The 72089-nt window shown below is 42.7% G+C and overlaps 1 protein-coding gene across 1 annotated transcript; it reads left to right on the top strand.

Moving 5' to 3' along the window:
* The first annotated feature begins 32154 nt into the window (after window positions 1-32154).
* On the top strand, window positions 32155-33477 carry LOC121438551 (histone acetyltransferase p300-like). Its single transcript, XM_041638803.1, has one exon. The coding sequence runs from the start codon at window positions 32155-32157 to the stop codon at window positions 33475-33477; it is 1323 nt and encodes a 440-aa protein (XP_041494737.1).
* Window positions 33478-72089: the final 38612 nt, after the last annotated feature.

Here is a 72089-nt window from a genome sequence, read left to right as displayed (position 1 = left end):
CCAAAAGATGTTTAAACACATGGTGGTGGAATCTTAGGGAAAACCCAAAGAATGAAGCAAATTTATTCCAGGAAAGGGACAAAATCAAATCACTAAACAAATTCATTAATTGTAAACTTGAAGTGCTATTGGTTTTTCACATACTTTGCCTGTGAGTAATACAGACAACTTTCTCCAGGTATGCTCTGCTTGCTTTAAAGGGAGGAAATTCTACTTTTCAAAGAGTCTAAGAAATCCCCATATTTTGCATGTCTCAGTCTAATACTGAATTAATTTTTAACAGTATACATAATTGAAATATAATTCTCACATTTTCATAATTGAATCAGTTATTTGATGTGAATAAAACTGGAGAAACATAAGGAAGGAAGAGAAGCTAAGAAGCTACATAGATTCTTTAATTGCTGGTAGTAGTGCAGATTAAATAGTACTTCCTTTTAAAGTAAGACTGCTTCTCCAACATCAGCCTTACAAAATTTATTTATCTTCAATATATTTGAAGTGCTTTGCTTTATTTAATTACACAATATTAGTTGTCTTTGACACCTGATCAAGTGAAGGGTGTTGTTCCTTTGCGGAACTACAGTTCCCCACGTTCTCCTGGATACGGACATATTCCCAGAAGCCTTTACATTCCCCATTAAAAAGCGAGGGCCACCACGAGCTCTCTCTCTCTCTCCCCACCTTTCCCATCGTGTTCACACACCTTTTACCTGCCTGTTACCCCTCCCCCATTAAAGTGCACCCACGTGGGACTGCCGCGTGTCTGTGTCTTCTTCCTCACGTAACGTCTTTACCCTCTAACCCACAGACAAGAAAGCCAGCCAAAAATTAAGAACAACAGTGGTGTTGCCTTCGACTCGGTGACCTTTCTGTTCCAGTGCCTGAGGCTTTGCCTCTTGGCTTCACCGGCACAAGGTCTGAACCGACTGCCTCCAACCACCTCCACCTGTTTACCACGGCCATCACCACCGTCTGATCCATGAGTTAACCTAAGTTGGCTTCCTTCCCCCCGGGGTGCTCAGAAACTGGCCAGCCGGCTTTCTTTGGCACATCCTGGGCAAGGTCGCCAACCTCCCTCCCCATTCCCCTCGACTTTTTGCCCTCGGCTAAAACCTGCCTCAGTCCGCGCCTGGAAGTTTGGTGCTTCCGGCCTCTCTATCTCTTTTTTTTTCTAACCTTTCCTGTCTTCTTCCCAGACCACTCCGGTGCGGTGCCTCCGGGCTATAAATCAGCCTCAAAAAGCTTAATTGTCTCCTCCCAGCCGGGGCTTTTTTCCCCCGTCGGTAGCTGGGTTCGGGCCAATTGAGCTCTAACACGCCCCTCGAGTACTCGGACGCCTGTGCTCCTGGCTGCCATGTTCGCGGTACCCCGGTAGCTTTTTGCAGACAGGCTTACGTTTTAGTCATGGGCTATAAGTCTTCTAAACCAATTCCCCCATCCTCCCCTCTTGGGCAGCTTCTGGAAGCTCTCGAGCCTCACGCCCTCATCCCTTCCATAAAACTATCTAAGTTAACACGCCTTTGTTCCAAAACTTGGCCAAACTACAATTTACAAGGTTCTATCTGCTGGCCTTCCCAAGGTTCATTTGACCCCGACACTCTGCGAGAGTTGGCAAATTTTTGTCACCGGTCAGCTAAATGGAAAGAGTTAATGTATATTGTGGCCTTCTTTTACATGGCCCTAAAGACTGACCCTTCCACTTCTTCGCACTGTTCACCTACTCACATGTTTTTGGCAATGCCCTCCCTCCAGGATCCCTCCGCTCCAGCCATGGGCTCGGAACCCTCTGCTCCGGCCATGGACCCGGCTGACGACCCCCCACCGCCCCGACCTCGTGGGATCACCCCTTCCCACCCTGCCCAATCGGGGGCCACCTCCCCATCCCTCCTTCTTCAAAGGCTTCTTTTAGGTACAGAAAGGACTCGCCTACACCTTCCCCCTATGACACCTCTAAACCTTCCATTCCTAGCTCTCCAGGAGTTCCGCATAAATATCCTTCTGGGTCGCCTTCCTGCTCCTCTAAATCCCCCCAAAATTCTCATTCCCCCCGTATCATGTATCCCAGCCTTTCCGATCCAGCTTCACCCAACTTCTCCCGCAGCCAGACACGATCGTGCAGGCAGCTAACAATTTCTTCTCGTCACAGGAGGCGCAGGCTGTCCGAATCAACTTCGGAATCCTCCAGGTCACTTCCCTGCCCCATCCCGCCACCTCGGTGTTCCAAAACCCCCTCAGGCCCTAACCCTACCCGCCGCCTTGCGCCTACCTTCACCCACCCCCCCCCCACGTGCTCGCGCGCCACCACAACAGCCGAGTCTGGCCCTGATCAACTCAAACCAGCCACTGTTCTGCCCTTGCGGGAGGTAGCGGGCGCAGAGGGTTTGATGAGAGTTCACATTCCTTTCACCTTATCGGAACTTACACATATTTCTAAGCTACTAGGGTCATACACAGCTGACCCCACTAATTTTACAAAAGAGTTTCAATATTTAACCCAATCTTACAACCTAACTTACCATGATATTTATATGATTCTCTGTAACAACTTGCTTCCGGAGGAACGCCGGCAGGTCTGGGAGCAGGCGAGGCTGCATGCTGATGAAGTTCATCAGACACAGCCTTCCCATCCCCCGGGGGCAGAGGCGGTGCCGGACCAGGAAACCCACTGGGATTACAACTCTCCCAGGGGCATTCTGGCCAGAGACCAGTTCCTAACTTGCCTCCTGGTGGGATTAAGAAAGACCGCTCAAAAACCAGTAAATTACTCTAAACTTGCAGAAATTTTCCAAGACACTAAGGAAAATCCTTCTGCATTTCTTGACTGCCTTACTAAAGCTATGTTACAGTTCACAAACATGGATCCAGAATCCACGGAGGGCAGACAGCTCCTGATGACCCATTTCGTAAACCAGTGCTACTCAGACATCAAGGCAAAGCTCAGACGTTTGGAGAAGGGTCTCCTAACCCTACAGGCACAGATCCTGGAGAGGGCTTTCAAGGTCTACCACGCGAGGAATGACAGGACCTGAAATCATTGCCACGTGATCACCACATCCGCCAGGCCAGCTGAGGTGATGGACGCCACTACCTGCCCTCCTCGCACAGCTCCCCTGCCCCCCAGGGTGCGTGAGCCACCAGGCCCATGCTTCAAGTGTGGTAAGATAGGTCACTGGGCAAAGGCATGCCCCAATCCCCATCGCAACCCAAGGGGCCCCTGCCCAAGGTGTCACAGGGAGGGTCACTGGTCCACAGACTATCCTCGCACATTCGAAGACGCAGGGGCAGTCGCCCCAGAGGACCCCCAAGTTGACCTATTGGGTTTGGCCCTGGAAGACTGAAGGTTCCTGGGCTCCACCATCGATAACCCGACTGCCGCGCCCATCTGCAACCAGGAGCCGCGGGTACTTCCTACAGTGTCAGGACACCTCATCTCTTTTCTCTTGGACACCAGCGCAACATATTCAGTTCTAAGGGAATTTTTGGGGCCAACCTCCCCCTCAAGCTCCCCTATCATCGGGGTAGGGGGACAGCCTTTTCTACCTCACCAAACTCCACCTCTCAATTGCATACTTAGAAGTTTCTTTCTCACTCATTCATTCCTAATTCTACCAACCTGTCCAGTCCCACTCTTGGAAAGAGATCTTCTGACCAAGCTGGGAGCCTCCATTTCTTTCGCGCCCCCCACTCGTTTTGTTTCAGATTCGTCGGTGACACAGCTGCTGCTTCTCCTGGCCCGGCGATCCTCTGATACTAACATGCCTTTTCCTCTCCCAGTCTCCCAGGTGGACCCTCTCGTGTGGGACATCCAAAACCCATCTGTTGCTAAACACCCCCCCCCCCCGTTGTTATTCAGTTAAAAAACCCTACTGGGCATATCACCCAAGACCAGTACCCACTTTCTTCCCAAAGCCTCAAAGGACTAAAACCTATAATCTCTGATCTCTTGAGGAAGGGGCTGCTTCACCCCACCTCATCCCCCTTTAACACTCCTATACTGGCTGTCAAAAAATCTAATGGAACTTATCATTTGGTTCAGGACCTCCGGCTCATCAATTCTGCTGTCATTCCTTTACACCCAGTGGTACCTAATCCTCTCACACTTCTGTCAAACATTCCTTCAGGGACCTCCCACTTCTCAGTCTTAGACCTAAAGGATGCCTTTTTCTCTTTTCCTCTCAGCCCTCAGTCTCAGAACATCTTTGCCTTCACCTGGACAGATCCTGATACTAATTTCTCCACACAACTAACCTGGACCGTCCTCCCTCAGGGATTCCGGGACAGCCCACACCTCTTTGGCCAGGCTCTGGCCTCTGATCTGCTCTCACTGTCCCTCCTTAAATCAAAACTGGTACTCTATGTCGATGACATCCTGCTATGTAGCCCATCTTTGGAGACTAGCAGGACTGACACCGCCACCTTACTTTATTTTTTATCCAAAAAGGGCTACAGAGTCTCGCCTTCTAAGGCTCAATTGTCCACCACTCAGGTAACGTATCTGGGGTTAACCATAACCCCAACACAAAAAGCTATCACCCTGGACAGAAAAAGACGATTTCAATCTCTTGCAGTTCCTTCCAACAAAGAAGAGGTTCTGTCATTCCTGGGAGTGGCCAGTTTCCTGCGATCCTGGATTCCCTCATTCTCTCTCCTCGCCCGCCCCCTATATGAAGCAGCTCTTGGTTCTCTGCATGAGCCCCTTCTTCACCCCATCACCAAACCTTTCCGGAGACTCCAACAGGCCCTTACCCAAGCCCCAGCTCTCCATCTTCCGGATTTAACCCACACTTTTTCTCTTTAAGTAGCAGAAAAAGAGGGCTATGCCCTGGGAGTCCTAGGCCATCAACTGGGACCTTCCTTCACACCTGTAGCTTACCTGTCAAAGAAGATGGACCTCACCACTCAGGGCTGGGCACCATGCATATGGGCTTTGTCAGCTGCTGAACTTCTTATTCATGAGTCAAAAAAGCTAACCTTCAGAGCACCCACTACGGTTTTCTTTCATCATAAACTGTCTAACCTCTTAACTTACAAAGACCTCCTTCTCGAATTCTTTCTCTTCAGGTGGCGCTGGTGGAAGATACGAGTCTCACATTCCAGTGCTGCCCACCTCTCAATATTTCAAATCTTCTACCTCAACCTGGTGTTAATGATTCCCCATCCCATTCCTGCATTGAGGTCCTAGAGGACCTACTGCCCCCCCCCCACATATACAGGAGGGCAGTCTGTCCCAGGCTACTCACACCTGGTACACTCATGGCAGCTCCTTTCTATGTGATGGGACCTGCAGAGCAGGTTATGCCATAGTGTCAGACACAGAGATAGTCGAGGCAAAGGCACTCCCTGCTCATACTACCAACCAGCAGGCTGAGCTGATAGCCCTCACCCGTGCCTTTCAGTTAGCCACAGGACAATCTTTAAATGTCTACACAGATCCTAGATATGCTTTTCATATCTCACGCAGCCATCTGGAAGGAACGCGGGCTTCTCACAGTGAAGGGAGGGTCTATTACCAACTCAGAGCATATTATGGACTTACTAAGAGCGTCCCATCTCCCTAAAGCTATAGGAATTATTCACTGTCGGTCTCATCAGTCTGACAGTTCTATTGTTTCCCAGGTATGGCGGACTTCTCGACCAGCGAGAATGAACGACCACCACATCAGGATTCCACTCAGAACACGCTTTACTGGAGTGCCCTTGATTGATGGGGAGCATGAAAGGAGAGGGGCAGGGAGTGAAGGGGCAGGGAGCTAAGGGGAGAGACAGCATGAAGCGAAGGGGAGAGGCAGCAGGAAGCGAAGGGACGGGGGCACTTAGGCAGCCGCTTAAATAGGGAATTGGCACACGGGTCGCCCTGTGATTGGCTGCCACCAACAGCTGACACCAAACCGCATCGGGATAGGCTCAAGGATCCTCATCCACCGCGCATGCGGGAAGCGGGGCCGCACAGCTCTCAAAGGCATAGCCAAATATGGAGTTGTTTGTAACCAACAAGACAGGATGTCGGCACCATCTTGTAATGGCGATCCTGTCCGGCTCACTACAGTTCCCCCTTATTGTTTGTAAGCAATGAGCGCAGGACTAACGTCATCCAATCTGACCCCCACCTCATGATGTGTTGGTCGATCTAGGATGGAAGATATTTTCCATGGACACACCTTCCCCTGTGCAATGGGTACTCGAGGAACCCCGGGGGTGAAAAGGCTGCGTCGCAGGAATCTACATTCGCACACCTACCCAAGTGCAATGGATCAACAGATCCCATGGGGTTCATATGCTGTGCCACAGAAACCTACATCCGCACACCTACCCAAGTGCAATGGATCAACAGATCCCATGGGGTGCATAGGCTGTGCCTCAGAAACCTACATCCGCACACCTACCCAAGTGCAATGGATCAACAGATCCCATGGGGTGCATAGGCTGTGCAAGATGGAAGCCCTAGGCATCTCTTAGTGCTGACAACCATATTTGGGAGAAGGAGCCACACTCAGGGTAGCTAATGCCTGAGAGATTATAACCTTATCCCAATATAGCCTTATCCCTATTGGTCTGGGCTTGAAGGCAGCAAACCAACCACAGGCACAACACATAGCCACCCAGGCAGCTTGCCAAAAAACATGCCCACGCAACTGAAATCACAGGAACCTTTTCATTGTAATGTTACTTGCTTCTCCTAAAAGGACCACTTTAGACTTATACATTAAAAATGGTAACTCAAGGTTTCTATCAGTGGTAAAAATCTGGGGAACTCATGGCGAACGGGCATCGCCTTTGGGAAGGCTGACATGATTCTCCTTCTGTGCTCCACCTTCCCCTGGATCCACGTCATCAGGGATGTTAGCAGGAACTTTCTCCAGAGACTCAGCCTCATCCTTAGGAACTTCCTTGATCATGCATGTCAGCCGGCTCGGAACCCAAAGTGGAGCCTCTTGGCCCTGTGGAAAAACACATACAGCTCCCCTGGATCTTGCCACCACAAGATCCGGTCCATACCATTTGTTATCCAATACATCTTCCCACATCACATATTCCTTTTGTTCCATAGGACCTGCTGCATGCTTTTCAGCTGCTGCAGTACCCTACTCATTCCGGTTTAAAAAATTAAGTGTGAAGAGAGCAAGGGAGATTCTTTCCCTGGGGGAAGCAGATTCAGCTATTCCCCCTTTTTGTTTTTGTAGAATTTCTTTAATATTTTTGTTGGCTCTCTCCACAATACCTTGTCCTTGTGGATTGTATGGAAGACCCGTAATGTGGGTCATTTGGAGCTGTGCGCAAAAGGCACGAAATCCATGGGTGGTATATGCCGGGCCATTGTCTGTCTTCAGGCGTAGGGGTTTTCCCCAGGCAGCCCATGCCTCAAGGCAATGTGTTTTTACATGAGTCACCTTTTCTCCCGCTAGGGGCGTGGCATGAATAATGCCAGAAAAGGTATCCACTGATACATGTAAATATTTTAATTTGCCAAAATCAGGCAGATGGGTAACATCCATTTGCCACAACGCGTTAGGTTGCAGCCCTCTAGGGTTGACCCCAACATTAGAGGGGTATAAAAAGGTCACACATGAAGAACAGGCTTTAACTATATCTCTGGCTATCTGTCTGGAATATGAAATTTTTTTCTAAGGGTATTGGCAGGCACATGCCAAAGCTTATGAAAATTTCGTGCTAATTCTACAGGGTCCAAGATGACCAAAGCCATGGACCGGGTAAGGCAGTCAGCCAAATCATTGGCCTCAGACATGGGTCCTGGAAGCAAAGTATGAGCCCGAATATGTCCAATGAAAAAGGGATTATCCCTTTGTAAAATGCATGCTTGAATTTGACACAAAATATTGGAAACTGTACTTGAATTTCTAACAAAGGCAGCCACCTCCAATGAGGCAACAGCATTCACCACATATTTAGAATCTGAAAATAAATTGAAGGGTTCTGAAAATCTTTTAAAAACTTCCAGCACGGTCATACATTCCGTGACTTATGGGGAATCAGGTCGAAAATGAAGCAAAATGGGATCCTTCCCTCGAATTACTATGGCACCTTTGCCAGTTTTGGAGCCATCAGTAAAAACAGTCAAGGCCATATTAATGGGCTTTTTAAAGGTAACCTTCGGAAAATACACTAATTTCCTTTCCACAAAATTTAATAGGGGATGTCTTGGATAATGATTATCAATAAGGTTAGGAAAAGCGTAAACCAAAACAGCCCATTCATTAACTGTAGCTGCCAATGTCTCCACCTGTCCTTTGGTATAGGGAATAATTAATTTATCTGGCATGGTTGCAAAAGATGTTAAGCAATGTTTTATCCCCAATACTGCTTGAGAAGCAACCAACTCGGGATAATATTGAATAGCTTTGGTACCTGAAGAATTACCATGGATCCACCATAAAGGGTCATCTTGCCATAGCACCCCAGTAGGGTAATGTGCAGTTTTTAAGATGCATAAGAATATGGGCAAAGCAGGATTGACTCGGCACAATTGTGCCTTAGTCATTGCTTTCTCCACCTGTTTTAAAGCCTTTTCAGCCAAGGGGGTCAAAGTTCTGTTCGAGTTAACATTTGGATCATGTTCCAAAATAGAAAACAAGGGCAATAACTTTGCCCAGGGGATGTATAAATACCCCCTAATCCAATTAATATCCCCCAATAATTGTTGAAAATCATTAAGTGTCCTCAAATGATGGGTGCAAATGGAAATCTTTTGAGGGGTCACCGTCAAAGGGGATATAATTGCCCCCAGAAATTTTATAGCAGTAGTCTCTTGGATCTTATCAGGTGCCAAGACCAGGCCCCAACATGTAGAAAAATGAAAATAGATCTACATCCATCTCCATGTACAAAACTTAAGTTTAAATGAGCCAAAGGTCTTAGTATATAAAAATTATGTTGAATCTTACAGAGAAAAATTTTTGAAGCACATTTTTTCATATCTTAAACATAGCCTTAGTGGCACAAACATTGTGAGAAACCATAAATTATATCTCCCAAATTGAGAAGCTTTTGTATAACAAGGCTAGAGTGGGAAAAGATCTTTACTTATCATAAACCCATTTTAAAAATATGAAGAACTTAGGAAATTAGTTATTAAAAATTAATCCAATAAAAATATTTGTTACAGACCTAAACTGAAAACTCTCAGACGAACTTAAAAATGACTGAGACACTTAAAAAATGTTTCCTTTAGCCCTCAGAGAAATGTAAACCAAAACTCCGAGATTTTATCTTATCCTTGTAAAAATGACCAAGAGTAAAAATTATTGTTAACAATTTATGCTTAAGAAAATGTGGTTATAATCCCAGCACTCGGGAGGCAGAGGCAGGTGGATCTCTGTGAGTTCGAGACCAGCCTGGTCTACAAGAGCTAGTTCCAGGACAGGCTCCAAAACCACAGAGAAACCCTGTCTCGAAAAACCAAAAAAAAAAAAAAAAAAAAAGAAAATGTGGTTAAAGAAAAAACCTTATTGCTGGAAGTGTAAACCAACACAGCCATCTTTGGATCATATATCGTATTGAAAAATCTGAACAAATCCAGAATCCTCCAGCAGGAAGAAAAGAACCAAAAATCTAGGACTAGCCGCTTCAGCGACCCTGCACCAGGAACCAGCTGAAGACAAAACCAGACTGCAATCCTGATAACAATCCCGATAAACAGTGAGTTTCCTCCTTGTAATTATCAGCTTGCTGTTTTAGGAATTAGCAGATTACAACCTTGGGAGTGGTCCAAAGGCAGGAAGCTGTCCTCCTGCGACCACCATTGGATTTTTGGTATTTATGACCCTCCTGGACCAGTGGGCTGTGGTCTCTTTTTTCAAAATTTTTTTCTCCCGGTCACTCGGGGTCGAACTCCTCACCTGCCAACCAAGGCCTTGTGTGCGTGACCTCAGCAAGGATGGTCTCCGGCGAGCCATGTGGGAGCCCGTGCCATCCCTAGACCTGAGTGAGAGTCTCCCCAGCACTGGGAGTCTCCCATTATGTCTATTTTTTTTAAATTAGGCAAATATCTACCTCAAAACTTAGCAATACCCATTTTGGGCCTAAATACAAAGTTGTTTAACCACAAGAACATGTGCTCAGCCTTGCTTGGAGGTGTTGCTGAGCAGAGTGGCTGGGCAGACCTGATCCAGGCCGGTTGCCCTGGGCTAGGACAGAGGTTCAAGCTGGTGAGCCTCACCAGGGTCGTACTGCGCTTCTATGTCCTAAGGCCCACGCTGGGAGTGGCCTAGCATTCTAGCCTGTCGGTCTACAAGACAGGTCCCTTGTTTGCAGCTTTGCATCTTAGAGCCGCAGCTGTTCACATTCTACAAAATCTGGAGGCCTAGGTAACTCAAACCAGAAGAATATAATTCCCTTCCTTAGCATATCTTGTTTAGCGGCCAGATCTCTACCAAGCCTATCATAGGATGACACATTAAGATTGCCAGAGGAGGCTTTCTCCAGTTCTTCCTCCTCCTGAGGGTCTAACTCCTCCTCAAACCGATCCAGGCCCACAAATTCCTCGAGCGCTGGATAGAGGGGACCTCTCCCCTTCTCATTAGCCTCTCTTTTAGAGAGGTTTGTATCAGGATCCTTTTCTTTTACTTTTTTTCTTTCAGGCCTTTCCAAGTTTCCTCCCTTTGAATCTGAATCTGAAAAACTGTTCTTGTGTTTAATGTGGGCCTTTCGCCCCTCTCTCAGAACGTCCACGTTGTTCCCCGCCCTGAGGTTGCGGCCGGACTTACGGCAGTGCAACCAGAGACAGTAGGACAGTAGCAACACCACAAAAGCCACGAACACGAGACCAAACACCCAAGAACCCACTCCCGCAAACAGCATACTTGGGGAGACTGAAATTAGCATACTGGGAGAAACTTACCGAAGTCGCCACTCCGCGTGTTGAGTTCAGAATCCTCTTCGGCCCTTCGCCTGGCGACCGAAGTTCCCAGGTTTTCAGCACCAGCTGTGGCGGACTTCTCGACCGGCGAGAATGAACGACCACCACATCAGGATTCCACTCAGAACACGCTTACTGGAGTGCCCTTGATTGATGGGGAGCATGAAAGGAGAGGGGCAGGGAGTGAAGGGGCAGGGAGCTAAGGGGAGAGACAGCATAAAGCGAAGGGGAGAGGCAGCAGGAAGCGAAGGGACGGGGGCACTTAGGCAGCCGCTTAAATAGGGAATTGGCACACGGGTCGCCCTGTGATTGGCTGCCACCAACAGCTGACACCAAACCGCATCGGGATAGGCTCAAGGATCCTCATCCACCACGCATGCGGGAAGCAGGGCCGCGCAGCTCTCAAAGCCATAGCCAAATATGGAGTTGTTTATAACCAACAAGACAGGATGTCGGCGCCATCTTGTAATGGCGATCCTGTCCGGCTCACTACACCCAGGGAAATAACTGGGCTGACAGAGCAGCTAAGACAGCAGCACTTAGCTCAGATCTGCCTCAGTTACCTCAGGGAGTCCTTACAGCAGAGCGCACAACCTCGCAGACACCTCCTAACACTCAACAGATCCTGTCCTATCTACACCAGCTTTTTCATCCCAATGAGAAAGCTCTGCTTCATTTTGTAAAAACACATATCAAACCCACGCCTGAGGACATCATGTTTCTAAAAGCCACCACTGCCTCCTGTCAGATCTGCCAAAAGTCAGATCCCAGGACTAAATATCGTAGCTTCCCTTTACCTACCCACCAAGCAAGGGGCTCCCTTCCGGGAACTGACTGGCAGCTGGAATTTACTCATATGCCCACAGTCAGGAGAATTAAATATCTCCTGGTTCTGGTGGATATAATGTCTGGGTGGGTTGAAGCCTTCCCCTACTCTAACAAGAGAGCCCAGACAGTCTCTGATATTCTTCTCCGAGAGATTATTCCTCGGTTTGGACTCCCAACTTCTCTTCAGTCAGATAACGGTCCAGAGTTTACTTCTCAGATTTCTCAAAATCTGTCTAAAGTGCTTGGAATCCCCTGGAATTTTCACATAATGTACCATCCTCAGTCATCAGGTAAGGTAGAATGAACTAACCGCTCTTTAAAGGAAGCCCTCATTAAGATGTCACAGGAACTCCACCTCGACTGGGTAAGACTCCAGCCCCTAGCTCTTCTCAGGCTCCGAGCTCTTCCAAGGGGCCCCCTTCTCATTTCACCCTTTGAACTCATGTATGGGCGGCCGGTCTTAACCCCCGGCTTTTCATCGGGGACCTCTCCCCTTCCTGACCACCTGCTCACTCCCCTCCTTTTCCACTTACGTTCACTACTGTGGGACTTCACAGATCACTCACTACCTCAACCATGTGTTAATATATGTCCACCGCTGGTTAAAATAGGAGATAAGGTATTATTCTCACCCCCAGGCCAGCGCCCTTCACCTCTTTCCCCTAAATGGCAGGGCCCTTTCAGAGTAATTCTTTTAACTCCCACAGCTGCCAAGCTTGAAGGAATTCCTCATTGGATTCACCTGTCACATCTTAAACCGTTTATCTCCACAGCTCAAGATAATCCTTCATACACGGTAACTCGGACGGGATCTTGTTCTCCTAAGTTCCAAAGGACGCCGGATTCAGTCCCCTCTACTCCAGTCTAAGGAAGACAGTGGCCCCATCTGTCGCTGTGTTAACACACTCTCCCTTCTTTAAATTCATAAATAACCATCTAGCTGTCGTTACAGGTACCATCATCAAATACGGAGTCAAGGGCTCAGGTGGTACGCAGATTCTCAACAAAGTTCTTTGACATAGCAGGCCTGCTGCTGACTGCAGCAGTGGCCCCTGAAATGTTAAGGAATATACAGCTAAAATCTATTTCTTTTAAGACATTTTCTTTAAGCTCCAGGATGCCAGCCCAACCCACTTAAACAAATCAAACACAAACGGATCATTAACGGAATAAGTATCATTTAATTTTTTTTATCATTCTTAACCCCGGACATCCTACGACTCCCTCACCCCAGATATCCTCTCCCCCCTCACTCCAGATCTCCCCCCCCTTTTTTTAATTTTTTTTCCTCTAATAATGCAACTTTTGCCTTCCAGCATCTTAATGATGACCCAGCTACTCAGAAAAAGGCAGACAGATTTCTTCAATAGGACACCTCAGACACCAGCGATCCCAAACTCCAGTGGAACGATCAACCACTCCAGACACCAGCGATCCCAAACTCCAGTGGGACGATCAACCACTCCAGACACCAGAGATCTCAAACGCCACTGGGACATCGCCAGAATAATCGGACACTCCCTGGACCCCTCAATGCCCAGAGCCAGCAGGAAGCAGTCATGAGAGACTGGGCTACGCCCCCATTCCCTACCCTTTAAGGTTCCCCAATTTTTTTTAATCAAACCAAAAAGGTGAAATGTTGTTCCTTTGTGGAACTACAGTTCCCAGCGTTCTCCTGGATACAGACATATTCCCAGAAGCCTTTGCATTCCCCATTAAAAAGCGAGGGCCACCACGAGCTCGCTCTCTCTCCCCGCCTATCCCATCATGTTCACACACCTTTTACCTGCCTGTTACCCCTCCCCCATTAAAGCGCACCCACGTGGGACTGCCGCATTTCTGTGTCTTCTTCCTTGTGTAACGTCTTTACCCTCTAACCCGCAGACAAGAAAGCCAGCCAAAAATTAAGAACAACAAAGGGTCCTTTGTAGGTGATGGAATAACAGGAATAATCTTAGTCATTCTCCTCACCAAATGAACCAAAAGAGAAAAAGGTTGATTAAAGGATATTCAGTATCCCAAAATTTACCACACAAAATAATGTAGAGCTTAGTTCTTTGTGGCTTGGCACTATACACCCAGAAAAAAAAAAAATAACTAGTTTTCAAAACTGCCTTTTCTGTTTTATTCTTTGTTTTGTTTTTATCAATACATTGCCACCATTTTTAGCCTACATATATTCATTACTGTCAGCTCTCTCTGTAGTATTATTAATTCCCTCTAAATCTAAACTACGGCCAATCAAGTTTTCTCATACCTTGATTTCAAACTTCAAGGGAAGAAATGTGATTGTCCGTTCTTTTGCCCAAAGTAGATCAAAACTGACTGTCTAAAACAGCTCACCAAACTACAGTCATGTGACTGTGACCACAGGAAGGTGGGGGTCATGCACTTAGCTATATCTATAAGTAAGCTGATATCCTTTGACACATATAATAAAATTTATTATGTGTGCATCTTAGACTACTAATGTGTTAGAATCTTATTCCTTGTAAGTCTACATAATATTTTACTATACTGAAGCTCCACCTTTAGTAGTAAATGAGTTCAATAAAATGGATGGCATTTATGTAAATGTGCATCATTGAAATATAACCAACAGTAATACCCATTATATATATATAGTCAACCAAACTGCTAATTAGAAGAAAAGAGTCAAAATCTAAAAGATGTTGCAGAAATTTAAATAGCTCATCTTCAACTTTAACTTAGATGAAATTAAAAATCCAATACATCATTTAAGTACTTTTCTTTCATTTCTAGTTACTGAAGTTCTAATAGCTCATAGAAGAAGCAGAGTTGAACTTTTCATTTTGTTTATAAAATTTGAAGATATGTTGAATTTTAATCCATGTTTAAATATGCTGTTATCATAAGTGTATTTGTTTGACTTGAATTTGGTCCTTTCTTTGACTTTGTTTTCTTATGTGTATCTGATTTTACATTAGCTGCCATTGGTTTTAGTGAGTTACTTATTTTTTTTTTATTTTCTGGAAGTTCAGTGATTCTGATGCCTTAAAAATGTCACAGGCTAGAGGAGAAGGGATGCAGTGAAGGTTTGTAGTCTTGAGGCATACAACTTAGCTAATACTGTGCAGTCCTGGAGGAATGCTGTTGAAAAGAGGTCCAGGGGCCAACACATGAAATTGACATTTATTTCATATTGTTTTTGACATTGAGATGAATGATGCATTTATTGTCTATTCAAAATACTCCCCAAATCATGAGTCATGTAATAATAATAATAGTTACACTTTTGTCATTAATATTATTTCTTCATTATAATGGTTTGTCTAATATTGTAATATTTCATACAATTATTTTTCTTGATCAAATTTATAGTAACCTACAGGAGATATTGCTTCCAATTAATTAGAATTAGTTGAGCACTGCTGGAATTTCAGGGAGAAAAAGGTTCCCTATTAAGGTAAATTAGCCAAACTCTGTATCTAGCCTTACTTTCCCTAGGAGATTGTTTAACACAGTGACCTCAAGTGAGATTCTTATTTTAATAGTAAGACTTTTAGGCTAAATGATATAATAATTAAATGACTTTAAAAGGAATGCCACTTTTTAGAATATTTTGAGAATTTATTTTGAATAAGGCTTTGGTTTTATAACAACAACAACAACAACAACAACAACAACAAAGATTTGTACTTTTTAAAAGGGTCATTTGCCCCCCAAAAGGCAGAAACTGGAGAGGTATGTATATAAGTCTGAAAAATAAAAAGCAATTCAAGTTAAGAAGCAGTATTTTCAAGGTCATAATGACCTTGAAACAACAACAACAACAACAAAGGTAGAGGTACTGGCTCAGAGAAGGCAAGAAAACTGGTTTGGGAGGGTTGATTCAGGAGCCCTGAGCAAGCTGCTCTGCCTGCCCAAGGACTGACAATTGCAAGCTGCATGAGCCCATTCTCTGAAAGTTCTATGGAAATACACAAAAACTGTCAGAACAGCATGAGAACAGGAAACTAAAAATGTTAGGGTTTTCTGTGAACAGAAAGTAGACAGGAAAGTAGAGAAGCCAAAAGAAAGAAGCCCGCAGTTCACAGACAGAAAACAGAAACTACTGAGGGAAAAGACTAGTCCCCACACCTTCCAAGCTCACATTGAGTGAGCCGAGTTAGGAATGAATCGATGATGTATTTGCCAGCTAGTCACTCATTTGAAACTAATCTTATGAAACATTTAACTTTAACTAGCCAAAGCAATTAACTATAGATAGATTAGTTGTTTTATATCTTTAGAAGGTCAACAACAGAAACATCTCCCTGACCTCCTTCTGTTGGGCTACCAGCTCCAGTGGTCTGCCTGTGAGATAAGTGTGACTCCATAGAAAGACAAAATACAAAACCTTTTTTGAGTAGTCTCAGTCGAACACCAAAGCAAGAGAGGACACCCTAAACAAAACTGAGAGCATTCACGGGATGATGAGTCTGTTACTGAACAAAGAAAAAACAACTTGCTCTAGAAGTCACACAGCAAAACTCTCTGGCTGTAGAGTGAACTCATCAAATCTAAGAAGGAAACAGCTTACATATGCCCATCATTTCTGAGACAGGAAGATTCTCTAGTCTCTGCTCAAGCCTTACTCTTCCCCACCAAGAATAGAGTGGGTAGACAGTGTGGTTGATAAAATAGAAGGGTGAACTTTTATTTTATCATTTGTTCACACAACAGTAATGACTCAAATGAGAAAGTACAAACAAGGTAAGTAAAAAGGTTGAGCTCCTCAGCGGCAACAGGTTTTCAACAAAGCTGCCAGGATTCCGGCTCTGTGCCCTCAACTCAATGCAGAGTGGCAGCCAAGAGACTGACAGGAAGTGTTCCAGCTTCAAGATCTCAGAGTCACCTAGGGTAATCCCTTGTACATGTCTACACAAAGACTACTACTCAAAGTAGCAGGAGGGCAGGCTTCCTTCCTCCAGAATTCTCTAAGTTAGAGAGAACAGCACTAGAACCGCATGTCTCAAGGCTGCAGCAGGAGGGTGGATCTCAAGGCAGGGAAAATATCCCAGAGCAGGGGAAATGGGAATCTATGTGTGTTCTTCTGCAAGGGACAGATCTGGGGCAGGAGTCAGTCTTTGGTGAGCATTGTTTCCCTTCTTCAACAAGTTGCAAGAGTCAGGCTCCTGGCCAGATCTCGGAGCCTAACTCCCACCATGAATTTCATTCTAAGGCCTTCCAAGGAGAAGTGATCCCATGAGACTGTCCAGAACCTGCAGCCTCTGCTGTATAAAGGCAGATGGGCTGTGAATGACTGGGTATGTGTACAGGCAAATAATATGTAAAATAGGACCAATCGAAAAGAACTGTCAAACCTGCAAGAGGAGGAACAAGTTCTCCAAATCTGGAGTGAGCCTCAATAAAGACTGCTGCTCTCTCCACAAGTCCCCTCCTTTAATGATGATCTGAAATAGGAAAATGGAAGGAGAAAGGCTGGAACTCCCACAATTTTCCCACTCTTTCCTGGTCCCCACTGCCACATGAAAAAAGCAACTGAGTGGGGCAAATCGCAGCAGCCTTGAGCCTGTTTAAGTCTGTCATGTCTTTGACAACTGGGATTGTCCTGCAGATGTAGGAAAATGGAGGTTCTACATTTGGTCCCTAACTGTCTTAGGGTTTCTACTAAGGTGAAGAGACACCATGACCACAGAAACGATTATAAAAGAATCATTTAATTGGGACTGTCTTACAAGCCCATTGTTGTCATTGCAGGACACATGGCAGCATACAGGCAGACATGGTGCTGGAGAAGGAGCTGAGAGTTCTACATCATGATACACAGGCAACAGAAGGAGGCTGTGTTACACTGGGCATATCTTGAGCTATAGGGCTTCAAAGCCTATATCCACAGTTCCTCCAACAAGCCATACCTACATCAACAAGGCAGTGCCACTCTCTATGGGTCAAACATTAAAACACATGAGTCTATGGGAGCCATACCTATTCAAATCACCACACCAGTTATCACCAGCTCAGACAAGGAGCAGTTCCCCCCACAGCTTAATCTATCACTGTAGGAAGAAAGTCTGCCCTTGCCTCACAAAGACTATGCCCACAGTGGCCTTTATGTTAGGTAAGTGGCATCTTAAGGAGACCCATTCACACACCCATGGAAACCCATGCAGTCTCATTACCAGACACTTTACTCATTCAATGAACACCAAGGACCACAGAACATATGACAAAGACCGGAGCACACAAGAAAAGTCCAAATGAATAAACAAAGCATTTAAACCTCTAAGTTTGGAGGAAGTGAGTAATTCATGAAGCAGAAGAGAACTTCCAATGTTTAAAAATCATTAATCTTCAGAGACAGTGTTTCCATCAAACAAGGACTGACTGCCCCTCACCTCAAAAAAAGAAAAACAAATCATTTGCTGGTAAAAACCCAAATAAAGGTTTTGCCATAAAGGTTGTCCCTGATACAGTAAAAGAATGGACTCAAGTAAAGATGACATCAATAAATTCTCCAAAGGGTAAAACAAAATAAAAAGAAAATAAATAACTTGAATAACAAACATAAATAATGTAGATAAATTGTTGCTAAAATTCCTTCCCAGGGAAACATCTACCCATTTTCCTAAGGTCTTTGTGACAAAATGAGGCATGATTTTGCCAAGTTCATTCTAGCAAATGAATGAGTGTATTAAACTTCCTTACAAGGCATGGGTAAGATGGTACTTACAGGGAATAGGTGCTTCTCTCCTAGAAGGATGCATCTGAAAAGCCTTCACTCAACAGAGATTATGGTTTCCCTGTATTTGCAAAGATAGAGAGCCCCCTTATCTTGCCTGGCATGCATGAATACATATACTTTAGCCCCTTTTTGAGGTCAAGTACAATTAAGGTAGAGTTGCATTCAACAAGTGGTACGAAAACAGCTGTGTACTCGGATGAGAATATCAGGTCCTTCTCTACCCTTCGATGAGGGGATAAAAGTCAACAAGCCCTGCTGGAATAATCTTTTGCAATGCCCCAACACAGCAGTTGTCTGACTCAGGGAACAGTCACTCATAACAATAATGCAACTTGTCCTCGAACATTCTGTTAATGTTTCAGGTGGGAAAAAAAACTGTGATGAAAAAAAGAATAGAAGAAAGAATGAAATAATATTTCTCTGTATTTTGGCTTATTTAAGTGTGCTTTTTCTTCAAGGAAGGTAGACAGCCAAACCAGTGATCCCCAAAGGCACACAGGAAACAGTAACAGAAATTCTGCTCTCAATGATGTTATGCCCAGTACATGAGAACCCCAAAGGACCACCAGTGAGACTGACTCACAGAAATGCAAAAGCAAGGTTTATTGTGTGCACAATACAAGCTGGCAAGGACCTCATCAGCACATCAACACCAAGAGGAGGTACCCTGCTGATGAAGGAGGGTCATCAGTCTATTTGTTACTTTCATTGGTTAATAAAGAAACTGCCTTGGCCTTTTTGATAGGATATCAGCTTAGATAGGTGGAGTAGACAGAACAGAATTCTGGGAGAAAGAAAGCTGAGTCAAGAATACGCTATAGCTCTCCTCTCCAAGATGGATGCAGGTTAAGATCCTTCTGGTAAGTCACCACCTCGTGGTGCTACACAGATTATTAGAAATGGGTTAATCAAGATGTGAGAATTAGCCAATAAGAGGCTGAAACTAATGGGCCAAGCAGTGTTTAAAAGAATACAGTTTCCGTGCAATTATTTGGGGTAAAGCTAGCCAGTGGCCGGAACCGGGTGGTGGGAAGCAAAAACCAGAAAAGTTACATTAACAGGGTGTGTGCTGGCAGGTGATCCTATCTACAATGGCTGGAACATTAGGGATTCCCTTTGTATTCTCTTTTCCTGGGTGGTGCCTGGGTAGTTTTAGTTTGTAATCTTTATAGGAGCCAGGTATAGATAGCCTCAGAGTAAACTACTGAGACTCAGTTCTCTATATAACTTGTCATGGCTGGATCCTACATTTCCCCCTTCACAAGAACTAATAACTGGACCTAATCATGTGTCCTACTTGCTCATGAGTTTAAGAAGATGTTATTGAGATTTAAGAACCATTAGCTACCCGGGCAGTGGTGGCACACGCCTTTAATCCCAGCACTCGGGAGGCAGAGGCAGGCGGATTTCTGTGAGTTCGAGACCAGCCTGGTCTACAAGAGCTAGTTCCAGGACAGGCTCCAAAACCACAGGGAAACCCTGTCTCAAAAAAAAAAAGAACCATTAGCTAACAGATTTTTCTAGAGCAGTGGCCATCCTACCAGACCTTGTAGCTCTGATCTTTGAGTACAATTAAATTATAATTATAATCCCAAATGTTTTCCTTGGTTCTGTGATTCTCCATAAAGAACCAAGATGTCTTCTTATTGTAGAACCATTTTAGTTTTAAAAAAATCCATTAATTGACAACTCTGGGCCTATTTTTTTTTAGTATATCAATGGGAAATATAAGTATTCATTTTTGTCCCCCATGCGAGGGAGTTCACCTTCTCTTAGCATTTCAACCTATTCTGGGAGGGAGAATGGGACAATGTGTTCCTTTTGCAACTACTTCAAGCTGACATTGGGGTATTATCATCAAGGCCCAAGTAGGTTGAAAGGCTTGTCAAAGGTAAAAAGGGAATTCAGGCAATGGGGCACTCCTCAGAAACATCTGGTTCATAGACTTTGTTGAAGAGACAGGAATCACTCACATCAGCTGGACTGGTCCACATCAGCTTTCAGCATTTCCAGGACTTGCAGTCAGGTTGTAGTCAGCAACTGATGCTTAGATGTATGTGTCAGTCAAGTGGCAACCTATTGAGATAAGTTTAAACTAGGAACAGAAGTTAAAATTTATGTACTTAAAGGAAAACAATATATTTGAAACTTTCAGGCCCATATTGAAATTCATATCATAGATAAAAAGAGATAATGAGTATCTGTAAACAGCAGGAATAGACTCATACCTTTGAATCCTATCAAAAACTACAAATTTTGGTTAGAAGCCTGTATATTTTTATGCTATCCAGAGAGCCATGTACTGATTGGGCAGAGATGTCTTTGGACTGATGAAAAACACCTTTAAGCTCATATTAGATGGCAGTCAGAATAAATCTAAAACTTGGAACTTGTGACCCAGACAGTAAGTAGTCATTATTCTCTTAGCTCATCAGAACTATACCATAGAAGGGGAAAGAAATCAGAAACATTTTCCATATCTTAACCTGTACTTAGATCTTAAATCTTTTTTAGACCTTTATATATTTTAATACTTTTTTTTTAAATCAAGAGACCTGTAGTTTTAAAAAAAGCAAGGCTTGATTTTTATACCTATAAAATGAGCTAACAAGCTGACTATAGCTTTGTGGAAAGATTTAGATGCCTGTTGCTGCTAAACTGACAACATTATAGCTGGCCTAGCCATCAATACTCTCAGAGATCTCAGAAGGATAAATAAATTATACCTAAGTACAGACCAAGCAGCTTTCGAATCTATTAAAAATGACAGGTACCAGAGTCCATGTACAATGCTATGCAAGTCTCCATAGCATTGGAGGTACTAGGGTAGCAGTCTTACAGTCTTAGCCGGGCCTATAAGGTGATTTTTTTTTCCCTGTGGAAGAGGGCCATGGAAAAGACTGACCTTATTTTGTCTAGGCAAAGTGGTGTAATCAATTCTCCAATTATCCAATGCAATCAATTCTCCACTTATCCAATGTCCTGCTGTTTGTCCACAGGACCAGGTCCTGACAGCAGGTGTTGCACTGAGATATCTTTTCCAGTGATCAGCATCAACATAATCCATGTGGAGACATCATGGGGTCCTATAATCTTCTTTGGAAACCCTGAGTTACTGCTAGGATCTAGGAGTCTCTGTCTAATATAAACTTTTTAATTATTATTTTAAATGCCATATTCTGAAGTATGAGGGCTAGATAGGTATGTCTGATTGGAATAACTTTGTTTCTACTTATTCGTTTTAAGTTTGACTTTGAAAACATATACATGGAACTAAATAAAGTTTATCCCAGTAATTAATTATATCAATACTTTAAGGATAACAGACTAACTTGTATTTTCTAACAGTTTATAATAAGTTAGCAGCTTTTATAAAACCAAATCTTTACATTCTGTCAAGTTTAGCCTTTAAAAAATAATGATTTTGAATTGAAGCTAATAAAGAGTCATTCTGAGGGTAAAACCAGAACAAGTTTGTATCCAGCTGTTAATGCTCTCTCCTAGGAAGGCAAGGAAAAGGTGTCAGGGTAAAATGGGAACAGAAGGGAACCTAAGGTCTAGCATTGCCCTTGACAAGTTCTAAGGTACCACAGCCAGCTGTTAGGGAAGAGCCACAGTTCCCTTTGGCCAGAGATAAGGAGGGCTACATTCTTTTTAGGGATTAAGAACTTTCTCCAAGCAACCTGAGGGAATGGGAGCTCTACTTAAATGCCTGATCTTGGGAAAGGACTCTGTAGTTTTATCTCTATTAAGTACGAACCTTAGAAAACAACAATTTTTCAATTGAAGTTCTGGTGCAGGAGAATTGTCTGTATTCTGTCAATCATGTATTTTAATAAAATGCTGATTGGCCAGGCAGAAAGTATAAGCAGATAAACTAGACAGGAAGTAGAAATAAGTAGCAATGATGCAATGAGAACAGGAGAATTCTGGGAAGAAGAAAGTTGATACCTCCCACTCTTGCCCAGACGCTGAAGAAGCAGGATGTGATCTGCCCCACTGAAAAAGGTACTGAGCCACATGGGCTAACATAGATCAGAATAATGGGTTAATATAAGCTACAAGAGCTAATAAGTAGCCTGACCTTATTATTATTGGGCCAATCAGTTTTATAACTTATGAAGATCTCTCTGTGATTTTCGTTGGGGCTTGCTGGCTATGGGGTACCAGGCGGGATGGAAACCCCAGTGAGCAGGCCCTGATGTTACAAAGTTCCCCTTAGTATCAATACAAAAAAAAAATTATGGATCACTTTATTCAAATAGCTTAACCCAACAAAGTTAGCAAAGACAAGGAGGTTAAACATACATTTTTTTTTTGTTTTTGTTTTGTTTTTTCCTCTTTTTCATTACTTTATAAATAATACCAATCAAAATTCCCACTTCCTCCTTTTCTCCTACTTCCCTCCCACTCTCCCTTTAACCCTCTATCCCAGCCCCCTCCAGTCCTAAGAGAGGGCAAGGCACCCTGCCCTCTGGGAAGTCCAAGGCCCTCCTCCTACATCCAGGCTTAGAAAGGTGTACATCCAAAGAGAATAAGATCCCCAAAAGTCAATGCAAGCAGTAAAGACAAATCCCAGTGCCATTATCATTGGCCCCTCAGTCTCAGGCAGTGGAGGAGAAGGTGCCTGAACTGGCCTTGTCCCGTAGTCAGACTAATGAATATCTTGAATATCACCATAGAACCTTTGCCCTACGATAGATGGAGACAGAGACTCACATCGGAGCACTGGACTGACCTCCAGTTTTTAAGCCTGAATAGAACTTGAGAAAGGAGATACATTTTTTAAGCCACTGATTCTCAACTTCTTGATAGTTTGACATTTTAATATAGTTTCCCATGTGTGGTGATCCCCTATTACAATTTTTTTCTGTTATTTTACAACTGCAATTTTGTCATTGTTATGAATCTTAATGCAAACATATGACATGCAGGTTGTCCTAGCTACCTCTGTAAAAAGATTTTCCTTCTTATTTTTTCTTTTTAAACACCATAGGTTCAAGGTTCAGTGGGTTAAGACACTATTTCAAGCCCTTTACCAGACTGCTTAGGTCATTGTCTTGATGCATTACAAGAAATGAACATACCAGTTTCTGATTAGCTTTTGGTGCTTATGGCTCTGACCCAAATTTTTAGCTTTTTATTTTAAGATTTTATTAACAATAAAACATTTTATAAGCACAGATGTCCCACAGCCTTAACTGGTCTTTAAAAAAATTAAAATCTCTTAAATTTCTTCCTGCAATATCTAAAGTAAAGTACCTCTTTCACCTCTTCTTCAACAGCATATACATAACTTTTCTTTTAGATCTCAGCCTGCTCTACTTCACTGTAGTTGGTACTTCTGATGACTGTCACCTGGTACTGGCATTTCTAAAACTGTTAAGATTTCCTTGCAACTGCACATTCTTTGTGACTTTAGTCCTGCCATATATTTGTAAACCTCAGCTGTTTCCCATCATCTCTTTATGTCATTATAACCATTGTCACCTGGGTGACTCTTAAATTAACAAAATTATCTGACAGAGCAAGGTACATTTTTGATTATAAATCATTCATATATATAAACCTAGTTTTCAGAATGGGACATGAGTTATCATGCAAACTGTCTTAGAGATCTGTCATTTGTTGTTGACTCCTCATTAGGCCTGTTCCACGTCGTCACCTTTAATCAAGATGCAATGAAATCATGCAGCATTTTTTTAAACTCTAACAAAATGACAGTCCAAAATTTAAAATGGAATCATGCCTTATCGTTTCTTTAAAATTAACTATGCATATATTTTAAGTTATCAATTTCCAGTGTTAAGAATTAACTTTTAACTAGTTTTATTTTCACTTTAACAGATTTTTGACTGCATCTAACAAAATAAACTTATAACTCAAAAGCTACAGAATGTTCACATAAACCAAGTCCAAATGTTTTGACCCTTTTGATTTGTTTTCTTTATCTAGTCATTGTGTCAGGGGCTCAGACTGACAGAGGGACAGAGGAAACTTTTAAATAAGCCTGGATCTAGCAAAGGAAGAGTCATAACCCAACTCCAGAGCCAGCTTTTCAATAAAGAACAGCACAAAACAGTTTTAACATCATCTATACCAAAAAGTTATCTGAATTTCTCCTACCCCAAATCTAGTAACCTGAGCTCAGAGAAAAAAAATCTGAAGTCAGACCCATAAATGTGGTCACAGCAGTAATGGGTGGCAGAGAAAGAAAAAAATGTCCAAATCATTTTTTGTCTCAGCTTCATGCTTGCAAGAAAATTTACACAGACAAACTTTTTAACAAAACAAGCATATTCAGTATTTACATGTATGAGAAAACTCAGCAAACATAGTTCACATCCAATTCTGACCTTTTATACCTTTTTATATATCTTTAATCCATTTTTCTCTCTTCATTCTTTCAGTCTCCTGCTTTCTCTCTCACTTTCCAGACCACATACCAGAATCATTCTTGCTTTTTACCAAAGTTTTTCTTGCTTTTCAGACCACATAAAAACTCTTACCAAAGTCTTTCTTCTGGTTTCCTGTCAGGAGCCAATTTCCTCCTAGGATTATTGCAGGAACCATCACCCTGGGGAGTCTGCAGAGAACACCACACCCCTAATTGTGTTAGGAATCATTCTCTTGACAGAGCCTACCCCACACCCAAATTGGCTGTTAGTGGAGAGCTATCTGTTAGTGGAACACACCCCACATTCCAAACTATCTAGAGAACTAAGTGTGTCAACTCGTGACTTCCTGGCCTAGGTGACCTGACCGAAGGTAACCTCTGGACCATGTGACCAATGTGAACCATGTGGCAAGAGCCCAGGCCCCTGTGCCCACTTCCCAACTCCTTAACCTATATAAGCTGTACCCCATCTCTAATAAACGGAGGCTCTGACAAACTTAGCATGGCCTTCTTCTCTCTCAGCTCATATCTTCCAGATAGTGCCTCTCCAGGACCCTGGAATAACTGAACTGCCAGGCAGGTTACTAACCCTAGACTAAGTAACCCGCCAAGGCAATCAACAGTTTCCCTCAGTAGTATATAATATATTGTATGGCTACAATATTTTAAACAAGAACAGAAACATTCAGATAGTAAAACAAAATTGACTTTAAATTAACATCACATTAAATTTTGTACCAGCATGAAACATCTGAGACAAACAGTAGCTTTTTTCATAAGCTAACCAATAATAATTTGTAACCAGCTCCTCTAAATGATGGCATATATTTATAACCCATTGGATCTGAATGAACAAAGCAACTCTGGTGGAGGGAAGTCTGGCTATGGTGTCACAACAGAGTCACTGCAGCTTTACCCTTACTTAGAGCCAGTGCCTTTGGCTTTCTGAGCAAACCTTAATCAGGTTTGGTGAGAAGGCAATGCAGCCACCAAGGCAGGCCAAGGGAACCCATACACCAGCATGGTAGAGGGCAGGGTGGCATGTAGCGTAGGGGCTTTAAGGGGAAAACCTGCAAAGGCAAAGGGGGTGTGGTTGAATGAGGCATAAGGAAAGGCCAGTCCAGTCAAGTCAGTTGTGAACAGGGATACAAAGAAGGAACACCCAAGGTCAACAAGCACAACAGTTAGACGATGGGCCCAAAACAGACTACTGCAAGTACCAGCTGGTCTAGTTTGTTGATAGCCGGGGGATTCAGCCTTGACAAGACCAAAAAACTATACAGGTGTGATTGGGAGCCATTTAGCATGGCTGCCAGTTCCCCAGGGTCTTCAGATTCAGTTACAGATGGGGCCCAACTGGGTCCCTGATGGGATGGTCTTAGATGAGAGACCCCTCTCCTGATGAGGAAAAGAGACATCTCCCAGTTCCTTCAGGTCAGACCTTTAGTGTGTCCACCAGGACAAACTGATCTGTTCAGATTCAGGTTCCAAGATTGGTGCTGACAAAAATGGAAGTAAGACAGAAAAGACTTTAAACACAGATATACTTACTGTTGACAATCAGAATAAAGCTTCAGGGTTGGGAGATAATGGGGGTTCTCTGAGGATCCTGGACAAGCTGCCAAATGTTATGCCCAGTCCATGAGGACCCCAAAAGACCACCAGGGAGACTGACTCACCAAAATGCAAAAGCAAAGTTTAATGTGTGCACAATAAAAGGCTGCAGGGACCTTGTCAGCACAGCAGCAGCAAGAGGGTATTATTTAAAGGCAAAACCCAGAAAAGTTACATCAGCAGGGTGGGTGCTGGCAGGTGGTCCTATCTACAAGGGTTGGAACATTAGGAATTTTCTTTGGATGAATTTGGGTGGTGCCTAGGTAGTCTCAGTTTGTATTCTATAAGAACCATGTATTGCCTCAGGGTAAGCTACTGAGACGCAGGCCTCTATATAGCTTGTCATGGCTGGGTCCTACAAATGGGACATTTACAAATTGAGTCCATTAGGTACATGAATCTAAATTGAGGAGCGCGGTGACTTTTCCCCCAGGCTACATCCAGAAACATTTTCACCAGGGTTGATAGGGGGCAAAAAGGCTTCTAGACCCTCCAGAACAAAACTGCTGGAGAAATTGTTATCTTTATGCTAGATAACGTCCCATCTAACCAGAGGTCTTAATGAACACAATTTTTAATTTTCCTTCTCAGAATTTCTCAGTACCCCATCCTCCATATACACTTGCAGGACTCTGTCTTTACAGACCTATAATCTGGGAGTCTTGAGAAAATGCTAAGGGTAAACAGCATCTTGTGCTTGCAGAAAGTATAGAATTTCTCCAGGTTCCCCAGGAGGAAACCCCACTCATCAGCATTTTTCTTTTCGTGTCCTTAGTCTACTGATCTGATTTAACCATTGTTAGTCCTGTTTGTCTCCTTGTGATTTAATGCAATTTTCTGAACTCTCACTAATTTTCAGAAATTCTTTCTTCTCAGTTGTTTGTCTCATGTGCTAGACTAGTTATGGTTTTATCTTTTGATAATAAACCTTTTGCCACTTTAATGGTCTTTAGAGAAAATAGACAAACACATAATACATTTAGATTAACATTTTGAAGAGAAAGTTGCTAATTATTTTAAAATTTGTATCCATAAGGTTTATGAGAAACTAAGTGGCATTTGTGGGCATTAACATTTTCAGTGTTGTGTTAAAAATAAATCCCCAAAAGTGTCTTCGATGTGCTTTAAAATTTTAATTTTGCAGTGATATTTTCACAGATGAAAAGGTTTTCATCACAGTATGCATTCATAGAGTGAAAATCTAGTCTAAAGTAATGTGAATAAATATCATTACTCTAATGCGTAGCTAGAGAGAGAGAAAGAGAGAGAGAGAGCTTTTATAAACATAATAACATCTTGGAGGCCTCCACCCAGGAAATAACTTGTCTTGGTCTTTTTCATTCAGAGAAAACTGCAATTTTGATAAGCTAGATGATTTATCAGGAAAGTTACACAGATGACTCTAATCAGAATCTTCTGGTTCTATGTTTAATCCACCTGCTGCTCCACCACACTGCTTCCTTATTTAGAAGAGCAGTGTAGTCTGTTACTTCATCGTATAATGAGGAAGGAGTCATATGATGGATGACTCAAGAAGAGGGCCTTGCAGGAGACCTGCCTCCCTCAATGTAGCTCAGCTGGTGCCAGCAGACAGAAATGCTATGTCACAGGTCATCATTTCTCAAAGGGCCAATAAGCACAGACCATGCTGACAATTTAGAGACACTTCAAAGGAACCCAAAGTATCAGAACTGCACATGACCATACCAAGGAAAGACAAATTTTAGAGAATATTCCCTGTGCTTCTGAGGACATCATCATGTGTACTCCTTTCCTCTCTGTAACAACCATTACTTGCTTGCCATCTTCATTCTGTGTTTGGGGGAGCTGGATATGTGAACTCCTGTTCTATTTTCAGTTCTGCTCTTGTGGGAAGTCAGATGTGCTGACTCCCCTTTACTTGAAGACACAACAAGCCATTTGACTTATTTTTAATAACATCATTTCTTCTCTCCCATTTGCCAGGCTTGGTCACTGCATTCGGCCTGAGGGAAATTCTTCTTTCCTTTCTTAGTTTGCTCATGGTGGTGCTGTGTCAGGGAGCCTTCCTATGTTTTGACAGTACTCATTTAGGAAGCAGACATAGAGAAAATATATCCCCATGAGCCTGTCACAAAAGGAGAAAGATTTATGCCTTCATTTTCTCTTGAAATTGCCAACAAGAACAATAAAATAAAGCTAAACATAATTCATCTAGTGTTTAACATGTCACATATTATTCAAAAATCAATAATTTGCATTATGTATATTCTTCACAAACTCATGGGGAGGATGGCTTATTTTTATTCTAATCATTTGCATTAAAAGGAGAAGATAAATAAATATAATATGCCCAGATTCAACCCCAGTTTATCCAATCATGGTGCTTGCTCATAAATTCTTAATGCCTTCATTTTAGTAGAAATAAGAGTTTTTCAATATAACATTCACTCTCATTTTTCTAATTTTAATGTATTCTTTTTGTGGCAAGCAAACATTGGAGTTTTTGTATATGGAAAATATGTCATTATTACTGTATTTGCTACCAAATAGTTACACACTCCAAACCTACTGTGTCTCTTCATGCAGATGAGTGCTTGTATTTTCAGATAAGCTCTTGAAAGCAGGTGTAACAGAAACAGAATGGTTTTTGTCATCTCATTCCTGCTAAACTCCTTTTCACATTCACTTAGGGAATGTCCCACTACCCTCTAAATCAGGACTCCGCTCTGTCATCAAAGGCCTCTGAATCTGGTCAGAAGGACTGTGAAGTGCAAATGTAGCTGGGTTCCACTTCCTCACAGCTGAGCATCAGGAACAGCTCCCAGACTCATGGTTCTTGGTCTGCTTTAGAGAAAAAACTGGTCCTTATCCCTGACAAGCCAATCTGTTTTGGATACAATTGTTAATGCCTTTTAAGATGTTAAACTAGTAATTTCTTCTAACCTTGTCTATCTTCAATACTCCTCCAGGGTCTGCTTTCCCTCACATAGACACACATATAAGTACAAATCCAATTATAGATATAATTTCTCCCTAAGCCCCTTCTACGAAAGAAAGAAAGAAAGAAAGAAAGAAAAGAAAAGAAAGAAAAAAGCCCTCATATCTACTTCTTTACTTTGTGTATCCGAATGAGTTTCCTGGAAGTTTCATATAATTTATAATCATCAAATCCTAAGGTCCACTCACCATCAATCTACCGAGTTCAACTTCTGTTTCCACTTCTTTGAAAAATTGTCTTCCAGAGGTAGGCTGCTCCAATACCTCTACCCAGCCCATCAGACCCTGAAAGTTACAAATTCCACCCCACCCCAAAACCCACCTATCCTGCCCACAACCTCAGTGGAACTCTGAAACACAGCCTGCTGCTACACAGAGAAGACCAAGAGGTAAGTGGCCAGACACCTGGCAGGATATTCCACTATCTAGGCCCTCCATAATAGGGCAAAACCCTAGGCTCCTTCCCCAAATGCCTTGGCTTCACTAGACAGACAGCAGGAGAGTTTCCTGCAGGCAAGCTGCTCGAACACTGCTAGACACAGTTACAGTACAGAGTACGCAGACAACCACTGCAACAATTGGACCAAGATGCAAAGACACTGCTGGTATCAACTGTAGGAAGAGATAGGTAGGTGTCAATGCAAGAATTCATCCAACAATCTAAATAGCAACATGGTAACAACAGAACCAAGTGATCATACAACAAGAAGACTTGACCATCCTAAGGCAGAAAAAGCATAAAAAAAAAACAATTTTAGACATAACCTTATAAAAATGATGAAGATCTTTAAACAGGAAATGAAAAACTCACTCAAATAAATAGAGGAAAGGACAAATAAAAAGTTGGAAGAAATTAATAAATCTCTCAAAGAAACCAAAGAAAAACAAGAAAAAAATCAAACAGGTGAAGCAAACAGCTCAAGACTTGAAGTCTGAAAGAGAGTCAATAAAGAAAACACAAACCAAGGAAATTCTGGATTTGGAAAAATCTGGGTAAACAAACAGGAACTACAGATGAAAGCACAACCAACAGAATATAAGAGATGGAAGAGAGAATCTCAGGGGTTGAACACACTATAGGGGAAGTAGGTTCATTGACCAAAGGAAACATTAAATCCAACAACTTCTTAACACAAAACATCCCAGGAAATCTGGAACACCATGAAAAGACCAAACCTAAGAATAATAGAAATAGAAAAAGAAGAAGAAACCCAGCTCAAAGACACAGAAAATATATTCAACAAAATCATAGAAGAAAACTGTCCTAGCCTAAAGGATATGCCTATGAAGGAACAAGAAGCTTATAGAACACCAAATAGACTGAATTTTTAAAAAGTCCATTTGCCATATAATAATCAAAACACAAAACATACAGACTAAAGAAAGAAAATAAAAAGCTACAAAGGAAAAAGGTCAAGTAACATATAAAGATAGACCTTCCAGAATTACACCCAACTTTTCAATGGAAACCATGAAAGCCAGAAGGTCCTGAGATATGCTGCAGACACTAAGAGACCATAGATGCAAGCCCAGGCTACTATACTTGAAAGACCCTACAGACCCCTCCTCAAAACCCTCAGCTAGCATGCTCCCGGGGGAACGTCCTGTTTGCTTTAAAAAAACTCTCCGGATCAGCAGCCAGTCTGCTCCCATAAGAACATCCCATGTGCCTGAGAGAGCAGGAGATAGAGATAGGAAGACTGCAAGGCAAGATGTCAATAAGATAGGATGTCAACAAAGCAGGTTAGCTATAAGATAGGACCAGGATGATTGTTGCCAGGCATCCATACTGAGAGAGGAAACCTTTCATGCCCCCCGCTGCATTCCGATAACCACGCTTTTGCTTCTATAAACTTGCTTTTTGCTCTTCCCTATAAAAAGCCTGCCCTCCAGTTGGCAGGTGTGCAAATCTTCCAAGAGATCTTGCTGCCCACAGGTACCTGTGTCTACTCAATAAACCTCTTGCAATTTGCATCCGTGCGGTCTCGGCCTGTTCCTTGGCGTTGGGGAGGTCTCCTCCCGAAAAGAGGTCCTCGTCGAGGGTCTTTCATTTGGTGCGTTGGCCGGGAATTGAGACCCCCCCACCCAGGGATCACCGACTCACCAACGGGAGGTAAGCTGGCCAGCTCTGTTAGTTGTCTTCTGTGTTCTTTGTTCAGTTGTCTTCTGTGTTCTTTGTCGAATTCTGTACACTCAGGTCTGAGTGCGCTGTACCTGGCGGAGGGAAGGGGGCTGACGAGCCTGGTACTTCCCCCCCCCCCCCCCCCCCCCCCCCCCCCCCCCCGCAGTCCGTGGAAGACGTTCCACGGACATCGGAGTCAGTCTGCAAGGACTTCTGGAGCCCGACTCTTCGGAGCTCAGCCCGTATCCGAAGGATACGTGGTCCTAGTTGAAGGAGAGGGATCCGGACCCTCAGAGCCTCCGTCTGAGTTTTGCTGCGCTGCGCATCTGTTCTGTCTCTGTCTGTTCTGTCAGCATCTGTTCTGTCTGTCTGTTCTGTCAGCATCTGTTCTGTCTGTCTGTTCTGTCAGCATCTGTTCTGTCTGTCTGTTCTGTCAGCGTCTGTTCTGTCTCTGTCTGTTCTGTCAGCATCTGTTCTGTCTGTCTGTTCTGTCAGCATCTGTTCTGTCTGTCTGTTCTGTCAGCATCTGTTCTGTCTGTCTGTTCTGTCAGCATCTGTTCTGTCTCTGTCTTTGTGTGTTTTTTTGTTTTTTGTTTGTTTTTATATTTGGTTCCCTTCTCTTCGAGAAGATGGGACAAACCCTAACCACCCCATTAAGCCTTACTTTAGACCACTGGCCTGACGTCCGCGCCCGAGCCGACAACCTGTCAGTCGATGTTCGAAAGAAGAAATGGGTGATCTTTTGTTCGTCCGAGTGGCCTACTGTTGAATCAGAATGGCCAAGAGACGGCACTTTCAATCTCAATATTATTTCCCAGGTTAAGGCAAAAGTGTTCAGCCCAGGACCACATGGACACCCGGACCAACGCGCCTACATTGTTAACTGGGAAAGTTTGGCACGTGACCCGCCCCTATGGGTCCAGCCCTTTGTCATCTCTAACAACATCTCTAACAAACCCCAACCTCCTCTTACCCCTATAGCCCCTAAGGCTCCCCCTCCCCAGGAGAGCCAACCACTTGTGCCTCTTCCTCCTGCACCTTCCCCTGCCCTACCCTCTTCTTCCCTATACCCCACCATTCTTAAGGAGAAGGTTCCCAAAGAAAAACCTCTGAAACCTACCCCTGCGCCCCCTCCCGTCCTTCCTCCGAACCCTAACTCTCCCCTCACTGACCTTCTATCAGAAGAACCCCCTCCTTATGCAGATCCAGAGGAACCAGAGAGTCCGGATGGGTCAGAGACTGCAGCAGCAGGTGGACAGCCTGCACAAGTCTCCCCAGCCCCTTCACCCATGGCGGGAAGACTCCCGGGAAGGCGCAAACCACCCCCTGATTCCACTACTCATGCCCTACCCTTGAGAGAGGGCCCAAATGGCCGACAGCAATACTGGCCATTCTTTGCCTCAGATCTATACTATTGGAAACACCATAACCCCCCATTCTCCAAAGATCCAATAACGCTGACTAACCTGATTGAGTCTATTTTAGTCACCCACCACCCCACTTGGGATGATTGCCAGCAACACTTGCAAACCCTGCTGATCTCGGAGGAAAAGCAAAGAGTCTTTTTGGAGGCTCGGAAAAACGTCCCAGGTGACAACGGGAGCCCAACCCTTTTGCCTAACGAAATTGACGAGGCTTTCCCTCTGACGCGACCTGACTGGGATTTCACTACAGCTACAGGTAGGGGACACCTATGCCTCTATCGCCAGTTGCTAATCGTGGGTCTCCGAGGGGCAGCACGCCGCCCCACCAATTTGGCCCAGGTTAAGCAAGTAATACAGGGAAATGAAGAGACACCCTCAGCCTTCTTAGAAAGGCTCAAGGATGCTTATAGGATGTATACCCCCTATGACCCTGAAGATCCAGGGCAAGCTACAAGTGTATCCATGTCTTCCATTTGGCAGTCTAGTCCGGATATTAGAAGCAAATTGCAGAGGCTTGAGGGTCTCTAGGGATATACTGTACAAGACTTACTAAAAGAGGCAGAGAAGATTTTCAACAAGAGGAGAAACAAGGAATTAACTAGGGTGTTGGCCACCGTGGTTCAGGGACAAAATAGAGAGGGAGACAGGAAGGGAGAACGACGTAGGGCCAAGGTGGACAGAGACCAATGCGCCTATTGTAAAGAACGAGGACACTGGATTAAGGATTGCCCCAGGAGGAACAAAGGACCTAGAAAGCCCAGGCCCCGAACCTCCCTCCTCACCTTAGAGGGGATTAGGGAACTCAGGGCCAGGAGCCCCCCCCCCCCCTGAGTCCAGGATAACTCTTGATGTCGGGGGGCAACCAGTCACCTTCCTAGTAGACACCAGGGCCCAGAATTCAGTCCTGACTTAGACTTCAGAGCCACTCAGCGAACGATCTGCTTGGGTCCAAGGAGCCACTGGTGGCAAGAGATATTGATGGACAACTAATCGGAAGGTTCAGCTGGCTACTGGTAAGGTGACGCATTCCTTTCTGCATGTTCCGGACTGTCCCTATCCCTTGTTGGGTAGAGACCTCCTCACCAAGCTAAGGGCCCAAATTCATTTTGAGGACACAGGGGCTAAGATAACGGGCCCAGATGGAGGTCCCCTCCAAATTTTGACCCTCCAGCTGGAGGATGAATATAGACTTTACGAGCCCCCGGGGCAACAGACAATTGACATGGCCCCTTGGCTCAATGACTTTCCATTGGCATGGGCAGAGACTGGGGGAATGGGGATGGCTATACAACAACCTCCACTCATCATTCAATTGAAGGCAACAGCTACTCCTGTTTCAATCAAGCAGTACCCCATGTCCCATGAAGCATATCATGGCATAAGGCCCTCCTACAGACATTGGGACAAGCAGGCTATCGGGCATCAGCCAGGAAGGCTCAGATATGCCAGAAGCAAGTCATTTACCTAGGTTATCAATTAAAAGATGGAGAGAGATGGCTGACCAAGGCGCGCAAACAGACCATCACTAACATTCCTGCCCCCCCCCCCCCCCCGGAACCCCCGCCAGCTAAGAGAGTTCCTGGGAACAGGGGGATACTGCCGCCTCTGGATCCCAGGGTTTGCAGAGCTGGCTGCACCCTTGTATCCATTAACTAAACAAGGAACAATGTTTGATTGGGGGGAGGACCAACAGAGGGCTTTCGAAAACATTAAGAAAGCCTTGTTAGCCTCCCCTGCTCTAGGCCTCCCTGACATTACCAAGTCTTTCGATTTGTTCGTGGATGAAAAACAGGGTTACACTAAAGGGGTCCTAACTCAAAAACTGGGCCCTTGGAGGTGTCCTGTAGCTTACCTCTCAAAGAAACTCGACCCAGTAGCTTCAGGGTGCCCGCCCTGTCTGCGAATGGTAGCAGCTATTGCAGTCCTCACCAAGGATAAGGGTAAACTGACTCTGGGCCAGCCATTGACTATCCTGGCGCCCCATGCGGTGGAGGCCCTGGTCAAACAGCCTCCAGACCGCTGTCTCTCTAATGCTCACATGACTCATTATCAAGCCATGCTCCTGGATACGGACCGGGTGCACTTTGGACCTGTGGTTGCTCTTAATCCCGCGACCTTGCTCCCCCTGCTGGAGGAAGCCCAACACCATGACTGCCTCCAGATCCTTGCGGAAATACACGGGACCAGGCCAGACCTGAGGGATCAACCCCTCCGAGATGCTGACTATACTTGGTCTACGGATGGCAGCAGTTTCCTGGCAAATGGGGAATACAGAGAGGGGGCGGCAGTGACAACGGACACTGAGGTAATTTGGGCAGAAACCCTTCCCGCAGGCACCTCCGCCCAGAGGGCTGAACTCATCGCTCTGACCCAGGCACTCCAGATGGCAGAAGGTAAGAGGCTAAATGTTTATACGGATAGCCGATATGCCTTCGCCACGGCTCACATACATGGGGAAATTTATCGAAGACGTGGGCTGCTGACCTCAGAAGGAAAGGAAATTAAGAACAAACTTGAAATACTGGCACTTCTAAAGGCCTTATTTTTGCCCCAAAAATTAAGTATTATGCACTGCCCTGGGCATCAAAAAGGCCATAGCCCTGAGGCAAAGGGAAATAGACTGGCAGATGACACTGCTCGAAAGATTGCTATGAAATCAACCAAGACCTCCCAAGCTTTCCCCTTGATGAACCCGAAAGAGGCCCCAGCCTCCAGTTCGCTACCCTATAGTACAGAGGACTTTGATCTCCTAAAGAAAATGGGGGCCACATATGACCTCAAAAAGCAACATTGGGTTTTTAAGGAAAAGATTGTTATGCCAACAAAACATACTTATAAAATAATAGACTACTCACATAAATTGACCCATTTGGGGCCAAAGAAGAAGAAGACCTTGTTGGACAGACAGGAGTTAGGCCAACACCTCCTGAACAGGGATGGAGCCCTGCAAAAAGTGACTGATGAATGCCAAGCCTGCGCTCAGGTAAACGCAGGCAGAACCGAGCTTGGTCCAGGAGTTCGGGTATGGGGACATCATCCCGGAGTACATTGGGAGATCGACTTTACAGAGGTTAGGCCAGGTCTCTATGGGTACAGATACCTCTTGGTGTTCATAGACACTTTTTCAGGATGGGTGGAAGCCTTTCCCACCAAACACGAAACCGCAAAGGTGGTGACCAAAAAGCTCTTGGAATGCCTCAAGTCTTAGGCACCGATAATGGCCCTGCCTTCATCTCCCAGGTAAGTCAGTTGGTGGCCAAACTTCTAGGGGTCAAATGAAAATTACATTGTGCGTATAGACCCCAAAGTTCAGAGCAGGTAGAACGCATGAATAGAACAATTAAGGAGACCTTATCCAAATTAACGCTTGCAACTGGCACTAGAGACTGGGTGCTCCTCTTATCACTGACCCTGTACAGAGCCCGCAACACTCCAGGGTCTCATGGACTGACACCTTTTGAAATCCTATATGGAGCTCCTCCCCCATTTATAAATTTCTTTGATTCAAACATTGCCGATTTTGCTGACAGTTCTTCTCTGGAAGCCCATTTACAGGCGTTACAGATTGTGCAAAGAGAGGTCTGGAAGCCACTCGCCGCTGCTTACCGAGACCAACTGAACCAGCTGGTGGTACCGCATACCTTCCAGATAGGAGATACTGTTTGGGTCCGCAGACACCAGACCAAAAACTTGGAACCTCGGTGGAAAGGCCCTTACACTGTCCTTCTGACCACTCCAAGGGCACTGAAGGTTGACGGCATTGCAGCCTGGATCCATGCATCGCACTTTAAGGCCACCCATACAGCTGAGAAAGCGGAGCCCGCTGCGACCCCAGCATGGAGAATCCAACGCACTCAAAACCCCTTAAAAATAAGGCTTACCCATGGGGCCCTTTGACTATTATATGGGCCCTACTAAGATTGGGGATGGCGACACAAGAAAATAGCCCGCACCAGGTTTTCAATGCACCCACCAGCTGCACTTCCGTCCCCCAGCATAAGCTGACCCTGTCTGAAGTATCTGGACAGGGACTTTGCATAGGGACTATTCCCAAAACCCACCAGGCCTTATGTAACTCTACCCAAAAGGTGTCCAGAGGAACCTATTACCTAGCTGCCTCCAACGGGACCTATTGGGCATGCAGTACTGGATTAACCCCATGCGTTTCAGCTGCTGTGCTCAGTGAAACCTCTGATTACTGCGTTCTAATTGAATTATGGCCCAAAGTTACATACCAGGATCCTGAATACATTTATAGTCATTTTGAAGGGAGACCCCAATTTAGGAGAGAACCAGCCTCCCTAACTTTGGCCTTATTGCTGGGAGGCATCACTATGGAGGGAATAGCGGCAGGGGTGGGGACAGGGACCAGCGCTCTTATGGAGACCAGCCAATTTAGACAACTTCAGGCAGCCATGCATACTGATATCAAGGCACTGGAAGAATCGGTTAGTGCACTCGAAAAGTCCTTAACCTCCCTCTCAGAGGTAGTCCTACAAAACAGGAGGGGGCTAGACATGTTGTTTTTGCGAGAGGGAGGGTTATGTGTGGCGCTCAAAGAGGAATGCTGCTTCTATGCGGACCACACTGGGCTGGTGAGAGACAATATGACAAAGCTTAGAGAGAGGTTAAGACAGAGACAAAGGCTGTTCGAATCACAACAAGGATGGTTCGAAGGATGGTTCAATAAGTCTCCCGGGTTTACAACTCTATTGTCTTCTTTGATATGTCCCTTGATTATCCTCCTTCTGATACTCCTGTTTGGGCCCTGCATCTTAAACCGCCTGATTCAGTTTATAAAAGACAGGCTGTCAGTCATTCAGGCCCTAGTACTGACCCATCAGTATCACATGTTACCACAACAAGATACTGAGGTTCTGTAATTGCTTTGAGTAAAAGATTTAACTCATTAACAAAAAGAAAAAGGGGGAAATGAAAGACCCTACAGACCCCCTCCTCAAAATCCGCAGCTAGCATGCTCCCAGGGGAACGTCCTGTTTGCTTTAAAAAAACTCTCCGGATCAGCAGCCAGTCTGCTCCCATAAGAACATCCCATGTGCCTGAGAGAGCAGGAGATAGAGATAGGAAGACTGCAAGGCAAGATGTCAATAAGATAGGATGTCAACAAAGCAGGTTAGCTATAAGATAGGACCAGGATGATTGTTGCCAGGCATCCATGCTGAGAGAGGAAACCTTTCATGCCCCCCGCTGCATTCCGATAACCACGCTTTTGCTTCTATAAACTTGCTTTTTGCTCTTCCCTATAAAAAGCCTGCCCTCCAGTTGGCAGGTGCGCAAATCTTCCGAGAGATCTTGCTGCCCACAGGTACCTGTGTCTACTCAATAAACCTCTTGCAATTTGCATCCGTGCGGTCTCGGCCTGTTCCTTGGTGTTGGGGAGGTCTCCTCCCGAAAAGAGGTCCTCGTCGAGGGTCTTTCATACTCAGCAAAGCTTTCAATTACCATCAATGGAGAAAACAAGATATTCCATGATAAAAAGAGATTTAAACAATACCTATCTACAAATCCAGTATTATAAAAAGTACTAGAAGGAAAACTCCAACCCAAGGAAGCAGACTGCACCCACAAAAACACAGACAACAGATAACTTCAAACCAACTAAACCCTAAGAAGGGATACACACACACACACTACTACTGAAAAATAACAGAAATTAACAATCACTGGTCATTTATATCTCTTAATATCAATGGATTCAGTTCACCTATAAAAAGACACAGGCAAAAAATAAAATAAAAAAATAAAAATAAAAAAAAAGACACAGGCAAAGAGATTGGATACAAAAATAGAATCCAGCCTTCTGCTATATATAAGAAACACACCTGAACGTCAAAGACAGACATTACCTCAAAGTAAAGGGTTGGGAAAAGATTTTTCAATTAAATGGACCTACGAAACAAGTAGGTATAACCATTCTAATATTTAACAAAATAGACTTCAAAATAAAATCAGTCAAAAGAAACAGAGAAGGGCACTTTATACTCATAACAGGAAGTCTCAATCCTGAACATTCATGCCCCAAATAGCACCCACACATGTTAAATAAATATTACTAAAGCTTAAATTGCACATCAAACCCCACACACTAATAGTAGGTGACTTCAACACCCCAATGGACAGGTCAATCAGACAGAAACCTAACAGAGAAATAAGAGAACTAACAGATATCATGACTCAAATGGAATTAACAAACATCTATACAACATTCCACCCAAACACAAAAAAATATACCTTCTTCTCAAGATCTCATGGAACATTCTCTAAAATTGACCACATACTCAGTAACAAAGCAAGCCTCTACAGATATTGTATCTTATTGGATCACCATGGTTTAAGATTAGAATTCAACAGCAACACTAATTTCATAAAGCCCACAAACACATAGAAATTAAACAGTGCTCTAATGAAAGATGCCTGGGTTAAGGAATAAAGAAAGAAAGAAATTAGAGACTTTCTAGAATTCAACAAAAAGTGAAAGCACAACTTACCCAAACCTATGGGACACTATAAAAGCAGTGCTAAGAGGAGAGTTCAGAGCACTAAGTACCTACATAAAGAAAGCAGAGGAAACTCACACTACTGACTTAACAGCACACCTTAAAGCTCTAGAACAAAAAGAAACAGACTCACCCAGGAGGAGTAGAAAACAGGAAATAATCAAATTGAAGGTGAAAATCAACAAAACAGAAACAAAGAAAACACCACAAAGATTCTAAGGCACAAAGAGCTGGTTCTTTGAGAAAATCAAGAAGATAGACAAACCCTTATCCAAACTAATCAAAAGGCAGAGAGAAAAAAATCCAAATTAACAAAATCATAAATGAAAATGGGGACATAAGAACAGACACTGAGGAAACCCAGAGAATCATTAGGTCTTACTACAAAAGACTGTACTCCACAAATTGGAAAATGTAAAAGAAATGCACAATTTTTCAGATAGGTACCACATATGAAAATTAAATCAAGACTAGGTAAGCAATTTAAATAGAACTATAACCTGCAAGGAAATAGAAGTTGTCATCAAAAGCTTCCTAACTGAAAAAAGCCAAATTCTACCAGATCTTCAAAGAAAAGCTAATACCTATACTTCTCAAATTGTTCCACACAATAGAAACAGAAGGGACTTTGCCAAACCCTTTTGAGGAGGCTACTGTTACCCTGATAACAAAAATCATAGAAAGACTCAACAGAAAGAGAAAATTACAGACCAATCTCATAAACATAGATACAAAAATATGCAAAAAAAATCTGACAAACTTAATTTCCCTGGAAGCAAAGACCTGTATTTTGAGATCTGTATTTTGTTTACAGCCATCTTAAATTCACAGGCAAGTTCCGGACCTAGGACATTAACCTAGTGAGACCTGCAGGCTACAGGCTTTTAGAAAACATTAGCATTTTCCTTTGTTAGTCAACAATAACAGATTCTCAGTATTTACCTATCAGCTAGAGACAGGAATTCCAGAGGACCTGACACATCTCCCCTCCCCCTTGCCAGTTTGTTTTATAACAGCTTCTGAGGAAATAATAAACTCATCAGCTTGATTAGAAACACTTTATTTTTCGTGTCTCCTGTATCCTCCATTCTGCTCCCCTAGATTTATCAGGGACCACTGTTCACATCCTGCTGGCCAGGATACGAATCCAAGAACACATTAAAAAAAAATCATCCACCATGATCAAGTTGGCTTCATCTCAGAGATGCAGGGAAGGTTCAAGATACAAAAATGTATCAATATAATCCACCATACAAATAAACTGAAAGAAAGAAAACATATGATCATCTCATTAGATGATGAAAAAGCATTTGACAAAATCCAACACCCTTTCATGATTAAAGTCTTAGAGATATCAGGGATACAGGGAACATATTTAAGCATAATAAAAGCAATATACAGGAAGCCAACAGGGAACATCAAATTAAATGGAGAGAAACTCAAAACAATCCCATTAAAATTAGGAAGAAAACAAGGCTGTCCACTCTCTCCATATCTATTCAGTATAGTTCTTGAAGTTTTGACCAGAGCAATAAGACAACAAAAGGAGATCAAGGGGATACAAATCGTAAGGAAGAAGTCAATTTTTCATTATTTGCAGATGATATGATAGGATACATAAGTGAACCCAAAAACTCTACTAGGAAACTTCTACAGCTGATAAATAACTTCAGTAAGGTGGCAGGATACAGGAGCAACAACAACAAAAAAAATCAGTAGCCCTCCTATACACAAATGGCAGGTGTGTGCCTCTACACCATCATCTCACTGGGTACTTTAACTTTTTTTCCTGACTCTGTGTTTCTCTTTTCCTGTCTTTTGTTTGGATAGCTAAGTCTATTTACATACAAAGTGAGCACATATATGGAAAGACTTCTCTCATTTGTTTCTTGTTTTTAGTTTGTGTCCCTTATTCTCTGTATTTTTTAACTGTGTTTCAATGTATTCTGTAGTTATTCTCTTTAGACTACTATTGAAATTATGTTTAATATCCTAAAGCACAGCATTGTAATGTGAATTTTTAGCAGTTTAATTTTAACAATAAAAGAGACTCTACTTGCTTAAAGCATGGTCACTACCCATTCACAGTTGTTGATGTCATAAAATTTCATAAAATCATTTAATTATAAACTAGATGTTCAAAATGTAAGCCAATAAAGTTTATTACATTTATTGATTTACTGTCTCTATGTGTGAGTGCACGTGTGCCATGCTACGTCAGAAGACAATCTGCAGAAGTCACTTTCTTCTTGTCACCTGGGCCATGCTACATCAGAAGACAATCTGGAGAAGTCACTTTCTTCTTTTCACCTGGGCCCCATAGACAGAATCCAGTTCGTTAGTGCTTGAAGCAAATGCCTTCATTGTCAGATGCCCTCCCCCTGGCTGAAGGGGCATCTACCTAGATTTTGCTGTCTCATCCTCACTTTGAGACTATCTTTCAAACTTGAGCCAGGTTTTTCTCTGTCCTACAGGCCTCAAGGTACATGCCCTGACCTAATTTTGGCCCAACAGTCAGAGCCATCTCTCCAGTTGTAAATCCAGTAACTTTAATGCACTAATCCTCCATTACATAAAAAAAAAATTATGGAGATACAAAGCACAGTTACAATAGCTATAACCTTTGCCCGAGGATTTACCATTACTGTGCTCTTTGTTCCTTTGTTTGGCTTCAAAATACTGTTTGGTATGTTTTCAAGCCCTCATTCTCTTATCAAACTGTTTTTCAGGGCAGGTCTCATCTCATGATAATTATCTTAGTTAAGGTTTCTGCTTGCTCTGAAAAAAACCAAAAACCCATAAACAAAAGCAACTTGGGACAGAACAGGCTTGATTTCATCTTTCAATAGTTTTTATGGTTAATTGTCACTTTAGGAGACAAGCCACGCCCGTTCCCGGTGACCCCTGCCCTCCTCTCACCATCTTGATTCTCATTGTTCCCTTTTTGGTATGTGAGCTCCCTCTCTTCTGCTCCCTTCTCTGTCTCTCTCCTTTCTCTTCTCCTTCTTCACCCACTCTCTCTTCCCTCTAAGTAATACATATCCAATTCTATTCTGTATGATGTGTCTGTCCATGTGCCTTCTACCGACTACCTGCTCACACACCCGGGCTCGCTGGGACCAGCCCGCCCAACACCAGCCACCACTTGGAAACTGGCAGCCATCTCTGACTGGAACTAGCTGCTCTGTGGGCCCACTGCCTACTGCCGCTGGGGATCTTGGAACATTTTTAACAATAGTCAGCTCATACTCGATCACTGATGCAAGGCAGGGCAGAAACTCAAGTCAGGGACCTGGAGGTGAAAGATCCTACAGACCCCCTCCTCAAAACCCGCAGCTAGCATGCTCCGGGGAAACGTACTGTTTGCTTTAAAAGAATTCTCCGGATCAGCAGCCAGCCGGCTCTCGTAAGAACATTCCACATGCTTGAGATGTGCAGGATGTCTATGAGATAGAAAGACTGCAGGGCAGAATGTCAATAAGATAGGACATCAACAAAGCAGGTTGACTGCAGAACAGGATATCTATGAGATAGGAACAGTCATGCCCCCCGCCTCGTTCCAATAACCACGCTTTTGCTTCTGTAAACTTGCTTTTTCTTCTTCCCTAAAAAAAGCCCGCTCTCCAGGTGGCAGGTGCGCAAGTCCTCCGAAAGACTTTGCTGCTTGCAGGTACCTGTGTTTACTCAATAAACCTCTTGCTAATTGCATCCTGTGGTCTGGACTGGGAGTGTCCTGGTTCTGGGGACTTCATTGGAGGAAAAGGTCCTCTCCTAGGGTCTTTCAGAGGAAGGAGCTAAAACAAAGACCATAAAGGGGTGCTGCTTCCTGGCTTACACAATCAGAGCTTACTGTCCAGGGATGGCACCACTCAAAGTAGGCTGGGAATTTCCTCATCAATCATTGACCATACTTGCCTACAGGCCACTCATATGGAGGTATTTTCTAAGTTATTAATACCTCTTCCCGAGTGACTCTAATTTCTGTCAAATTGACATTAATACTAATAAACAATCAATGAAATTACAAATCCTCTCAGTTTTCCTCTATCTATAATGTAAAAATTTCCTTTTCTTTTGAAGTGCAGTTTTACCAACACACGATTCCCATTTAACTGTTTTCTGTGTTTTTAATTACTTTAAATACACCAGCTCCCAGCCCTCTGGACAACAGTGTTACACTGGTGTCAATGAGGATCCCTATATTCAAAGTTTACTTCTCTGCTGCCTTTTTTCTAGGCTATGTGTAGAGTTTTGGTTTTTTATAATTTGATCATAATCTAGATGTAGGTCTCTGAGTTTATCTTACTGGGATTCACTGTATTTCTTAGATATTTCTATGGATGTCTTCCATCAAATTCAGGGTATTATAAACCTCTTTCTTCAGATATTGTCCCCTGTGCCTTAGTCTCCTTTTTCTCCATGTGGGATTTCACATGGCATGACAGTAATTGATACTATCTGACATACTCTTTAAGAATTTTCAGTTTCATTGACTCCTTTTTTTTCTGTAGTCTTCAGACTCAGTTAGTTTGAATTTCTTATTTTCAAGTTTTGTTTTTAATATGATTTCTTGTGATTGCTCAAGTCACAAAGTGATTAGCAATAAGAACATACATGCGTAATATTTGGAAAACATATATCTTAATGGTCCACTCTGACTCTGCACGACATTTGTAGCTGCTTCACTAATATATGCCCAGCTGCCCACTGCTCTGTTTACTTAGCCACCATAGTAAGCTCTTTCATCTTAGTTAAGTGTCTCATCTTCTCTGGGCTCCCTTCTTTCCAAGCATGTCCACTCTTTTTCCCATTTCAGACTCTCCTTCAGGTCTCTGAAAAACAGACAGGCAAGCCTATAACCAGGCAAGAGAGATCTACATTATAAGCATTATAAGACCCTGTTAATATGTGTATGTGTATGTATGTACGTATGTATGTATGTAATATATTTTTCTAATGAAAAGTAGAAACCTTTAATGGGAGGTTAATTATTCTTACATTAATTATTCAATAGAAAGCTGATTAGGAGCTAATGTTAACAGAAATTATCCAATCATCCATCCAAAGCTTTACATTGGAGTGGGAGTCTGTCCATGGGTTCTAGATTTCTAAACCAGTACAAGAGTCAGATCACGCTAGTGTATATACTGTTTGGATGGTATTTTCTCCTCTGATATTCCTATAATCTTCTTATTACTAAAGGCAACCAGCTCGCAAGTCATTGACAACTTTATTTGCTGTAAGAAATGCAAAGATCCCATGCTATAAGAATATAGTTTTCAGACAGAGCCATTCTCTTCCTGTTTGCTCAGTACATTTTTAGTGTTTTGAGTGCTTTTCATATCATTCTGAATGTGTTCTCAAACAAATGTTGAATGGTTAAAGAAAATTCAAACAAAATTATATTCTGGGTGGTTTCATATTAACTTTTAATTTTTATTATGTTTTACATAGTGTACATATATGTGCACATATACATACATGCATGTACATGGAAGTTAAAGGATAACCTGTGGGGAATCAATTCTCTTATTTTACCAAGGGAGTCTAGAAAACTGAACTCAAGCAGTGAGACTTGGCACCACAGTCCTTACCTGAAGAACCACCTTGCCAGATTCTTTTGAAGATTTCTTCATTAGATGTCTCTATCTCAAACATTGTTGGAAGGTGCTTCTTTTATGGGTTCTATATATGTCTACTATCAGGAATAACTTTCCTTTGCTGACAATTTTTCCTCTACAATTTAACGTATCTTTCTTACAGTCCCAACTTAGATTTTTGCATAAAAGTAAAAATAAAAAAAAAGAGAGAAAATACTTTCTGTCACATCTGAAAAAGAAATCACGTTCTTATAATTTCTTAAAGGAACTGTAATGACTTAGGTGGAAAGACAATAATACACACGACTTAAATAAGAAATCAACACCAGGATGTAGTCTCTGTGCTAACAAGTTACATACTCTGGAGTTAGGAATGAAATGCATGTCTAACCCTGAGAGGTTTTATAGTTCCCTTTAAAATGGTAATGATTGGGGATTCTCCTTCCCCATAGAAAAGCCCCATTTCTTCTCTCTAAAATTGAACTGAGTTTAGTCTGTGTTTGGAGGTTCCTGGGTAATTTCAATTAATTTCTATGGGGAAAGGGATTGAAGCAATCATCGCTCAACAATCCACTGATCAACCACAGCCTTTTTGTGAGCATCTTGAGGATTCCCATAAGCCTCACTGAGGGATAAGTAATCAAAATAAAATCACCACATTTAGTCCTGATTTGCATACTGACTTACACTTGCTAACAGCTCTCATCCCCACAAAACCTGGACCTTGCTGCCAAGTGCTAGAAGGAAGTAAGCAAAGTGAACTCTAAAGGTCATCATGGCTCCCTGGCATGCTTCATTCATCAGTACAAATAAAAAGATGCATACTATAGGCATATATTTTGGTATGGCACAAAGGCCATTAGCCCAGTCTGAGCTGATCACTTAGCTCTGCAGACAAACTGTCTCTACCTTAACAATACCCAGGATGTGCTACTCCTAGCTTCTTTTGTTAGAAATGTAGATCTCCTAAAGAGAGGTGTTGACTGAAACTGGTCAGGATGTTTGGTGCTTTCCTTCCTTTGTAATTTGGAGGATGTCTTATAGAGATGCTAATTCATGGCCTACCTGAGTGCTAGATACGACTTGACTTGTGCCGAGGTACCTGGTTGCTTAGGTAAAGGCCTAATGTGGTGCCCCCCCCCCCCAATTGATGTGGCTATATAAGATGTTTGGAGAATAAAGAAAAATCTGGCCTTTCCATGATGACTGTGTAAGTTTTGTCTAATTATTCCTCTCAACTCCATTCTAGCAGAGTTAGGGAATCTGTATTGGACCAACATGGGCGCCGACATAATTGGCGCCCAACGTGGTGCTGACTAGTGAACCCTGAGATGAATGCCGGAGGAAGAAGTATGAAAAGAAACATGGTGCTGACCGCCGAACTCCATGACCCTGGAGAAGGGACAACACGAGAGAGAAGGTGAATGCTGATCGCTGGATCCCAGAGGGAAACCGGACAAAGCATGGAGGAGAACGCCAGGCTAATCTGTACTCCCCAAAAAGCAAGGAAGAAGTGACCAGAACCCGTGAGAAAAAAAAAAATCAGTGGATGCGTGAGTAAAGTGCGCTTAGATAATGAAACGGGATTGTAATATTGGGAGTAAACCTGGTAAATATAAAAATATGGGACAAGGAGAAAACAATAGAATGGTCATGCAGTTAATTGAAGATATTTTAAAACACAGAGGAGAGAGGGTACAGCAGCATCAGATACAGGAATTTTTAGAATTCATAGACGAGATATGCCCTTGGTTTTCATAGCGTAGGACTGTAGACATCGCTGTATGGAGAAAAGTAGGAATGAGAATCCAACAACATTATTGTAATTATGGGCCAGAAAGCATCCCTGAGGATACGCCTTATTTTTGGATGCTGATACAGGAGAGGTTGGACTCAGATCCTGAGCAACAGGAGGCAGTTCCATCCGCTCCACCTGAGGAGTTGCTAGATACTCTTTCAGAACAGAGCAGTTACAACAGGCTGGAGACTAATGATTCAGGACTTGAAAGGGCGTTCTCATCCCTCTCACTAGCGAATGGCAATGCTGAGAGGCAGGGACATGAGAACAGAGTTAAGAGAGAAATAAAAGGCCTGAGAAGGATGGTAACCTCGCTATCGTGCAGATTAGGAGCTATGCAGATACAGGATTCTTGTCAGAAGAACGATAGCCTTCCTACAGCAATGGCGGGCTTAGATCCACCCTCTGCTCAGAGTACACCGAAGGTAAAGCAGAGGCATAACAATAGCACGGAATCGCCTCTACAAGCTTGTATCAGAGAAGCCATTAGCAGAGGAGAAGAGGTGCAAGGATTTCAATTGTTCCCAGTAATGGAGCAGAGAGATGCGCAAGGAAATCTGCTTAGAGTACATACTCCTATATCATTTAAGTTACTCAAAGAATTAAAAACTGCTTGTGCTCAATACGGTGCCACTGCATCCTTTACCCAGACACTGGTGGAAAATATAGCTGTAGAAGCTCTGCCTCCAGCGGATTGGAAAATAGCCAAGGCTTGCCTGTCAGGAGAAGACTATCTATTGTGGAAAACTGAATTTACAAAACAGTGTCAGGCCACAGCTAAGAGAAATCGGACTCATCAAATTCCTATTTCATATGAGATGCTGGCAGGTGAAGGACCTTATATGGGAGCAAATCAGCAGTTAGAATATGATATGGTATCTTATGTCCTGATCAGTACAGCAGCCAAGAAGGCCTGGAATAACCTTCCATCATCAAAAGAGCAGACTGAGGAGTTGTCTAGCATAAGACAGGGACCAGATGAGTTATTTCAGGATTTTGTTTCCAGATTAATGCAGGCATCTAATAGTTTGATTGGAGACTCAAAAGCAACACAGATAATAATTAAGCAGTTAGCATTTGAGAACACCAATGCTATATGCAAGGCGGCTATAAGGCCTTTTAAGAAACAGGGTAATGTTGCAGATTATATCCGAATCTGCTCAGATATTGGCTAATCATATACACAAGGAATGGCATTAGCGGCTGCTTTACAGGAAAAGATGTCTTATCCCAGCAGGGAGACCTAGCCCCAGGAAAAGCACAAGCTACAGGATTGCCTGGAGGCTGTTATGGATGTGGTTTTATGGGACATCAGATCAGACAATGTCCTGAAAGGAGAGTAAGCCCTAGAACTAGGAGAGAACCAGGATTGTGTAGGAGATGCAGAAGAGGAAAGCATTGGTCGAGCGAGTGTAGATCAAAAAGAGATGATCTCGGAAATCCCCTTTCGGGAAATGGATTCAGGGGCCAGCCTCAGGCCCCGCAACAAATTTATGGGGCAATCCAGCAATCTGCACACCTACAAGGTGATATATACAGGACCTTTTCAGAGCCACACCAGGGAGTGCAGGGCTTGACCTCAGTTCAGCCATTTAGACGGTTATAATGCCTGAAATGGGGATACAAGCTCTCCCCACAGGGATATATGGGCCTTTACCAAAAGGTACTGTAGGATTACTGCTAGGAAGAAGTAGCTCAACTATACAAGGGATCTTAGTGGCTCCTGGAGTCATAGATGCTGACTTTGAGGGAGAGATCAAGATGACGGTTCATTCACCTAAGGGAGTTTCTGTAGTAAAGGCAGGTCAGAAGCTTGCACAATTAATCTTACTTCCAGCCGTGCAAACCAATAATCAGAGTAAAAAGGAAAAGAGAGGAGAAGATGGATTTGGTTCATCTGATGCATTTTGGGTACAGACCATAGGTCCTCAGAGACCCGAACTCACTTTATTTATAAATGGAAAAAGATTTTCTGGCCTCCTGGATACTGGCGCAGATACTTCCGTCATAACCGCCAGTCAGTGGCCTTCTAAGTGGCCAAAAACAGAGACTATTAAACAGTTACAAGGAATTGGTCGGACTAGAAATCCTAAACAAAATAGCAATGAACTGCATTGGAAAGATGAGGAAGAACATAAATGAACCTTTAAGCCATATATTATTGCCCCATTTACCTGTGAACTTATGGGGCAGAGATATCATGTCCAGAATGGGAGTATATTTATATTCTCCCAGCATGACTGTTACTAATCAGATGTTTCAACAAGGATTATTACCTAATCAAGGCCTAGAAAAAATAATAAAGAAAAGGTAGATTCTGTTGTATCAGACAGTAAACCTTCTAGAGCAGGTTTAGGGTATTTTTAGGAGAGGTCACTGAAAGACCTGCACTCCATGCAGACCCGATAATATGGAAAAGTGATGAACCTGTATGGGTGAGTCAGTGGCCTCTAACACAAAAAAATTATAAGCTGTCCAGCAGTTAGTACAGGAACAGCTGAATAGTGGACATATTTCACCATATAATTCTCCATGGAACTCTCCAATTTTGTTATTAAAAAGAAATCGGGAAAGTGGAGATTAATTCAGGATTTAAGAGAGGTTAATGGAATCATACAGCCAATGGGAGCATTGCAACCAGGGTTGCCGTCACTGGCAGCCATTCCAAAAGGCACACATAAGATTATCTTAGACTTGAAAGATTGTTTTTATACAATTCCTTTAGTGCCACAAGACTGTCAAAGATTTGCTTTTAGCATTCCTTCAGTTAATTTCAAAGAGCCAATGAGGAGGTATCAATGTAATGTCTTACCCCAGGGTATGTTAAATAGTGCTACTTTATGCCAAAAATTCGTAGCCCAAGCTATACAGGAGGTTAGAAATCAATTTCTACAGGTTTACACAATTCATTACACGGACGACATCTTGCTGGCTCATAAAAGTAAAGATACTTTACTAGAAACATATGGATTGTTACAGCAGTGTCTAAGCCATGCAGGTTTGGTTTTCGCTCCTGAAAAAGTACAGAGGCACCCGCCTTTTCAATATCTAGGTCATATGTTATACCCCAAAGAAATTAAGCCTCAAAAGATAAAAATCAGAAAGGATGACTTAAGACTCTTAATGACTTTCAAAGACTATTAAAAAATTTACAATGGCTAAGAGCTTATTTAAGGTTTCCTACAGGAGACCTTGAGCCTTTAAGTGAAATACTTAAAGGAGACAGTAATCCAAATTCTAACAGGCAGCTTTCATAAGCTGCCAGACAGACTCTCTCACAGATAGAGCAGGCTATACAGGAACAGCAGGTGTGCTATATTAATTATAGCCAGACATGGCAAGCATGTATTTTACCTACAAGGCTGACTACTACAGCAGTCTTATGGCAGAACGGACCACTCTTATGGATGCATCTGCCTGTATCACCAACAAAAGTATTAAATCCTTATTTTGAAGCAATAGCATGCTTAGCACAGAAGAGCAGAATGGAATCTAGAAAATATTTTGACAAAGAACCAGCTGTAATCAATGTTCCTTACACTAAGCAGCAAATTAAATGGTTATTTCAAAATAGTTACTCATGGGCAATTGCACTTGCTCGGTTTCAAGGTCAGATTAATAATCTTTTCCCAGCTGACCAGTTACTGCAGTTTACATAACAGCATTCATTCATCTTTCCTAAAATAGTAGCAAAAAAATCCATTAAAGGATGCTTTGTTGATTTTCACTAATGGCTCATCTAATGAAAAAGCTGCTTATGTTGTCAATGGCAACGAACACGTGGTACAGACAAAACCAGCTTCAGCTCAAATAGTAAACTGTGGACTGTGGCTCTGGTATTTAGAATTTTGGTAATAAGGCTTTTAATTTATATACAGATAGCCGGTATATTTATAAAACTTTAAGGATCCTAAAAACAATGTCATATGTAACAACTGACAATAAACAAGTTAAAATATTGTTTCAGCAGATTCAAAAAGCCATACAATGTGAAAAGTTACCATGTTTTGTGGGACATATTAGAGCGCATTCAAGTCTTCCTGGTCCATTAGCTAAAGGTAATACTCTAGCTGACAAACTTATAAAAATAATTGCATATATCTCAGATTAAACTTGCACAGCAGTCAAATGCTTTACATCATCAAAACAGCTTAAGTTTAAGAAAACAATTTAAGCTGACCAGAGAAGCTGCTCGACAAATTGTTAAACAATAAAAAAGATGCCCACAATATCTACCTGTGCCTCATTTGGGGGTAAATCCCCTAGGACTTCTTCCTAACCATATATGATAAATGGATGTAACTCACATTGCTGAGTTTAAAAAATTAAGATATGTACATATGACAATTTATACTTACTCAGGATTCATAATGGCCACAGCACAAACTGGGAAAGCTGCCAAGCATATAATAACTCATTGCTTAAAATGCTTTTCATACATGAAAACCCCAAAGGTAATAAAGACGGACAATGGATCCAAATATGTTAACAAAGCTTTTCAAAGATTTTGTACTCAATTAAATATCATTCATAAGACTGGTATTCCATATAATCCTCAAGAACAAGAAATTATGAAGTGTGCACATAGCTCCTTAAAAACACAACTCCAAAAGAATAAAGACAGGGGAGTTGTATCCTCAGACGCCACACAATGCCTTAAATCATGCATTGTTTACGCTAAGCTTTCTAAATACAGATGTCCATGAGCGATCAGCCACGGACAGATTGTGACAGAACGGTACAAAAACCACATTTGCTAAAGCCAAATGGAAAGATCCTGGCAATGGGATTTGGAAGGGACCTGACCCTATTTTCATATGGGGTCGACGGCATGTCTGTGTTTTCTCACAGGACAAAAACCAAGCAAGATGGCTTCCAGAGCAACTAATTTGATGCATTCAGCAAAAGGACAATGGACCTGGAGACAGCATAGCTGACAACTGCGCCACAAAAGGAACAAAAATAAAACGGCTCCAGGAGAAATCCAGTAAGCCAGCCCACAGAGAGGAGCCTGATCCAGACCCACAACTCACAGCACTGCAAGGAGACTTCGGACAAAGAGATCCTGCTGAGATGAGCTGACTGCAGTGTCTGCAGCTGACTGTGGTGTGAAACCTGTTGCTTCAGAACCAAGATACAAACTGAACATTTGAGTGTTCTCGATTTATGGGACACAAAACTCATTTTGAATAAAATATTAAACCTAAGAACTAAGACCTAAGCTTTCCCCTCAGGGAAAGAAAGATGCAAAATAAAGTATGACTAAAACCCCTCTTCACTTAACAAGGGGGCAAACTAAAGGTTTAACAGCTACACAGAGACGGAAAATGAGATTTAATAACAGCAAATGGTATTATACTCTTAACGGTAATGACCTGATATTTACAGCTGCATATAAGGTGATGGAAAAAATCTGGTAATGACCAATGGTGCTAACTAAATACATTGGTAATGACCAAAGGAATATAAATTTATGGTAAAGAAAATTATGAAATTATAAATAATTGGAGAGCTGGTACTGACCGGCTAAACATGAAATTATAAAAATTGTGAGAGCTGGTTTTGACTGGCTAAACATAAAATTATAAATAATTTGGAGAGCTGGTATTGACCGGCTAAATATAAAATTATCAATAATTGGGAAAGCTGGTTTTGACCGGCCAAACATAAAATTATGAAAATTGGGAGAGCTGGTTTTGACTGGCTAAACATGAAATTACAGTATTATAAATTTAAAAATCGGTATTGACCAATGATGTGAAAAAATCATGATTGTGAATTGCTGCGATTGACAGTTGGCTAAAAAGAGAGGTTATGACAATAAATGTTGAGAGTTGATACGTATGCTGAGAAAGTAAACTCTAAATGATGTTCTGTACCAGCAGAAGAAACATTTTCAACTCAGGTGATTCTACTGTCCTTTAAGATAGGAGAATATAGTCTTTGGAAGCTTAATTATTCATAAGGCATTGTGATACATCCTGACAAGATATGGCTGATACACAGGGCCTGAAAAGTATATTTCTCTCCACTAACCTCTTCTCTTTACAGTGGTCAGCAGTCAATGACGGGTTTGAAGCTTCTTCTCCCCAGATGCCTAAGACAGGGGCTTGCATAAAAGATGCCTGTTCCAATGATGGAAAAATTTGGGTAAATAAAGAGGACTTTGCCCAAATCAGGCACGACTTATCTGTCCTGTTGCAGAAACACAGGGGTTATTAAAATTAATAAGAGAGAGTGGATTGTAGGTCCATATTTCGGCATGGCGCAAAGACCATTAGCCCTATCTGAGCTGATCAGGTAGCTCTGCAGACAAACTGTCTCTACCTTAACAATACCCAGGATGTGCTACTCCTAGCTTCTTTTGTTAGAAATGTAGATCTCCTAAAGAGAGGTGTTGACTGAAACTGGTCAGGATGTTTGGTGCTTTCCTTCCTTTGTAATTTGGAGGATGTCTTATAGAGATGCTAATTCATGGCCTACCTGACTGCAAGATGCGACTGGACTTGAGCAGAGGTACCTGGTTGCCTAGGTAATGCCCTAATGTGTGGTGTGTCACCCCCCCCCCCCCCCCCCCCCCCGCTCAATTGATGTGGATATATAAGATGTTTGGAGAATAAAAAAAAATCTGGCCTTTCCTTTATGACTGTGTAAGTTGTGTCTAATTATTCCTTGAGACTCCATTCCAGCAGAGTTAGAGAATCTGTGTTGGACCCACCTGGGCGCCTACAGCATACCTAAGAAGGCAGACACCTGGGAAAAAAGAATCATACCCCTGACAAAATGATTTGAAATAAATGTCCAAATTTTATAAAATAGCATAGATGTCACGTCCTTCTAAGCACTCGCTACTTTGTTTAGTCACCATAATGAGCTCTTTTTTCTGAGCATCTCATCTTTCCTTTGTTCTTTTCCCTTGAAACATTTCCACTTGTACTCTAGGTCTAGACTCTTCCATGGCTCCCTGAAATTACTGGTTCTGAAAAACAAGCAAACTCAAATCTCCTGTGCCTTTCAGATCTCTAACTCTCAGAGTCTGCATTCTGCACATTCTTTTAAAGGCAGGAAGGTCAATTGATCTCATTGTTAACTTATCAAGCAGAGGGTACACCTACTCCTACAGGCAATCTTCACACTCCCTGAAGCAGGACTCTCATCTTCAAGGCTTCTACCTGCCATTTCTTGCTTACTAAATATGCATTTTGTTTCATAACCCCTTTATCTTTAAACTTGTACTATCTGACTTTGTCACTCAGAATCTGTGGCTCTCATCTTCTGACTTTCAGACAATTCTCAACATTTAAGGAAAATATTATTATTTTAGGGCAACATTCATGACAGTGACACAACATCCTTCATATCCTACATCAAAGTTACTCAGATCTACTTCACTCTCCCAGAGATCTTTACTTCCACTGACTTCTATTAGCAAAGTTGTATAATGAATCTAGAAAATCCCTAAAATTAAATAAATTCTATAATTTTAAATTGTGCCTACATAACACTATTCTTAAGTTCTTTTCCCATTAAAGGCAAAAGAAGAAAGAAAGTAAATGTAATGATTGTTCCATCTCTTTAAGAGACAATCCATGCACACTCCCTCCCCCATCCACTGAGGCAGGTTGGTCTTCAGCTTCTAGCTGGAGCTTGCTCTTTTTTCCATCTTCCTCTTGGAGAGGCAGCCTCTGTCTCTCTCCCCACCTCTCCCCCTCTCCCTTTCTCTCTCTCTCTCTTTCTCTCTCTCTCCCTCCCCCCATCTCTGCTCTTCTCCCCTTCTGCCTTCTCCCTCCATAACCCACTGAATAAATATTCAACCTCATTCTGCATGTTGTGCCTATCCATGTCTCTGTCTCTTGCCTGCCCGCCACATATCTCACTGCCTGGAACCAGCCACCACTCAGGGATGGGCAGCCATCTCTGCCTGAGACTGGCTGCTCTCAGGGCCTGCTGCCACATGACCTGCTACCACCACTTGGGGACCAACAGCATTTCTGCTGCCAGGGATCCTGCAAGCATTTTTAATTTTTCCATTACATTTTGGTGCCATGACTTGGATAGGCTCTCCTGCCCTGAACCTCTCTCCCAGGGTCAAAATCCTGAACCAGGTAATTTTTATCCACAACCACATGTTCCATATGCCTGAGCGAGATTTTTACAATGTGATTTATACTCATACCACAGGCTTCAATTGGTAAGGTTACCCCATTCTGCTACGGTTGCTTCCCTCAGCTTAAATTGTATTTGGAATGGCCTGGGGCTAATCCACCCATGACTGAGTGCCCAGGGTTCCTCAGATCCTTCATTCTCTCTTTTTTCAATTTCTTTTCTTTTCTTTTTGTCCCCTCACCATAAAAGGCCACTCAGAGCGGCCTCTGACCTCTCTGGTTTCTGACTCACCCCGACCAGATCCAGCCAGACCATAGCACCCTACCTGGGGTCATGGGATCCCTGGCTCATGGGTCCTGTGATGTTCACTTCTATTTGTGCCCTGCCTAAAGGGGGAGACATCCCCGTTATAGGCCTTGTGGTGTTGCCGTTTTGTGGGATTTCACAATTTCAGCTGTGAGTAGCAAGCCATCCAGGTCTGTCCCCCCTGAGATGGAAGACTTTTAGGGGCACCAAAACCCTAGGCCTTCTTAGCTCTTTATGCTCACTCTGCTGGTGTCCCACCAGATCCACTTTTATGGGAACTTTCTAACTACTGTCAGCACACAGATAAATGGATCCTATCAGGATCCCCAAGGCAACTTTTTCAATTCTAGCCATTTGCTCCCTGCCATGACTTGTGGCATGGTGCAGCTTTGTCAGTTCCAGCCTTTTGTTCCCTGCCACATCTTGTGGCATGGCAGCTCAGTGACAGGGCACATCACACCTTTAAGTCTCTCTTGTTATTAAAATTAAAATCCCTGCCACTCAAAAAATGTGCTTTTTCCATCTCTTATTGGGCTAAAACTCCTACAGCTCAAAAATTGTGGCTTTTTTCATACAACATGTGACTACTGTCATTTTGACTGAGGTCATGCAACCTTACCACGGTCTTAACTGAAGTCAGGTGATTTCACCGCCATCTTAACTGAGTGGTTTTTTTTATGCAGCATGTGACTCCTGCCATTTTGACTGAGGTCATGTGACCTCACCACCATCTTAACTGAGGTCAAGTGACTTCATCGCCATCTCAACTGAATGGCTTTTCCATACAACATGTGGCTGCTGACATTTTGACTGGGGTCAGGTGACTGTGCTGCCATCTTGGCTGAGAGCCAGATCAGGTGGCCAAGTTTTGCCATCTTTTCTGAGGTATTACCTGTCTGGCTCCCCAGTGTTAACTTTATTGCATGGGTGACATTGCCACCATCTTAACTGAGAGCCAGGTTAAGTGACCAAATTCTCCCACCTTTACTAAAGCATACCCTGTCTTGTCTCCTGGTTTACTTAAGTCTTTTTCACTAAATTCCTCTTGTTGACACTGTTGCATGTGTTTTGCACAGTGGCATGCTTTTGGGAGGGCCCACCAAGAGCAACCACTTTGCCCAACTGCTGTTCATTCTCTCTGTGTATGATCATACATGTAACTTAAATATACCTATGCTTAATGTTATAATTATTCATTACATGTCATTTCAGACTACAAAAACAATAATTCTCATGTTTTAATCTAGTATATACTTTTAAATCTCTTACAAAAATACTTTATATTTAATCCAACCCTCATTTAAAATATATTAAGCTGTTCTCTACTATTGTCAGTTCTGCCATTAACCTTATATTGCAAGCAGTTTTTTCTTCCTTTTGTCAAATCTTACCTGTTAAGAGCCAGTACAGTCAAGCTCAGACCTAGCTCTCCATGCAGATTCTACACTGTAGTTATATCTGATAAACAACCCTCAACTGCTCAGAGATGTAAAAAAAATATGGCATTTAAATATTTAATTATTAAAAAAACTTTCATAACAAAAAGAGATATGTTGTCTCTTAGCAGCAACACTCTACTTCCTCCAAAGAAGACAGAAGGCAAATGAGCACACAACAACGTCCATCTGCAGTTCGCTTCAACTGCCAAGCGCTGACCACTGGGAAAAACTGCCTTTTATCTAAACTGAAGATCTCCAGACATGGACAGAATCGCTGAAATCAACAGCCTAGCTGCTCAGGTCAAGGTAGGCCTGTCTTCCTACAGATTTCTTAACCCACATGATCTTCTGGAGCCTGGCAGGCCCTGTGCTAAACAGCAAAAGACAAATGTGACTTTCAGCGATCATGGAGGACCCTGAGGAGGGGCTCTAGGTGCCAACCAAGTAAGTTCTCTGTAATTTTTTAATCGCTAATTCAAGTAAAATTTTTCCTTCTCAAAGATCTCTGGTGCAGTTTGACAGCTGAGAGGTTTTGTCAGTTTAAAAGGACAATCTCACCAAACAAATTTCAGTAAAGTACAAATATAAAACCTACAAGTTATAAAGGTGTAAGGACAAATACAAGTTATCAGATTTCTCTCTCATGCTGCCTTCCATAGTCTTAAAATTACTTTTCATTGTACAAAAATATGTCACAGCCAGGCGATGGTGGCGCATGCCTTTAATCCCAGCACTCGGGAGGCAGAGGCAGGCCGATCTCTGTGAGTTCGAGACCAGCCTGGTCTACAGATCTAGTTCCAGGACAGGCTCCAAAGCCACAGAGAAACCCTGTCTCAAAAAAAAAAAAAAAAAAAAAAAAAGTCACAGTCATTATACAATATATGTGTCAAAAATTTCTGTTTTCACAAACCCAAAGAATTCTTGTGAGTTTCAAGGAGCCGAATTAAAGGATCCACCTTAAACAGGTCAAATATATCCCCTTTAATTCCCTGGTCCTAATTTTTTTTCCTTAACTTAACTTTGTCCTCTGTTCTGCGAATACCCTAAACAAGTATAGGAGACACCAGATATTTCCATACCACAAACACTGGACAGGAGCAAAGAGACCAACTATGCCAGGATGTGACCAGCACTCAGCCTTCTCAGGTTCCCTCCAAAGATGACACCCACAAATAAGCAGGAAGGAGTATTGAGAACCTGCCGCCCCAATTCCTTTTACCTGTGGTGCTTCTCCGCCCACTTTTTATTATAAAAAAGAGATGGGAATGTAATGATTGTCCCATCTTTATAAGAGACAAGCTATGCCCATTCCCTCCCCCATTAGCTGAGGCAGGTTGATCTTCAGCTTCAAGCCTGAACTTGCTCTCTTTTCTTTCTTCCTTTCAGAGAGGCAGCTTTGCTTCTGCTTCTCTCCCCACTTCTCCCCCTCTCCCTTTCTCTCTCCCCCCTCTCTCTCTGCTCTTCTCCCCTCTCCCTTCCTCCTTTATAACCCCCTGAATAAATATTCAACCTCACTCTACATGTCATGCCTATCCATGTCTCTGTCTCTTGCCCTCCTGCCACATGTCTCCCCTGCCTGGGACCAGCCACTGCTCAGGGACGGGCAGCCATATCTGCCTGGGACTGGCTGCTCTCAGGGTCTGCTGCCTGCCACCATATGACCTGCTACTACTGCTTGGGGACCTACAGCATTTCTGCTGCCTACTCCTGCCAGGGATCCTGCAGCATTTTTAATTTTTCCATAACAGTAAATCTTTTCATTTTCCCTAGCATCAGTCTACTTTATTTTCACAGCTTAATTCTTAAAACAGTGGTCTTCCTGCCTGCTCTGGTTGCTACACAGCACCCTTGCCTACTGTTGACATTTTTAATTCAGGTTCATGTTGTCTTCCCGGCCCCTGGCTAACACCTCAACCACTTCAATTTTGCAGTTCTTTGCTGGGTTTTCTCAATTCTCTTCTCTTTTGCTTCCTTACTTCTGTATTATTTCCTTATTTGACTCTCTACATATCTGTTGGGGTTTGAATAAGCAATATTCTCCATGGGCCCACATATTGTGAACTTGATTCCCATTTGATCGCACCATTTGGGGAAATTATGGAACTTAATATAGAGTTTGGTGGAGGAAGTATCTCACCAAGAATGGGCATGAAAGTTTATCATCTTGTCCCACTTCCAGTATTCTTTCTCTCCTTCCTGTGATTATATGAAGATGTGATCTCTCAGCTTTCTTCTTCTGCCACTTCCCACTATTCCTCCCCTGACATTATAGACTATCTCTCTGGAACCATATACTCAAACAAACTATCCCTTCCACAGATAATTTTAGTGATGGTGTTTTATCACAAAAACAAACAACCCTTAAATATTATTGTTTCCCAGAGTGCTGTTTAATAGTCTAACCTTTCTTCGAATTTAGCTTAATTAATTCTATTACTTCACCCACCAATCTTACACATGGACCATTCAGTCTATGCATGTTAATACCATGACACTTTCCTAAGGTCCAGGCAGAATTTTTCTTTGCCTCTCAGATATGTCCACTTCAGTATTATAATGATTTATCAATATGCACAAGATCTTTTTTTTTGTCTAATTTAGTATATTAAACCACATAATCAAGAAAATAAGTGATGTGCCCTAGACTCAGGGTTAGGGTTAAAGTTTTCTATTTTATTTGTATACCTGCACATGCAAATATTATTTATGACCTGGATTGCTACATTATTCACCAGATTTTATAATATAAATCCTCCATGTAAATACCTTTGTCTTTTATTGCTGTCACCCTTTTCTCATCAATATTTGAAACACTCTAAAAATGTGAGAGATGCGGATACCACCCAGTATAAAATTAAATAGAATATTATCTACTTCTAAACTGAAGGTAAATTTTAATATGATTGCTCTTATTGATTAGTAAACAACGAAGTTTTGGTTTTATCACAAACTTCTTTATATTAGTCTAGTTTAAATAAAAACAATCTAATCTATGATTGTTAGCTTTGTCAACTCAACAAGATGAAGTGTTGCCCATGACACAGACTTGAAAAACCACAAGGAAACCCATGCACAAGGAGCCTGTGAATTGAAAAGATGTACTGTTTAATCCCAAGAGTCATGAAGTGCACATCTTCACAAGAATCACTCCCAGACTTATAGAGAATAGATTGGCAGAAAGAGCACAGGCAGAAACCATAAGGAAACAATGACTTCAAATCCTGAAGACACAGTCTGAACTAGGTCAGCAGTCATGCAAAAGATTAAAGATCCTTAAGATTAAAAATTATCTCTTTGTCATATGAAACTGTTGAGTAAGAAGAAGGGTCCAACACTTGGGTTCTTTGGGTGTTTAAATATTATATATGAAGAGGCCCATTTCTTTAAAATTAGTAAATCAATTTTTCTAATTTTAAAATATACTCATTTAAACAAAGTCAAATACTATCACCATCAGTCAAAGCATTAAAATTATTTCCTTGCTTTCATCCAAAAGTAACGTCTGGGACATCTATTGTTTTGCTGTATCTCCATAGTTTTCCATTTGATAGTCATTTAGATATCTTTGTCTTTGTGTGTGTGTGAGTGTGTGTGTGTGTGTGTGTGTGTGTGTGTGTGTGTGTGTGTGTGTATTCTTTCTGATCTGTCTGTGGAGAGAGACTAATTTTGTAAGTTTCATGATATAACTACATAAAAAATGATTTCTCATGTTTACATCAAAAAATAAAACTGTTGAAACATCACTAACTGAAAACAAGTGTAGGGTCCTTGTTATTATTCTGTTTCTTTTTGTGAAAGAACACAATTTTATCCATAGCATGACCGAAGGTCAGAGCTTGATTAAGGGACTTTGCTTTATTTAATGTTTAGGGAAATATTCACTATGTAAAATTTATGAACTAATCAAGCCATAGCACTTTGTATGACGATGGCTGAAATGCCATGTAGTCATGAGCAATACAAATGTGGTGCCACTCTGTGTAATCCCAGCCTCCAACCTCCATCTTTGGAGGCTCCTACCTGGTACCTTTTGAACCTTGACCCCTCCCCAGGAAAGATCAAAACCACTCTCACAGGCTATTTAAACTGCTCCCCAGGAAATAAATCTGTGGTTTTCCTTCTTTCTCTTTAGTAGTCACGTTGGTGGCTTTTTGTTTCCCCTCGGGGCCACATAGGAGCGCAGGTGTCTAATTAAACCTGAATTTCTTTTAATTTGGTCTGATTTGGTTTGATTGGGATTATTTTGTGTGGCGGGGAGGCTCAGTTAGGAAATATTCCTAACATCTTGGAGGTTCCATGGCGGGGGTCGGGGGAATAGGAAGGGACTGATCCTCCCCCCTCCTCCCGCGGGCCCAAGGCCACCTGTTGGAAAAGCCCTTATTCTCTCTACTCTCCACCATGCTAAAACCAGCTTCCAGGCTAGATCAGCTTTTTGGTGAGTCCTTTTTTTTTTTCCTATGCTACTAGGGTTTTTGGAGACCCATTCATGTTTACTTTTGTCCATTTTCGGGCTTTTGCTGAAGCCACAGTCTGTGCTAAAAGGGGCTGAGCCAGGCTTAGCTGCGGTGAATTTTGATTGACCAGGGATGCCTGCCATTCAATTTTCACAGTCCCATTTTGGCCCAAGGGATATTTCGGTGGAAGTGCTGTGATAGACTTGAGTCACACAATTGGATACAGACTTTTAAAATGGTTGTTTGCAATTTAAAGCCAGATCCATTATTGCCTTGGACTGCCTCTTACAAAATCTTTATAAATTGGGACTATCCTATACAATCTGTCCCAAGTGATTAATTTCTCTATGCACTAAGATTTGGCCTCAATACTACCTTGAAAATGGGAACCCTTAAGTTTACCATCTTCCAAGACATAAAAAGTTTTTGTCACTGTGGGGACAAATGGACAGAACTCTTATACATCTGTGGGTTTTGGGCATTGTACTCTTGCCCCTCCCTCAGTAGCCAGTGTCTTGCAGTACCAGTTTTGGTTGCTAGGGTCATGGCACCTCCAGATTCTCTACCCTCTGGGAATTTGAATTGCGGTAACTCGGCCTTCACCATGCAGCCAGAGGCACTGGTCCCTCCCCCACTTTCTCACACCTCGACTACCATGCCCCCTCCTGGAGCAACATTCTCCACTTCCCTCTCTTTACCCACGCTCACCAACTCCCTTCCTAGTCAAACCAGAAATGCAAGGTCAATGTTGTTACCCACCTTCCTCCCCTACCCCCTACACCGGCAACTCCCTACCTTAGGACCCACTCTAGACACTGGGCTCACCCCTCCAAACTCCCACCCCTGTCTCTGCCCACACCAGATCTCACCATGGCTCCTGCTGGGGAGGCTGAGTCCAGTCTGGTATATTGGACCATGGTCTCTTGTAATCGATTTAAAATATGGCTGGGTTTTCATCAGCTAGCTGTTTGATCTCTCAGAGTTTGTCAAAATTAACTACTTTTTCTGAGACCATTTTTATACCCTGAAGGAGGCAGTGAACCATGATGTCCTGCCTCTGTCAGCCACTTTGGCCAGGTTGGTAGTCCCAGTGCGGTTCTGTGGCTGGCACCACAGAGGCCATGGCCCTGGCTACCCATTTTCTCAGTCAGCACCAGATATTAGAAAAAATTTTAAAAGGCCGAGGAGTGTCCTTAAACACCTATACAGGAATTGGTGAAAATGGCCTTTAAAGTTTTTAATGCCTGAGAAGAAACAGCTAAGTCTTCCCAACATGAGGCTGCAACAGGCAGAAATTCTCCTGGCCCAAGCCTTAGAAGCTGCTCTGAAGCCACAGGGACCCCCAGAAGGGAGACTAGGGAAGTAAACCATAAGACTTCATCCCACCAGAGCTTAGCCTAAGTCAACTTTACTGGCAGGCTTCTTCAAATGTGGTCTAAATGGTCATTTGGCACGATATTGTCCCGGGCCTCCTATGAGACCATGCCCTATCTGTCAGCAACCTGGACACTAGAAATCACAATACCTCCATGTGGGCCCATCCTCTATTCCATGCCATGGAGGTCCGACCTCACAGACATCGGCAAATAAGACTGTGCCAGCCTTTGAACTTCTTGGCCTTGCAGAGGATTGACACAACCCAGACTTTGTGACGTCCATAAATTTCTCCGAGCCTAGGGTAATGCTACAGGTAGCAGGTAAGTCCATTGATTTTCTTTTGCACATGGGAGCTACCCATCCTGTTCTAACATCTTACTCAGGCCTTATGTTCCTCTCACAAATTTCAGTTACGAGGGTAGACAGGACCTGTTCTTTCCCACTTAAAACTTTGCCACTACCCTACATTCTTGCAGGACAATTTTTCTCTCATTCTTTCCTAGTGATACCTGCTTGCCCTAAACCTCTACTGGGTCAAGATATTCTTAGCCAGTTCAGGGCTACACTCACTTTAGCCCCCCATACTCTCCTGAGTCACACTTTCTTCTCACTTTAACAGCTTCACAGGTTCTGACCTGAGACTGTCCTGTCCCTACTCTCCCTGATCCAGTAGATCCCAAAGTACAGGACACTTCTACTCCTGTGGTTGTTACTCACCACCAGCTGGTCCTAGGTCACCTCAAAGACCCTTCACTCTTCCCTTCCAGATCCCAGTCCTAAACCCACCACCAGGCCTATTATCACCATCTCCTATCTCAAGGACTTTTAATTCCATCAACTCATCCTACAACACTCCAATTCTTCCCAAGTGTAAGCCCCCTGGTGCTTACCACATGATTCAAGACCTCTGCCTCATAAATGAGGCAGTAATTCCTGTTCACCCTCTGGTTAACAGCCCATATAATCTCCTGTCTAACAACTCTCCTACCACCCCCTACTTTACTCTTTTGTACTTAAAAGATGCCTTCTTGTCCCTTTACACCCTGACTCATACATCCTCTTTGCCTTCACCTGGGAGGACCCTGACTCCTGATCCTCCAGACTGCTTACATAGACTGTTCTCCCTCAGGGTTTTCAGGACAGCCCCATTTCTTTGGCTAAGCTCTGTCTCGAGATCTCTCAAACTTTGATGCAGGTTCTAGCATGCTCCTCCAGTACATGGATGACCTACTTCTCTGCAGTCCTTCATCGTCTCTGTCCCAACAGGCCACCTCTGTGTTCTTCAATGTCCTCAAATCCCTGGGATAGTGAGTCTCACCAACTAAGGCTCAGCTGTGATTTCCTACAGTGGTATATCTGGGTGTTCAACTTAGCCCGGGGTCTAAGACCCTCACCTCTGACAGGGTTCAGGCCCTGCAGGATTTACAGCATCTAACCACAAGGGTTCAGATCTTCTTATTTTTGGGCCCGCTAGGGTTCTTCTGCCATTAGATCCCTAAGCTTGCTGTTACAGCCAAGTCTCTGTACCAGGTAGCCAGAGAGATGCCCACAGGACGTCTCACCCACCCAGCCATCATCTGTTGCCACTTCTTTCTATTGTGAGATGCCTTTCTAACAGCCCCTGTTCTTGCTCTTCCAGACCCTATGAAGACTTACCATCTCTATACAGATGAGAGGTCAGGAGTGGCCACAGGAGTTCTAACCCAGCAGGCTGGACCTTTGAATCAGGCTATTGCCTTTTTATCCAAGAAGCTGGACTTTACCGTCTGTGGATGGCAACCATGCCTGAGAACCCTGGCAGCAGCAGCAGAACTCACTTGGGATGCTCTCAAGATCACCTTGTCTGGGTCAATTACAGTATACTCCACTCACTGCCTCTCAGAGCTTCTGAAACACTCCTCTCCCTCTATCCTTGGGCCTTCATGAGTCCAGGCTTTTCACTTACTCTTTCTAGAAAACCCCCAGATTACTTTGGCTTCCAGTCCTGCTCCAAACCCCGCAACTCTCCTTCCTGCTCCCTCCTCCTCTGGCACCTACTCTCACTCTTGCCCAGAGGCTATAGAGGCTTTAACCTCACCTAGGCTGGGTTTCCTAGACCAGTCACTTACAGATCCCAAACTCACCCTGTTTGTTGACAGAAGTTCCCTTATAGATAAATCAGGAAACTGTCAGGCGGTATATGCAGCAGTCACTTCCACTAACGGAATTGAAGTGACCTACCTGCCATTGGGAGCCTCCTCACAAAAGGCCGAATTAATTGTCTTAACTAGGGCACTCAAAATAGCCAAAGACCAATAGGCTAATATCTACACTGACTCTAAATATGTCTTCTTAATAGCCCATATTCATTCAACACTCTGGAAGAAAAGGGGCTTCCTTACTACCAAGAACACGCCCATAGTTAACATACCACTTATAATGAGCCAACCTCAGCTTCCTGCAGAAGTAACCATTATTCACTGTTGGGGACACCAGTCCTCCAAGGACCCAGTGGTTGTAGGCAATGCCAAAGCTGACTCAGTGGCCTGGGGCCTGGGCTTTAGCTCCTTGGATTTCACAGAGCATATTTTGTTCTTAACTTCCTCCTATCATCCCTGTTACTAACCAAAAGAGAAAGACTAGTTTATAAAAGGGGGGGCACAAAAACAAAGGATGGATGGTTATATTTAAATAACCATCTCATTCTTCCTCAAAACTAGGCATTGCCAATCATTTCAGACATCCACCAGACCTTACACGTAGGGCCTAAAGCTTTGTTCCACTTCTTGGAACCCCTTTTTGACCCCACCCATCTCTGAGATCATATTTTACAGGTTTACTCTTCCTGCCAGATATGTGCCCAGGTCCACACACAGGGGGCTCTCCTCATATGTCAGTCTCGACACCAGCTTCATGGACACCAACCAGGTGAAGATTGGCAGGTTGACTTCACCCATATGCCTATTCATAAAAACTCTGTCTTCTCTTAACACTTGTGGACACTTTTACAGGATGAATAGAAGCATTTCCAGCCTCCTGGGAAATGGTAGATGTGGTGGCTCAGGTACTCCTGGAACACATCATTATTGGTTTGGTGTCCCATGAACCATTCAGATGAACAATGGCCTGGCCTTCACTTCCAGGGTCATGGAGCTTGTGTCAGAAGCTCTCAATATCTCCTAGAAATTACACACCCCCTACCATCCATAATCCTTGGGAAAGGTGGAGAGGCCTAATGGGCTTATCAAACAATAGCTAATCAAGCTCTCCATTGAACTCAGGTTGTCTTGGCCCTCCCTTCTCCCATTGCCCTTACCTGCTCCCAGGCCACCCCACATTACCCTTGGGCTTGAGCCCTTTTGAGCTGCTTTATGACAGGCCCTTTTTTTTTAACCATCACCTTCCACTCCAAACTCTTCCACTGGTGGTGTACCTACCTTACCTCTTCCTTCTGAGGTCCCTTCTCCATTCACATGCTGACAGTTGTCTACCTGCACACATACCAGTGGACCCTAATACACCTAAACATGTCCTGCTCTCCCCAGGGGACAGAGTACTCTTCGAACAGTTAACTCCTAGGTCTCTTGAACCTCCATGGACAGGACCTCACATGGCAATCCTCACCAGCCCCTCGGCTGCCAAGCTCATGCTGGTACCATCTCTTCAGGCTCAAGAGGGCACCTACTCAGGACACTTGGTCTGTCCAGCAGTTAGAACCTTCCACACTCCGTTTTTCCAAGATGCCACAATAAAGGGCCTATCTGCTCCTCAGCCTGGGACAGTCATCTCTGGTGATACAAACTAGATGGGTAATAACAATATTTTTTCTCCTAGACACCGGCCTTCTTACCTCCCTCAAGGAACAGATCTGGCATCTCTGGGATGACAGCAAACAGGATGCCTCTCCAGCCACACCTCTTGCTGAGCGTGAAACCCTCCAACACCTAGCTCTCCCATCTCCCACATTGCCTCATGCACACAGGAAGTGTCCAGACTTGAATTGACACCCCTTTTTCCAAAGAGAGCCTAAAATGTTGGCCATAAATATCATCTCAGCTTCCTGTCACCCCTTATACAAACAGTATGGAATGTAATCTCAGCTTCCAACATCCATCTTTGGAGGCCCTTCCCCTGTACCCTTTGAACCTTGACCCCCTCCCCAGGAAAGGTCAAAACCAGTCCACCCAGGCTATTTAAACTGCTCCCCAGACAATAAACAAATGGTTTTCTCTCTTTCTATCAGGTGGTCACATTGGCAGCTTTCCATTTTCCCTCAGGGCCACCCGGGAGCACAGGTGTCTAATTAAACCTGGATATCTTTTAATTTGGTCTGGTTTGGTTTGATTGGGATTACTTTGCATCAGCGAGGAGGCTCCCTTAGAAAATATTCCCAACACTCTGAGCATCATCTCAGAGAGCTGCTTGAGTCCCTCTCAAAGGCTCAGTTGGAGTCTGGTTCACCAAATCTTCCCCTGGATATAAATGTTTTAGGTTTATTTTGTTAAATTCTTTTCTGATATCTGTATAGTCTATTGTCATAGCACAAATATTATCATGAAAATTTATTTTTTCTCTTATCATAAAAGTTAACTCATAACTCACCTCACTGGTAATAAACTAATAAGGAAGCTGATAACATTAGTGGACATTGACATAATTCATAGAATGCTTCCTTCTATCTCCTAGTGCTTCTGCTCTGTTTCCATGGTCATCCCTCTGTTGGGACTCCTTTGCTCTGTCCTCTTCTGAACCACTGTCTATAGCTTCAACAATACATACATAGTGAGGCATCACCACTCCTGTAAGCCTTTATCTCACCAGTCACATCTGTAAAGAGCTTTACAAATCTGTATTCTCTATTAAGTAAATAAAATTGTTTCATTGTATCATGTGTACAATATACATGGATGCAAAGAAGCCAACATTGTTTAATGTGTTCTGATCTTCCTCATATCATGATTTATATGGCATTTGAAATTATCCATCCATTATAATTTGTCATCCATCACTAGTAAATATCTATCACTTGAACACATCATGATCTCTGTAGATTAAGCACATTAGTGATTAACACTGAGTTACCATAAAGAAAGAAAGAAAAGTGCTTCCCCTTGCAGTCATTCGACCAAGAGCAAGTCCAGATTTAGATTCTCTGCTCCATGATCCGTGTGTCTTCCATTTCTGTGTGTATCTCACTGTGTGTTATATGATGTGTGTGTGTGTGTGTGTCCATATATCTGGTATCTGCCCCAACAAAGAACTTCACTCTGCATTTATTGAACAGCACAGAAAGCATCTTAAGAGGGAATAAAGGAGGTACTTTACAGAAATCCTTAACAGAGTTTTACAAGGGATTAAGTCACTGGTTCCAGTAACTTCCAAATGACCCAGATAGCAAACATCATTGTTCATCAGCCAATGTCTATAAGTGGCTGTTTTCACACTTTATGACGGATTTCAGGAAGTTGTTTACAACTTCTGTATTTGCTTTCAGCAAATGATACACATCTATTACTGGGTCTGGGATGTGGAAGAGTACATAATCTAAGATTGTAGCTATGCATTAGCTCAAGTTGTAAAAATTGATTACATGGGAAATTCAAGGCAACTAATATTGACTGTTACACTGTTCTCTTAAAAACAGGTTAAGCCAACAGTTTGAATACATAGTTGGCTAGCAGTCATAAATCCTAAGTGACTTAAAGGTGAATTATTTACTCTGGATGTTGAGGTTCTGCAAAAGTTTGTCTCTTAGAACGTAAGAGATATTTTCAAAATATTGCATTGACAAAAATTGCCATCAGGAAATAGATAAAATGCAGAACGAAACCTTATGCTAGTTAGCTTTTCATCACTATACGACACCTGGAGCAATTAACTGATAGAAACAAAGTCTATTTTGGTTTAGAGTTAAGAGGTTCTGATCTTATCACAGGGCAAGGCATGACTTTGTCAGTCAGAAGGGTGTGGCGTGGTAATACCAACATATTACTGGTGAGGGATCACAGAGGGAAGGAAGATGATTGAAGTCCACAGCTGTTTTCACAGGCAATCTCCCCATGGCCTATGGACCTCTTCTAATGCCTTACTTCTCAAAGGCTTCCGTGTGTCCACATAGCACCACCTTGGGGACTAAGTCTTTTATCTCCAGGCCAGTGAGATACATTCAAAATACAGACTATAGTAAATATACTTTTTTATTCTAAGGAAAAAAAGATGAGTTTGAGGGACCTGAGAAAAAACAAGCAGATTCTAGGTGATGTTGGTGACATTTTACAAATAGGATCACATTTTGTGTTTAAAATCTCGTCTTCACAGACAATAGACAGAAATAGCATCTTAGTTTCTCTTTTTCAGGTAAGAATTCTAAGGCTGGAAGAAATAGTAGCTATCAAGCATGTAAGTGGAAACCACATTTTTCAAAATGGAAGTGTAAAATACATAAATCTTAAATGCTATTACAAAAATAACAATTTATATAGAATATAGAAAATATAAACCTGTATTCTCTAAATGTTTTATTGCTTTATAAAGAATACCATTCAAAATTTCCACTTCCTCTCCTATTTCCCTCCTGCTCTCCCACTCACCCTTCCCCCTCTCCAGTCCTAAGAGAGGGCAGGGTTCCCTGCCCTGTGGTAAGTCCAAGGCTGTCTCTCCTCCATCCAGGCTTAGAAAGGTATACATCCAAATAGACTAGGATCCCACAAAGCCTGTACAAGTAGTAGAGACAAATCCCAGTACCATTATCATTAGTTTCTCAGTTGGCCCCAATTGTCGGCCACATTCAGATAGTCCAGTTTGATCACATGCTCCTTCAATACCAGTCCAGCTGACTTTGGTAAGCTCCCATTAGATCTGGCACACTGTCCCAGTGGGTGGACCAACCCCACATGGTCCTGACTTCCTTGTTCATATTCTCCCGCCTTCTGCTCTTCCACTGGACCTTGGGAGCTCAGTCCAGTGCTCCAATGTAGGTCTCTGTCTCTATCTCCATCTGTCACCAGATGAAGGTTCTATGATGATATTCAAGATATTCATCAGTCTGACTACAAGACAAGGCCAGTTCAGGCACCCTCTCCTCCACTGCCCAGGATCCTAGCTGGGGACATCCCCTGGACACCTGGGAACCCCTCTAGAGCCAAGACTCTTGCCAACCCCAAAATGGCTCCCTTATCTGTCGTTCCTTCATCTCACCCATCACACACCCCCAAGCTCTCTCCATCCCTCTCCTGCCTTCTCTCTCCACCTCTCCCCTTCCCCCACCCCATCCCAACCCCCACCCCTCTGCTCCCAAATATTGGCTGGAAATCTTGTCTGCACTTTTCTAGGATCGTGAACAATAGCCTCAATGTCCTTAGGCTAGAATACCCTAATGAGTGAGTATATATCATATTCATATTTTTGGGTCTGGGTTATCTCATTTAGGATAGTGTTTTCTATTTCCATCCATTTGCATACAAAATTCAAGATGTCATTGTGTGTTTTTTTTCCTCTTAGTAGTACTCTAATGTGTAGATGTGCCACACTTTCTTTATTCATTCTTCCATTGAGGGACATCTAGGTTGTTTCCAGGTTCTGGCTATTACAAATAATGCTGCTGTGAACATAGTTGAACAAATGCTTTTGTGGTATGATTGGGCATCTGTTGGGTATATTCCTGAGTGGTATTGCTAGATCTTGAGGTAGGTTGACTCCCAATTTTGAGAAACTGCTGCGCTGATTTCCACAGTGGTTGCACCAGTTTGCATTCCCAACAGCAATGGATGAGTCTTTCTCTTATTCCACATCCTCTCCAGCATAGGTTATAGGTTATCATTGGTGTTTTTGACTTTAGCCATTCTTACAGGTGTAAGATGGTATCTCAAAGTTGTTTTGATTTGCATTTCCCTGATAGCTAAGGAAGTAGAACATGTCCTTAAGTGTCTTTTGGCCATTTGAAATTCTTCTGTTGAGAATTCTTTGTTCAGTTCAGTACCCCATTTTTTAATTAGGTTATTTAGAATTTTAATGTGTACGATCTTGAGTTCTTTATATATTTTGGAGAACAGACCTTTGTCTGATGTGGTGTTGGTAAAGATCTCCCATTCAGTAGGTTGTCTTTTTGTCTTAATAATGACTGTGTCCTTTGCTTTACAAAAGCTTCTCAGTTTCAGGAGGTCCCATTTATTCATTGTTGCTCTTATTGTCTGTGCTTCTGAGGTTATATGTAGCAAGTGGTCTCCTGTACCCATGTATTGCAAGCTACTGCCTACTTTCTCTTCTATCAGGTTCAGTGTGATCAGATTTATATTGAGGTCTTTAATCCATTTGGACTTGAGTTTTGTGCATAGTCATAGATATGGATCTATTTTTATTCTCCTACAGGTTGACATCCACTTATGCTAGCACCATTTGTTAAAGATGCTATCTTTCTTACATTGTATAATTTTAGCCTCTTTTTCAAAAATCAGGTGTTCATAGGTTTGTGGATTAATATCTGGGTCTTCGATTTGATTCCATTGGTCAACGTCTCTGTTTTTATGTCAATACCAAGCTTTTTTCATTACTGTAGATCTGTAATAGAGTTTGAAGTCAGTGATGGTAATGCCTCTGGAAGTTCCTTTATTGTATAGGATTGTTTTGGCTATCCTGGAATTTTTGTTTTTCTATATAATGTTGATAATTATTCTCTCTAGGTCTATGAAGAATTTTGTTGTGATTTTGACAGGGATTGCATTGAATCTATAGATTGCCTTTCGTAGAATTGACATTTTTATTATATTGATCCTACCCATCCAAGAGCATGGGAAATCCTTCCATTGTATGGTATCCTCTTCAATTTTTTTTCTTCAAAGTCTTAAAGTTCTGGTCAAATAGATCTTTCACTTCCTTGGTTAGTGTTGTCCCAAGACACTTTATGCTATTTGTGGCTATTGTGAAAGGTGAAGTTTCTCTGAATTCCCTCTCTGCTTCTCTATCCTTTATGTATAGAAGGGCTACTGCCTTTTTTGAGTTGATCTGTATCGTGCCACATCAATGAAGGTATTTATCAGCTATAGGAGTTCTTTGGTAGAATTTTTTTGGGTCACTTATGTACACTATCATATCGCCTGCAAATAATGAAAGTTTGACTTCTTCTTTTCCAATTTGAATCCCCTTGATCTCCTTATGCTGTTTTATTGCTATTGCTAGAACTTCAAGCACCATATTGAAGAGATATGGAGAGAGTGGACAGCCTTGTCATGTTCCTGATTTTAGTGGAATGGCTTTGAGTTTCTCTCCATTAAATTTTATGTTAGCTTTTGGCTTGCTGTATATTGCTTTTATTATATTTAGATATGATTCTTGTATCCCTAATCTCTCCAAGATGCCTATCATAAAGAGGTGTTGAATTTTGTCAAATGCTTTTTCTGCATCTAATGAAATGATCATATAGTTTTTTTTTCTTTCAGTTTATTTATATGATGGATTACATTGATACATTTTCATATGATGAACCAGCCCTGCATCTCAGGGATGAAGCCTACTTGATCATAATGGATGAATTTTTTTGATGTGTTTTGGGATCCAGTTTGCCAGTA

Source organism: Microtus oregoni, unplaced genomic scaffold, assembly GCF_018167655.1.
Source record: "Microtus oregoni isolate MIOR12 unplaced genomic scaffold, Mior012 000056F_ref0000123, whole genome shotgun sequence".
Classification (NCBI taxonomy): Eukaryota; Metazoa; Chordata; class Mammalia; order Rodentia; family Cricetidae; genus Microtus; species Microtus oregoni.
Note: the sequence above shows the minus strand (reverse complement) of the source record. Positions and strands in the feature narration are given on the sequence as shown.

Bases quoted from the DNA above. Each gene is read 5' to 3' on its own strand.
- LOC121438551 (XM_041638803.1), top strand. From the start codon at position 32,155: ATGGGACAAACCCTAACCACCCCATTAAGCCTTACTTTAGACCACTGG.